Source organism: Elaeis guineensis, chromosome 16 (genome assembly GCF_000442705.2).
Source record: "Elaeis guineensis isolate ETL-2024a chromosome 16, EG11, whole genome shotgun sequence".
NCBI classification, from domain to species: Eukaryota; Viridiplantae; Streptophyta; class Magnoliopsida; order Arecales; family Arecaceae; genus Elaeis; species Elaeis guineensis.
The window spans coordinates 6,972,369-7,044,457 of NC_026008.2; the positions used below are offsets into that span (position 1 = coordinate 6,972,369).

The following is a 72,089-nucleotide window of genomic DNA, read 5'->3' on the forward strand; positions in this document are numbered from 1 at the left end:
GAATGTACATTGCCAAGACTTAAGATTTTTGCATTTGATGTATTTACCTAAAATTCAAGTGCTGACCATCATGTGATCGGGCACTCACCATTGTAGGTTGACCATCTTGGTTGTTGCCTGAGGTATGTGTGGGGCCAAAAAATTTTGGTCATGGAAGGATGCATTAGACATTGATTAGGGCTTTTATCGATGGATTGGTTTAATTCTAATTCATTATTCTAATGTGATTAGAAATAATGATTATAGATAAAATCAAATTCGTGATTATAATTTGATTAGAATTCATGTTTAATTTAGGTTGGTTTAATTATCATTGACCTAATTTGATTAGGGTTTGAGTCATGATTGATCGAATCTATGCTAACCTAATTGGATTAGGGTTAATCTAAGAATTGATCAACCTAACTCAAATGAATGACCAATGATTGACTTAAAATTAAAATTGGGTCAAGTGTTGAATCCAAATAAAAAATCCTAGATGGGTCCTATGCCCATAAATTTGAACATCTTTATTAACATATGTATGAATGATATCGCAATGAAAATAACATGAGTTGTTTGTTATGATATTTTATAATTGTTATAAAATGTATGTTGAGCTGGTTATGGACTTTGGTACATCCATATGATGGATGTATGCATGAATGCTTTAATCCTAGTTGATTATATTAATGCATCTATAAGAGTTGCAATAGGGGCTGGGTGTCCCTGATGCATTATATTATCAACTGAACCTTTCTTTTTTATATTTTCAACTGTTGATTGAGATTTTTACATATTGATGTAAAATAATAGAAAAAAAATTATTTGAAAAAAGATAAAAATTATTTCTTTCTATTTTTAAATAAAGATTAAGCATTCATGGTAGACTTTACAGAGATGAAGGCTAGACTATCAGGCTTCTTAGAGAGTAAAGGTGCAGTAAGATTGACCATGAGATGGTTCAATCCTTGATGTACTTAGGGTTTAATCCGTTAATCATCCTATGTCTCGGATGATTTTTCAAAAAGTCTATAACTATTTGTCTTCCTATTTTATATGCTCTTATATGCTGGTAGTTACAAATTAGAATTTACATAGCATATGATGTATGTATATATTTAGGATGTGCTTGAGACCTAAGTCCCTCATTCAAATAATATAAATCATAATAGTGAAGTGTTAAGAATACTACCCATGCCTGCCTTCATGCTAAGCCTGTATTATGTCAAGAACCATAGTAGGCTTGTTTGTGCTATCCACAAGGCTTGCTATCGGGGACTGATTTGATACTATCTTGATACATAATGAAGCTAATTGTACTTAACTCATACTAGGTCAATAGAGTGTGTCAAAAACTGTAGTGAATTTGTTGTGCTATCCATAAGGCTTGCTATAGTGATTGGTATGATGTTGACTTAGTGATACTTATGGCATATTCTAATAGTGCTGCCTTATTGTGCTATCCACAAGGGTAGTATTATTCAGGTATGACCATATAGGATTGAAGGGTATGACTTAACTAAAATACTATAGTTTATTGTGCTATCCATAAAGCTATAAGTATTTTAGAGATAAAAGTTATGTTGAGAGTTGCATGAGATGCAATTAGTAAAGAGTTACTTATCTTTGAACTCATATGAGCTTGTTGTGCTATCCACAAGGCTTTTTATGAGGAATTGGGATCTCAATCCCACTAGAAAATTTTATGATAAGGTTTTTCGATTTCATACTTGAGGGCTATGAAATTTGTTAAAATAGTAGGAGACACAATTAGATAAAATCCTCATCTAACTTATACATGTCATCATGAGTAGTCTTTGAATGTTCTTATATACACATTTGCATCTTTACTATCACTGCATAGAATTTTTTACTTTTAAATAAACCGAACATCATGGAATGGTTGAGGACAAGAAGGTGAAGAACATCTTCACTAGGATATCTAATTTATTATTACAGTAATAATGAACATTAGAATTAAATTGTAAGAGTTGTCTTGCAAGTGTGAAGCAGGAGTAGGATGCAAAAGTTGCATCTGCTAATAATTTGTATATGATACAAATTAATTATCTTTAAGTGTTTTAGCTTTAAAAATATTGGGTATGTGATATTTTATATAGGTTCTACTTATGCAAAGTGTTACTGGATCAATAAAATTGAAGTGAGATGACTACTTGCCTTTCGATACTGATGGATAGTCTATTCATGTTGAGACTATAAGAATCTAATTAACCTTTTAGCAAGATTTTAGAAACTAGTAGATCATTGTTATGAGCATAAATTTATTAAAAATATTATTTCAAATCTTTTACTATTATAGCATAGTTTTAAAATTAATGTAAAGAGTAAATGTTACTCTCCTTCTGATAAATTTTATGGTAATGAATTAATAATAATGATCTCATATTTCTATCTCTCAATGATGCAGTTCTTCATGTTGATGAGAATAAGAAATAAATATGTGATGGTCTTATATCTCAGGGCAAACAAGATATTAGGTCTTGAATATATGGATGTTCGAAGACTAATAATATCTCGACTCAGAGATGGACACTACATATGAGATATGATGTGTTCTCTAAAATACTTCACAAATCTTATTGCCTCATTCTGAAAAATATCCTAAAAGTTGCTATATATATTTTGAATTAGATTTTGTCAAAATCTGTAATGAGCACTCTATATGAGATATGGAAAAGGCAAAAAGCAGATTGCCAACTTATGTGAAAAGAGTTGACGTACATAAGTTTTGTGCTAGATCAGATTTTGTATAAATATATAGGTTATCCTAAAGAATAGTATGAGATACTACTTCTACCACCCTACTAGACAAAGGTGTTTTGTCAATAGGTATGCCACCTCTTAGGAAAAATTTTTTTTTTAAGAAGGAGACAGTGGGAGGATAATTGAACTTGAGAAGTTCAAGACCTATGAGCTACCCTATCCTAACCTATGGAGTATCCACAAGTTGATCCTCGATCATATGTGCTAGACATAACTATGAAACACACCTCCTCACCGAAGGTCAATCTGAGTATGTAATATACCACTCAAATATGGTTTGTCATTAAGAATGATGATATACCATACATCATTGAAAATGGTGTTTCTTTGACCTATTCGTAGATAGTCATGAGTAGAGACTCTAACAGATGGCTTGAAACCATTATATCCAAAATAAATATCCGAAACATCAACTAAGTATGGACTATGGTTGAAGCACCTATGGGTATGACCCAGTAGGTTGCTGTCAGGAATGTCTATTCAGATTTTTACTATTGCCACACTTTATCTAGAGAAGTTGTCTCTAGTGGGAGGGCAAATACATTTATGAGTTCAGGCAGATATTGAGGAGATGATATCTCTATTTTTTATGAGATAGTCAAAATATTTGACTTTATCAAATATAGATGAATCATGTGTGAGTACAAGAAGACAAATGACAGTCCCACTCACCTTTTGGAGATGTATGTGGATGACATATAGCATATTGGGAAGGTAGTCCTGATATTGCACTCGGTCAATGACATGCTTATCACAAATGCTTTCATGGAAAAGACTTGGGTTAAGCATCTAATTTTTGGCATCTATAGGGATAGATGTAAGTGGATGTTAGGCTTGTTCTAGTCTAGGTACATGAATTTAATGTTGAAAAGGTTCAATATGAATGGGTGTAAAGGAGTTTACTTACCCATATATTCAATGTACGAAGCCTGTTGTGAATTATGTTCTGTGCATAATCATTGATCTCAAGCTGATCCATGATAGGATCTTATGAAAATTGTGACAAGCATTCTCATAGTACTTGAGAAATACTAGAGAAGCAGTGAAGTGAAAGAGTTCCAAGCAGCAAACTGTATTTGACTCAGTTAAATACTGTTAATAAAGATTGCTTAGGAAAGTTGGCTAATGAAGGGTTCATCATTGAGTTGGGTCTGGTCTCACTTGGAACCCACGCACATCCTAGGCACTTTCACCTCATTTATGATATGACCATAAAATGAGTTAATATTAAGAGCATTATAATGGACCAGTTCACCAAGCCTTACACAGCAATAGTGTAATCGTTATCCTGATTGCATGGGCATCAGGTACAGAGGTGATTGGCTTTAGTGCATGTGGGAGATTGAAAGAATAGTACCCTATAAACCAATCGTGTGGAGATGCGATGGGACTTTTCTTTATTATCTTTCTACTCATTTGCATGATATTAGTTATTTTTATTTATGACGTATAGTATTTTATCATTTGCTGCATCATATTATTTATGATTATGATAAACCCCATAGATTAGGATAATTATTTTAGGGTCATGATGAGATCATACCAATGAGACCTAAAATCTTGATAGCTCCAATTTAAAATATTTTCAATCATTGGATTGTCAAGTTAGAGATTGATGATGTCGGTAAGACTGGTACATCCTATGTATGCTCGATGGAGAGGGTGGTTGATCTCATAACCATTTGTGCGGTGACTCTAATACAAGGATGTAGGTGCTCATTAGAGAATGAGTTCACTGAACTGACTGCGCAAAAGAATATATGGTGGAGCCTTATAGCATGTCAACAGATGGCTCTTCAGTGGGTGTGGTGCATGTGATCCTTTGATCTGAGATCACCATAGTACCTTGTGTACATTGACCCTTACTTTGGTTTATTCCCTAGCACACTACTTTGAGATGTGTGTGGGATATTCTGGGTATGGTGAAGTATGCATGGGGGTTGTGAGTGGTCAATAAGGAATCGGTCACTCCTTATAGAAGGAGAGAATATCCTATATGATCTCATAGGATGATGACTCTAAGAGTCTCTGGCCAAAGTAGGGATGAACAGTAGAATTGATTTCTACTAGTTTATCAATCGAGTCATCATCATCATATCAAGATACATATGGATAGATATTTGGGTTTGATATATTTCCATACCCATGGTCTTTTCGAGATGTTGTATGATCGAAGGATTGAATTGCATGGTAACTCACCACGAAAAGAAAATTTTGATAATTTTACCAAATTTTAAATTTTTTGGATAGTCATGACATATTGCTAGATGTCAATCTTGACTTATGGACTCACCAGAATTAAAAGAGTTTAATTCTAGAATCAATTAGGAAGAGTCCTAATTGATTGGGACTCTTGAGCTAAATCCAATCGGATTAAGGTTACATTGAGAGTCTGGGTCACACACAATAGAGATTTGATCTTGATCTAATCAATTTAAATTTATTATAAATTTAATGGGTTAATTAAATTACTAGCACAAGAATTAACCCAAGTTCCCAATTGGGTTCAGTGTAAATATGTTTGTGCTAATCCTTTGCTTGTTGCCTTAACCTAATGTGATTGGGTTTGAACCATCTATTTATTAATTGATTTATCTGGTTTAAATGGAAGAGTTTCATGTGAATAAACCTCCTTGATCTCTATCATAGGCGGTTAAGAATAAAAATCAACTCAAACTATATAGATAGGGTGAGTAGGGATCGTTTCCATAGAGATCTAAGGCGATTTTTTTTTTTTTTAATAAAATAGAATTATTTGTAGAAGGATTAAATAGAAATAAAATAACAAGAATTAAATTAAAAGTATAAATTAATTTATAAAAGAAAATAAGTCAAAGAAATAACCCAAGAATTTCGAATCTACTATGCAAATTAGATTTATTTTCTTTTTTTCTTATGTTGCAATATTAATTCTTGTGATTAAGGTATTACTATAGCTTATCTCTAAGGGATACGGACTGTATTAGCAGATCACAGCTCATCCTGTTGGAGTATAAACTATCTAAATTTAATTATAAAATCTAAGGTTTAATCTCACATACTACGATCTATCTCTCCAAAGCACGTACCGTATCCAGAGATCACGGCACGCAATAGAGGGTACAAGTCGTGTAGGCTAAATCAATATCTCAGAAAAAAATAAAAAAATATGAAGTAAACATAGAATTTTATTGCATAAAAATTAAATATAAAAAATAAAAATAAAAACTCATTTACAGGCTTCATCGTATTCCTAGATTTGAAGGGATTTAGCCATGCATCAAACTCTCTAGCTCCATAATCTCTCAATATTTGATCCCTAAAGCTTCTTAAATTTTTTCTTTATTTTTTCTTTACTTTTTCTCTGATTTTTTCTCCTCCCAAAGCTTATTCCTAGACCTCCTATTTATAGATAAATTTTTTATAATTTTTTGGTAGGAAAAGGAGTTTTAAAATCCTTAGAAAATATATTAAACCCATAAGAATATTCCTGGCCGTCGGATCAGGCTTGGACCGCCCAGATCAGCCCAAGAATCAGCTCTTTTCTCCTTATTAGTGTCAGATTCAATCTGACCATTTGATCATGCTTCAGATGAGATCTGGACCATCGATCAGTGCTTCTGATCTCCTATTCAAAATCGACAACGCATCTGGACCTTTGGATCTGATGATGGATGCATTTTCGATCATTAGATCATGCAAAAATCTCTCTTGTAAACTGATAATGAATGCTGACCGTCAGATCTGGGTCGAGATGAATGTCAGCCATTGGATCGCACCCAGAATCATTCTCTCACTGTGAGCCATGCCTGTGGACCGTGAAACTATTCTTGTGGACCGCACCCTAGTTTCTGTGGACCGAGCGACCGATCCACCATGCACCGGAGGCTATTTTTAGATTTTTTTTAAAGAATTTTGGCTCCATTTTTGCTCTGATTTTCACCTGAAAAATTTAAAAAAAATATGCATTAAATTTCTTAAATTTTTTTTTTAATTTTGGTGCTTAAATTGCTTAGTTAAATTAACATCTTATTTTTCATAAATATATCTAATTTTATATTTTTTGCTAAAATTACTTATTTTTCAAGAAAATTCAATAAATTCATGAAATTAGTTTTTTAAAAATATGTTAATCATCAAAAATTAGCAAAAATATCTTCAATAAATATAAAAATACACTACTTATCATACCCCTCAACTTGAACTTTGCTCGTCCTCGAGTAAAGAAAGAATTTAGAATTAAGTACCGTAAAGTTTTGAATTTCACCAAACAATTTTCAATGGGCCACTGATGTTCGGTTGAGTATGAGTGAGGTATGTCATTGGAGTATTAATACTAATCAATGTGGAAGTTAAGCTAAGAATTCTAAATATTTTTTATTTTTTTTTAAATTATTCCTACCTTTATCTCCAAATCATTAACCTCATATGGACAAGTATATTGTTACTTCCATCCTTCATTTATTATTCTTTTTTTTTCTTTTTTTTTAATATTGTATTGCTATTGAGTGTCTTAATCCCTTAAGCTTTCTGTTTGACCCATGTAGTGAGTTTTCAGCAAATGACTCCCAAACCAGATGGCTTTAGGTCATTAGGTATAGAATACCCCTCAGATCTACTTGCTCGAATCAAATAGGCTACGAGTTAAAACTAACTTTACAATAAAGCTTCTTTGCCCTTCATACCTTTTGATGCGAAACTCAATGCTTGCTTAGGTAAAGAGGCTCTATTACTCAGCATGAAGTACTCGAAAACTCTTTTCTTTTTTCTTTTAAATATGAAGAAATGTATAATTACCCTACACAAGTCTATAAGAAGTAAACTCTTCTTTGATGCTGGTAGAAAAATTAAAAATCCTTAAAAAAAATTGTTTAAGTTCTAAACTATATTTATTGAGTTTTCTTAATACTTGATCCCTCAATATCTCACAAACTCTCTAATTTGTACATCAATTTTCTTTTAAAAATGCTTGGTTTAACTCGATTCTTAAATATAATCAAGTGCTTAAATGCTAAATACTAACTTACTTGAAGATTTTAGAAATTTTTATTCTCCCCTCCAACTTAATTGACATTGTCCTTAATGGAGTAAGAAAAATAAAGGGTGCATAAAAGGAGAAAGAAAAAGAGAGATGTCACCAGATCCAAAAGCTCTTTTCAAAATTGGTGCTTCCCCCATCTTAGCCAATATTGCCTTCAAATCCCTACAAAAGATACGAAGCAAGCCTTGATTAAACTAAATATAATGTAAAAAAAAGTAAAAGCAAAAACAGGAATTGGGTTGCCTCCCACAAAGTGCTAAGTTTTAAGTCTTCAGCCAGACCAGATTATTGACAGGTGCTTCCTCAGTTGCTGGCTTATGTATTGGTTCATTTATCCTTACAAGTGGTTCGACAGGTGGTTGCTCTGATCACTAGATGGAGATATTTCATAAGATATTTTAAATTCTTGATCTGACTAGAGATTACAGTCAAAATCTTCTTTCCCTAGGTCAATGGTCTCATAGATCTCATCCTGGATCAGATTTACATCAACAAATTGGTCTCTTTTGTTTTTAAGATTGAAAATATTAAGATCAATGGTCATATTTCTAAATGAAAGTTTCATGAGTCCATTGCGATAATTGATTAGGGCATTGATGGTCACTAAGAATGGTCTTCCTAAAATTACTGGGATGTGACCTTTTGGATTAATCAGTGGTTCAATCTCGGGGATCATAAAATCCACAAGATAAATAAAATTGCTGACTTTGATTAGCACATCTTCCATAACTCTTTTGGGGATCCTCACTGATCGATCTACCAATTGTAATATAATTTCTGTAGACTTTAATTCTCCTATCTCCAATTTTTTATAGACTGAATAAGGTAAGATGTTCACACTAGTCTCTAAGTCTAATAAGGCCCTATCAATGATGGTTTCTCCAATAACACAAGAAATTATCAGAGACCCTGGATCTTTGTACTTGACAAGCATGTGGCTTGACAGATATGAGCTCACACTGGCCACCAGAAGGCTTTCTCGAAAATGTTGGTGGTCTTCTTCTTTATGCATAGATCTTTGAGGAATTTGACATATGTGGGAACTTGTTGGATCATGTCTAATAGAGGGATATTCACTTTCACTTGTTTAAACATCTCTAAGATTTGATCCATATGGGCTGAGTATTTGTTGGACCTAAGTCAATTTGGAAAAGAAGCTACTGGATTGGTGGGTGATGTTTTGAATTGCTTAATCCCTGATGTAGATTCTTCAAGTGGCTTGGGTGGTTTGTTAATCTCTATTGACTCCTTAGACTTATCTGGATCCTTAAACTTAGTCTGATCGATTACTTGCTTATGAGGTGATTTAGACAATGGGTCATCTTGATCTTCAGGCATACCAACATGATTGTCTACTTGGTTTCCAGACCTTAAAGTATGAATTACATTTCATTGGTTGATCTGAGCTCTTTGTTGTGGTCCTTGATTGTTTTGAGTTCTAATGTCTAATTCCCTAAGTAGATTATGAGGTGTCAATATGAAGATTTTTTTTTTTAAAAAGAAAATAAGTTTGACTAAGGAACTAAGCAAGTTAGAAAGCAAAGAAAATAAGAAACTAAGGATAAGACTAATTTTTTTTAAAAAAATAATCGTATCTAGATCTCCAGCAATGGCACCAAAATTTGATCGCAATTGTAGGCAGTCAAGAATAAAAACCAACTCAAATTATATAGATAGGGTGAGTCGAGATCATTTTCACATAGAGCAGTCCTTTATTCCTAAAAGAATGAAGATCAGTTAAAACAAAATAAAAAAAATTTTGATTGCCTCCCAAAAAGGATTAAGTTTAACATCTTCAGCCAGACGCTAAAAGAGTGTCTATCCTATTCCTGCCTGAATCTTAACATGAGTCTGTAATTCTCTACATGATTCAGGCTTTTCCTCAAGGTATTTCCTACTTGGGACCATTATATGACTCATTCTCCTGATAACTAACAATTCTTCCTTTATAATTAAATCTAGGTATAACTTAAGTACTAGTCGGGGTTTTAAGAGATCTAGATCTATATACTCGATGTGCTGAGGAAGTGTTTCTGGATCTCCTATTGTTTCCTCTTTCTTTTTAAGCAGAGGTTCAATTAGTGTCATGAGGGGTTCAACAATTAATTTTGGGTTTAGCTGAGTGTAATGGTCACTAGGTGTGGATACCTCATTATTATCAACTTCGGATATCTCCTCCATTTCCTCAGACCTGAATGTTCTCAACTGATTGAACTGGCCTTCAAGTTCTAGACCATTTTGAGCTCTAAGGTCATCCTCTAGTTGACTTGATAATCTACTCTCTTCTAGTTTATTAACCGTTATAGTTGATTGGCCCAATTGTTTAAATAACTGGTCAGTAGTTTGCATGAAATTATTGAGAGTATTTTTAATGTCCGAGGTTGATTGCACTAAGACATCTAGACTCTTTTCCAATGTATTGACTCCTTCTTCAGGATCTAAACCTGGTTGATCATTCAGTGTTTGGTTGAGCCTTAGATAGGGTTGATAAAAATTATGGGCTCCTAATGTTGCATCTTGTGACCATGTAAAATTAAGATGACTTTTCGACCCTGGGTTATAGATTGGTGCATAAGGTTGATTTATGTAGCTTTCATTGAATGCACTCTCCTGTATGAACTCAATTTGGGTTGAGTTCATCAAATAAGGACCCTCCTCCATAACATGATCTGGTGCATCGCATCCAATGCACATGGGTGCTAGCACTTGGTTAAATTGGATATGTCTTTCGAATTCTAAGGCTTCAATTCTATTGGTCAAAGTTGCAACTCTAGTGTCTTCAAACTCTCTTGAATAAAGGTATGCATTTTTAATTTTAGTGAATGTAGGATACATGTTAATTATTTGAGAACCAATTATAAAATTGTTAGTTGAGGATCTAATTCTAGACGGTTGAATAGAGCTAATCGAATAATATAGGTCCAGCAGAGTTCTAGGTTGTCTATTGGAATCCATTTCTTCTTTAGTAACCTTATAGGCTTGTAGGTTTTAGATTGTGTTTGGCAATTTTTATTTTATCCCAGTAATTTTTTTTTATTTTTTTATTTTTTTAATTTTTTTTAATTTTAATATATGAGAGAAAAAGAGGAGAAGAAGAAGAGTTCTAGAGATGAGAGTCCTAAGGAGTCCTAAATCTAGAGACATTAGAGAAGAGTGTTTAAATTAGGGTTAAAGTTTGTAGGTTAGTAATCATATTATGCAATCAATCCTAGCTAAGGATAACCCTAGATCTACACAGCTCCTAACTACCAAGGTCGCCTTTGAGCACTCCAGGTAAAAGACTAGCCACTCAACTGGCCAAGTAAGTGTAAGGTTGGTGGGGGTCCCTCTGTTGCTTTCCTTAGACACCAACTGAGTTGGCCAGATAAGCGAACGGAATCAATTAAATAATCATCTTCCTTCATAATGTAGTTCCTGAACCACTTTTCTAGACACCAGTCAAACTGAATAACCCTAACCTGGTCCAACTCTTTGGATTTCTTATCCTATTGAACTCGAGAGTCCTTAGAGGCCAACGTCTAATTGATTTTAAGTTAAAGTTTAGATCAATGCAATATGCAGGATGGTGGTTTGTGGGCCAAGGGTGATGAAATTCTCACCTTATCTTGTTTAAGGTTTGTGCCCTTAACTGTTTTATGGAATTATGCATTGCAAGAAGAAAAGATGGCCAGATTTGGTAGTTAGTCCAGAGTAAATTGATTTATTTCACTTTTTAAGTTTTATGATTAAGTATCTAATTCTCTTAGTAGATTATGAGGTGTCAATATGGAGATTTTTTTTTTGAAAAAAAAAAGTTTGACTAAGAAACTAAGCAAGTTAGAAAGCAAAGAAAATAAGAAACTAAGAATAAGACTATTTTTTTTAAAAATAATCATATCTAGATCGTCGGTAATGGTGCCAAAATTTGATCGCTATCGTAGGTAGTCAAGAATAAAAATTAACTCAAACTATATAGAAAGGGTGAGTAGGGATCATTTCCACGGGGATCTAGGGCGATTATCTTTTTTTTTTTAGAAGAAATAAAAGAGAATTTTTTGTAGAATGATTAAATAGAAATAAAATAGTAAAAATTAAATTAAAAGTGTAAATTAATTTATGAAAAAAATAAGTCAAAGAAATAACCTAGAAATTTTGAATCCACTATGCAAATTAGATTTATTTATTTTTTCTTATGTTGCAATATTAATTCTTGTGATTAAGATATTAGTATAGCTTATCTCTAAGGGATACGGACTGTATCAGTAGATCACAGCTCATCCTATTGGAGTATAAACTATCTAAATTTAATTACAAAATCTAAGGTTTAATCTCATATACTACAATCTATCTCTCCAATGTACGTACCGTATCTAGGGATTATGGCACGTCAATAGAAAGTATAGGCCGTGTAGAGTGGATCAATACCTCAGAAAAAAATAAAAAGATATGAAATAAAAATAAAATTTTATTTCATAAAAATTAAATACAAAAATAAAAAAATAAAAACTCATTTACAGGCTTCATCGTATTCCTGGATTTGAAGAGATTTAGCCATGCATCAAGCTCTCTAGCTCCATAATCTTCCAATATTTGATCTCTAAAGCTCCTTGAATTTTTTCTCTATTTTTTCTTTACTTTTTCTCTGATTTTTTCTCCTCCCAAAGTTTATTCCCGGACCTCCTATTTATAGATGAATTTTTCATAATTTTTTGGTAGGAAAAGGAGTCCTAAAATCCTTAAAAAACGTATTACACCCATAAGAATATTTCTGACCATCGGATCAGGCTTGGACCGCCCAGATCAGCCCAAAAATCAGCTCTTTTCTCCTTATCAGCATCAGATTCGATTCTAACCATTCGATCATGCTTCAGATGAGATCTGGGCTATCGATTAGTACTTCTGATCTCCTATTCAAAGTCGACAATAAGTCTGGACTGTTGGATCTGATGATGGATGCATTTTTGGCTGTTAGATCGCGCAAAAACCCCTCTTATAAACCGACAATGGATGCTGACCGTCGGATCTGGATTGAGATGAATGTCAGTCATTGGATCATGTCCAAAATCCTTCTCTCACTGTGAGCCATGCCTGTGGACTACGAAACTATTCTCTTGGACCGCACCCTGGTTTCTGTGGACCAAGCGACTGGTCCACCTTGCATCAGAGGCTATTTTTAAATTTTTTTAAGGTATTTTGGCTCTATTTTTGCTCTGATTTTTACCTGAAAAATTGGAAAAAATATGTATTAAATTTTTCAATTTTTTTTTTCATTTTGGTGCTTAAATTGTTTAATTAAATTAACATCCTATTTTTCATAAATATATCTAATTTCATATTTTTTTCTAAAATTACTTATTTTTTAAGGAAATTCAATAAATTCATGAAATTAGGTTTTTTAGAAGATGTTAATCATCAAAAATTATCAAAAATATCTTCAATAAATATAAAAATATACTACTTATCACTCCTCCACACTGAAACCACATGCAAGAATTAATTTGGTATTATATTTATTTTGGAAGTTAAGGAGAGGAGTCCTTCTCCTTTACTTATCTTAATTCTCTTACATCTTCCACATGTCCATTAATTTTGTGCGCCATCAGATGGCATCTTGGGACTTGTGGGCATGGAAGAGGATGTGGAGTCCTTCTCTTGGAAGAAACTCCATGCCAAAATAATATTGGGATGCCCCATTCTTTGGCGTTGAAATGGAAGAGTCCATTTCACAATGGACTCTTAATTCTTTCCTTTATTTCTATGCATTTCTTAAATCCTTATGACATGAGATGTCTCTTGGGATTATGGGGTGCAGAAGAGAAGGAAGAGTTCTTCTCTAGCAAGGAGTTTGAATGCCAAATTAATTGGACACCCTTTCATATATGCGTTGAGTTTATGAAAGAGTCTTAATTGTTAAGGACTCTTAATTTCTTACGCATTTCCTTAATTCCACACACCATAAGATGGTGTCCAGATTTTTTTACGTAGAGGAGGAGTCCTTCTGCTTGTTGATCTCTTCCTATTCCATGCCTTGAAGCCTTGGATTACATGCAAAAAATTAATTTGTGCGTGTAAGAAAGGTGGGATGCCAAGAGTTGGCGCCCCCTTGATGTTTTATGTGGCACCCCTTAATTTCTTATATAAAGGGCATCCCATATGGCATAAAAATTATCCAAAATTATTTTGGATGTGGGATTAGATGAGGAAGAGGTAGAAAAAATTTGAAGTGAAAATAGAAAGAAAAAGGGAGAGAAAAATAGTAAGGAAGAGAGGAGAAAAAGAAAAGTATGAGATACTTGTCCTAAAAAAAATCAAAATATTCATGTGTTGAACATAAAATTTGATTTATGTGTGGTGTGATCTTTTGAGAAAGAATTTTTAAAGAGATCTTAGTAGAGGTCATGAAGGCATACAAGCAATGGTGCAACCAGTTCTTACGAAGGATGGTCGGTAGCAAGCTTGCGAAGAAGGCTGCAGCACCATGATGGTTTGGGAAGGGTCCTAATCAGTCCTGTGTGGATCATCATTGGAGGACTTCTGCTTTGGAGTCTCGTGGATATTTTAAGATTACCAATTCATGGTCTTCATGATGGTATATGACTTCTGATCTTCTCATGTTATGCATGCTTTTGATATTTGATTGTAATCATCAAGAGATTCTTAGGATTTTTGTGTTTTGATAGACTAGTTTAAATGTTAAACTTTATTTTTAATAGTTAAATATATATAAAAATTTTTAAAATTTATATTCTACTGCATCATCGAAACCCAACAGAATCTCTATAGTAGAGTGTAGGGTTTCAGGATAGACATGCGCAGCAGAAGCATAATAGATTTTAAAAATTTAAATTAAAAAATTTTAAATATTAAACCCTTAAATCTATACTCTCTTGATGATTAACAATCATATGTAATATATTTATAATAAAATTTAAGCTATAGAAGAATATTTACAATGCTTAATCCAAATTTTGGTAGAACCTCCACTAGGCGCCCAAGTGCTTGCCCACCAACGGTGATCCACACAGGGCTATGATCAGGACACCAACACCTTAGGATGATTCCTCCTCCAAAAATTTTACTCTGAGAATTTTTTTGGACAACAGAACCTCAAGACGTTCTTCCTCTCCTCCTAGCTTTCCTATCCCCACCTTTCTTCTCTCCTTGTCTTCCTTATATCTCTTCCTAGGCTCTTGTCCTGAAATTGGACTTGTCTTTACTATTTTTGGACTTGTCCTAATAAGAAAAGAAAGAGAGTAATTAGGCAATAGGGAGAGGGTGTAAGAAAGAAGGGAGAGGTTTAAAATTCTAAATGAAACAAATCCACGGTGCAAACCCCTTTAAATAGTTAGCGATGGGGTGCCTTCGGACTTGTCTCGCGCCCTCTCCATGCGCCATCTCATGCCCTTGAAAATTTCTCATGCCCCAAGATAAAATCCCATGCCCATCAAGAAGCTTTTGACACATGGTAATCATTGAGAAAAAATTTGAAAGATGCTTCACGCAAAAAGACTCTTCGAAACATTTTTTCGATGATTCTTTAATGCATCATGAGACTTTCTTTGGCACATTTTTTTCTTCACCACTCATTAGTGCATCTTGGCCATCCAATGGACCAAAATGAAGCTGCTAACTAGGAGATAATGTGGAAAAAATTTGAGATTAAAAGGTGGCATGACAATTAGATTAGAGTCATTCACAACATGGACTCTAGGTTAGGTGCATGGATAGACTTGGCTAGTTTTTAAACTTCAACCAATTTTCATGATTAAATCAGAAGGTGATTTAGCCATAGAAAGACTCTTCTACACTCAAAATGAAATCATGATTCTTTGAGAATTTTTTTCAGCATGGAACATATGGATAAGATCGAGGAAGGGGCATTCCATCTCATGGGACACCAACTTATGTCTTGCGCATGAAAATGTATCCCACGTGTAAAAAAAATTCTTGACACATGGGGACCTAATAACATGATGCCAAATCCCTGATGCATGCAGCCAAGGGTTGACCCAACTCAAATCCAAAATTGATTTGAATTAATTTAGATTTAATTAGCTCAAATTGGAATTAATTTCAAATCCGATTCGAAACAAGGAGCTAGGATTTGCAATATGTGCTAGCATGTCTATTTTGCAAACATGATCTAATCCAATTAGACCCCTGATCAATTTTCTTTATGTGTGACTCATTGGGTTTCACATCTAGCTAGCAGTGGATCCGAGTACAAGTTGATTTGATTTGATTTGAATTTAATCTAACCAATCTAGGTCCAATTGAGCTAACCCGATTTCAGCAATTAAAATCCTTTCTAATTGGCAATCGAATTAAACTCTTTAATTCGATCAAACTCACAAGACAAGATTGATGTCTAGCAATGTATCATATTTATCTGAAAAATATAAAATTTTGATGAAAATATCAAAAATATCCTTCAGTAGAAAGCTATCATGCAATTCGATCCTGCGATCTCCTGCATTCCGAATATAACTCTGAATATAGAATGACGTCAAATCTAATATCATATTCATATTTTTCTTATCTTTAATGATGATTTGATTAATGAAATATTAGAAACTCTTTCTAATTTTTATTCTACTTTGATCAAAGGCTTCCTGAATCATCAATCGATTAGAGCAAATAGGATGCGATCTCTTCTTACCAGGAGTGATTGATTTCATGTTGACCTACTCACAACCTCCATACATATTCCATTATATCCAGATCACCTCATACGTAACTAAGTCATGAATGAGTATGAATCAAAATATGGATTCATGTATACAAGATTCTATGGTAGTCTCAGATCAAAGGATTACATGTACAACTCCCACTATAAGAAAATATCTTTTGACGGGTTAGTAGATTCCATAAGACGTTTCTTAAGTCAGATCAATTCAATGAACTCATTCTCTAATGAGCACCCACATCTTTATATTAGTATCTCACACAAGTGACTTATGAGATCAGCCACCCTCTCCATCGAGCATAAATAGGAAGTGCTAGTCTATCTAGAACATTGATCCCCTACTCAATGCTCTGATGACTAGGAATATTCTAAATCAAAATTTTTAGAATTTTAAGTCTCATAGGTATGATCTCATCATAATCCTAAAACCATTGTCCTGATTTATAGAGTTCATCATAATCATTACAAAAGTAAGATACAGCATATGATAAAAAATATTTTTTATTAATAAAGTGTCAATTACATGAGTTTGGAAGATTATAAGGAAAATCTATCAAAATATAAAATTTGATTGGCTTGTAAGGCATATTTCTTTCAATCTCTCACTTGCACTAAAGCCAATCACCCTTATATTTTATCCCTATACAATCAAGGTGGCGATCGAGCTGCTGCTATGGTAGAGTCTTAGTGAATGGGTCTGCTATGTTGTTCTTTGTTTCTACTCGTTCAATGACTATACCTTATCTTTCGACTATTTCACGAACGAGATGGAAGCACCTTAGAATGTGCTTGGATTTATGATGAGATTTTGGATCCCTTGCATTAGCAACTCTCCAGTATTATCACAATAAAGTGGTACTGAATTTTCAATCTCAGGATCAACATCCAACTCAGTGATGAACTTCTTCATCCAGACAGCTTCTTTGGCGACCTCACTTGCAACTATGTACTCGACCTCAGTGGTTGAGTCAGCTACAGTTTGCTGCTTAGAACTTTTTTAACTAATTGCTCCATCATTTAAAGTAAAGACATCTCTTGAAGTGAACTTGCTATCATCAGGGTCTGATTAGAAACTAGAGTCAGAATAGCCTTCTAGTTTTAGATCGATTCTCCATATACAAGAAAAATATCTTTAGTCCTTCTCAAGTATTTAAGAATATTTTTTACTGCTTTTCAATGATCCTCTCCTAGATCAGCCTGAAATTTAATAACTATGCCTAAGGCATAGGCAATATCAGGCTTGGTACATAGCATAACATACATAATCGACCCTACTGCCGAAGCATAGGGTATAGAACTCATTCTATTTCTCTCTTTCGATGTTTTAGGAGACATCATTTTAGAGAGACGTATGCCTTAACACATGGATAAGTAACCTCTTTTACTCCCATCCATGCTAAATCTTTTTAGCACCAAATCTATGCATCTGGATTGGGACAAGCCTAATATCCTCTTAGATATATCCCTATAGATCTTTATATATACCTAGTATATAGGATGCTTCACTCAAATCTTTCATGAAAAACTTACTTAATAGCTATGTCTTGATCGATTGTAACATTAAGATATCATACCCAATGAGAAGTATGTCATCTACATATAAAACTAAAAAGACAATGGCACTCCCACTAGTCTTCTTGTATACACAAGGTTCATCCATATTTTTGATAAAGCCAAACATTTTGACTGTTACATCAAAGTGGATGTTCCAACTCCTTAAGGCCTGCTTTAATCCATAAATAGATTTCTAAAGCTTGCATACCTGATTTGTTCTCTCTTTTGAGATAAATTTTTCTGGCTAAGACATGTAAACCTCTTCCTCAAGATAACCATTAAGGAAGGCGATCTTCACATCCATTTGCCAAATTTCATAATCATAGTATGCTGCTATTGCAAGCATAATCCGTATAGATTTGATAATGACAACAGATAAAAATATTTCATCATAATCTATACCCTGTTTCTATCGAAAATCTTAAGCCACCAATCTGGCTTTATAGGTCTCAACTTGGCCATCTACTCCAATCTTTTTCTTATAGACCCATTTGTATCCAATAGAGGTCACACCCTCTGGTGCATCAGCTGAAGTCCATACTTGATTGGAATATATAGAGTCCATTTTGAATTTCATAGCCTCTAGCCATTTGTCTGAGTCTCTACTCATGACGGCTTCCATATAGATCAAAGATTCATCATTCTCAATAATGTGGATTTCATTATTCTCAATAACGAATCCATACCTTAAAGGTGCATTTTGCACTCTATCTGAACTTTAAAGAGGTGGTGTATTTTATGGTTGTACCTCATTAATGGATATTTCTGGTTGAGGATTATTTTGTGTTTCTATTTGTAGGTCTTAAACTTCTCCAAGTTCAATTTTCTTCCCACTACCTCTTTCTAGGATAAACTCTTTTTCCATAAAAGTGATATGTTTACTAACAAATACCTTTTATTCAGTAGGATGGTAAAAGAGGTATCTTATACTCTCTTTAGGACAACCTACAAATAAGCATTTATCTGCCCTAACACTTAGCTTATGTCCAAAGTTTCTTTTAACATTAGCTGGACAGCCCCATATCTTAAGACACTTAAGATTAGGCTTCTTTTCTCTCCATATCTCATGTGGAGTGCTTGACACAGATTTTGAGGGTACTCTATTCAGGATATAGATAGGAATTTCTAGGGCATATCTCTAAAAAAAATAGACAAGTCTGTAAGGCACATAATGAACCGCACCATATCTAATAAAATACGATTCCTCCTTTCTGCTATACTATTGAGCTGTGTTATATAAGGAGGGGTCCACTCTAAGAGAATTCTATTTTCTTTAAGATGTTCTAAAAATTTATTGGATAAGTATTTTCCTCTTCGATCGGATCGAAGGATTTTAATTCTTTTTTCAGTTTATTTCTCGACCATACTTTGATACTGTTTAAATTTATCAAAGACCTCGGATTTGTGTTTCATAAGATACACATATCCAAACCTAGATAAATAATCAATGAATGTTAAAAAATAAGAGTATCCTCCTCTGGCTTCTGTGGTTATAGGACCACATACATCAGTATGTATAAGCCCTAATAACTCACTTGTCCTCTCTCCATGTCCACTAAATGGAGTCTTGGTCATTTTTTTTATAAGACAAGATTCACAAGTTTCTAATGATTCATAATCATAAGAATCAAAGAACTCTTCTTTATATCACTTGTTAATCCTCGTCTCACTTATATGATCAAGTTGATAATGCCAAAGTATTATTTATTTCTTTTCTTTTTCATCTTTTGCTTTTGATAAACACTTAATTTAAGTATTTTAAATTAAGAAATTATATTTAATTTATCTTATTTATTAAGAATTTGATGTTTCTTTCTATGTTTTACAGGAAAGGTGATTGCCGATACAAAGAGTCCGATTCATAGATCAAAAAGATTCAAGTTTGAAGAAAATTGGACTTAAAATAAAATTAAAATAAAAGAAAGATGCATCCGGTATTATAGAAAATGAAGATACTATGCAAGGAATCCAAAAAGGATATAGATGTCATTATGAAGGAACTTTTGTTTCTTTTTGGAATATATAAAAAAAAAAAAGGGAAAAGGGTTTCACGTGAATTTTTTTGGTTCCTGGGCGTGCGTGAATCCTTTGGCGCGTGATATGAATTCAAAAGAAAAAAGATGGCGCGTGTGAATTCAAATGAAGAACCAGGCGCGCGTGAACGTGCGTGAACACGCGGGGGCGGACGCAGGGACGGACGCGGGATGCGGCACGGACACGGGCAGGACGCGGGCAGGATGCGGGTAGGCGCGCACCGCAGACACAGTGGCGAGCAAATTAAATTTTTATTTGGAAATATTTCAAGTGGAAAGATTTGTATTTTTTTTTTTTTTTTTTTTTTTAGTCCCACATCGGAAAACCATGTAAAACTCCTCCCCCCTAATATCTATAAAAAGGCTTTTGTACTCCCATTAGAGGGGGGAGCCCAGAAATTCTTCTAGAGCCTTGCATAGAGGAATAGAAAGGGATTACTTCATGAGCAGCTAGGCTAGCAGTCTCGGGAGTGGAGAAGAAATTTTGTAACGACACAGAGATGGTTTATTGTTCTAAACTTTCCTGTATTTCTTTATATGCAATAAAGATTATGCTTTTTATTTAAATTATCATGAGTTCTTTATTTGCTCCCTATCATATGCTTTTATTTATGCTTTCTTGTTAGATTAATATTAGGAACAACTTTTACTTTCCGGAGACGCGTCGTGATCTACGGATACGGGGCGTGCCGAGGAAAGAAGAGTTGGTTACCTAGTACTTTTCGGAGACGCGCCGTGATCTACGGGTACGGAGCGTGCCGAGAAAAGACAGGTATTTTTCCTAAGATTAATCACATCTATTTAGTTAAAAAAGAGATACAACTCTGCTAGTGCAAATTAATTCAAAACTCCCGAGCTCTTTATTTTTTAATTACCTCAATTTTACGATAATTTATTTTCTAAATCAAAAACAACGCTTCTTTCTTTTAACTTGCAATCTCAACTTAGCCCAAGGTCCCTGAGGATACGATCTCGACTCATCCTACCTACGTAGTAAGTAGAGTTATTTTTGGTGCTATCAACGACTACGCATCAAATTTTGGCGCCGTTGCCGGGGATCTTGGGACGGTTGAATTAAAAAAAAAAAAAAAATTTTTTTTAATTTTTATTTCTCGTTTTAAATTTTTTTTTTTTTTCAGTACTTTCTAGCTAGATAATCTTATTTGCATAATTACAGAATTACCTTGCATAACTAATTTACTATTTAGAATTTTGCTGCTTAGAATAATTTGCTACTTTTCATAGCCCAGTAATTTATTGCTTTTTAGACTTAATCACTTAAATTTATTTTCTTGCAAAATAAAAAAAAAAAATTTAAAAAAAAAATAAAAAGATAAAATTATATTAAAAAAAAAAAACCACTGACATTTCATAACACTTAACTAAAATAGCGTAACCTCAAATATAAAAATTTCTAACTTGATTGGACACCTTGTTTATTTGCATTGCATCTCCATAATTAATCTTAAGGGCAATAACCAATTAACCAGATAAGGTGGGGATTTGATCATCCTTCCATGGCCCACAAATCACTCCCTTGCATTTGCATAACCTAGACCTTAATTTAAAATCAACTAGACGTCAGCCCTAGGAATTTCGAGCTCAATAGGATAAGAAAGCTCTAGAGTTGAACCGAGTGCGGATTGGTTAATTGCTCAGTGTCTAAGGCAAGTGATTAAAGAAAGTGGTTTTCAATTGGTTCCGTTGACTGACCTGGCCAACTTAGTTGGTGTCTAAGGAAAGCAACGAGCAGGGAACCTCCCACATCTTACGCTTATCTGGCTGAGTCAATTAGTCAGTCTTGAGCTTGGAGTGCTCAAAAGCAATCTTGAAAGTTAGGAGCTGTCTAGATCTAAGTTAACCTTAGGATAGAGAGTCTATGATTGTTTAAGTTGATTGCAATTAACATCTAAACATTAATTAATTTCTTTCTTTTCATAGATTTAAGATTCTTAGGTTCTTCTCTTTAGATTTTCTTCATTCTTTTCTCACTTTATTATAAAAATATATTAAAAAAAAAAAAAAAAAAAATTCTGTGTGTGCTCTATAGTATAATTGTAAGGTATATGCTTGGCCGTAGATCGTTACGACCAGAAATCCAACCTTTTGATCCAGAAATAGAAAGAACCTTTAGAGCCAACAGACATAAAAAGATGGATCGAAATCAGGAGAATGATCCACCCAAGCAATTGAAGGAGTACTTTACTCCTTCTACATATACCTACTCTCCTTGTATTCAAGTACCCCCTGTGGAGGCCACTCAATATGAAATTAAGTCCAGTATAATCCAAATGTTACCTTCATTTTATGGACTTAGTAATGAAGACCCTTATAAACATCTTGAAGAATTTCTTGAGATATGCTCAACTGTAAAAATTCACAACTTCTCCGATGATGCTCTTAGGTTGAAATTATTCCCTTTTTCACTTAAGGACAAAGCCAAATACTGGCTACATACTTTGGATTCCATGACTATATCAACCTGGGACCAGCTGCAAGGAGAGTTTCTCAAGAAATATTTTCCCATAGGAAAAACTAATCAAATAAGGAAAGCCATAACTAGTTTTTCCCAATTAGATGGAGAAATGTTTCATGAAACATGGGAGAGATTAAAAGACCTTATTAGAAAATGCCCCCACCATGCTGTACCCAAGTGGCAGTTAATCCAATGTTTTTATGATGGGCTCTCTGAAAGACATCGACACATGGTCGATGCATCATGCGGTGGGACATTTATGCTGAAAAGTGAGGATGAGGCATGGCAACTGTTTGAAATTTTAAGTGAAAATTCATTACATCATATGTCTGCCTCTATTAGAGATAAACCCATGTTAAACTCAAAAAGAGGTGGAATATATGAAGTAGGAAATGCCATAGATATCCATCAAAAGGTAGATGAACTGTCCCAAAAATTAGATCGTCTTCTAAACACTGGACAATCCTCAATTCCACCTAATCCAATCCAAGAAGTTTGTGCATTGTGTGCAAGTCCGAACCATTTTGTTAGTGAATGCCCAGCCGCACCCCAATTTCCTGAGTTTGTGCACGAGCAGGTTCAGCAAGTCCAACAAGCTCGCAGACCAGGAAACGATCCATATTCGAACACTTATAACCCCGGCTGGAGAAACCATCCAAATTTTTCTTGGAGACCACAACCAGTGGTTGGTCCTGCCACACCTCGACCTCAATATCAAGACTCAACATATAGGCATGGACCATACCATCAATTTCAAAATGCTCCTCAACCATCTACTACTGGTCACAGTTCAGCTTTTGAGGAAAAAGTCCTGAAAGCACTAGAAAGATTAGAAGTCAACACTCAGACCCTTAACTCCCACACACAATCCATTGCTAAGCTAGAGACCCAAATAGGTCAACTAGCAACTGCATTCAGTAGGAGGGAAGGAGGAAAATTACCTAGCCAACCAGAGAGCAACCCAAGAGGGCAATTTGTGATTGAGAGTTCTAATACCCCAGAAGCTTTTTCTGAACATGCCAAATCAATCATGACTCTGAGAAGTGGGAAGGTCATTGAACACACTAGTAAAACCAATGAGACCGACCCTAAATCTCTAACCGAATCCAAATCACCCAAGAACAAGGAGGACCTAAAAATAGAGAAGGAACCAACTGCACCGGAATCATCTTACTTGCCTAAAGCCCCATTTTCGGATGCCCTGAAAGCCCCTATTCCTGCAGATAAGAAGGGAGGAAAACTCGATGAGATGTTGGAATTATTTAAGCAAGTCCAAATTAATCTTCCCCTTCTAGACGCAATCAAACAGGTCCCTGCTTATGCCAAATTTTTGAAGGATTTGTGCACCCAAAAACGTAAATCTAGATCACAAATCCCAAAGAAAGTACGTCTCACTGAACAGGCTAGTTCTGTCTTCCAGCATGCCACTCCTCCAAAGCTTAAGGACCCAGGAGCCCCCATCATTTCCTGTGTTATAGGAGATTATCACATTGAAAAAGCTCTTTTGGATTTAGGGGCAAGTGTGAATCTTTTACCTAGTTCGGTGTATGAACTTTTTGGATTTGGAGAACTGAAACCCACATCAGTCACACTGTAGTTAGCCGACAGATCAATTAAGGAACCACGTGGAATGCTTGAGGATGTCTTGGTCAAGGTAGATGAGTTTTACTTTCCAGTTGATTTTCTGGTTCTCGATATGGAATTAAGTGGCAACCCCAGACAAATTCCCATTATCTTAGGACGACCCTTCCTAGCTACGGCAAATGCATGCATTAATTGTAGGACAGGAGTCATGGACGTATCGTTTGGGAATAAGAAACTAAGATTGAATGTGTTTGGTGCTTCCCAAGGACCATCAATGGATAGTTGCTTCGAAGTAGATACACTAGAAGATATTATAGAAGATGCAACACCCATAATTCTAGCACCAGACCCCTCAGATACTTGCTTGGCTCACTCTGGAGTGTGTGACTTTGAGGAATATAGGAAAGAAGTTAACATCTTGTTAGATACACCACATGATAAAACCACTCCTCCATGGACAATCAAGTATGAGCCATTGCCCACATTAGCCAGTACACCAATAGTCCCATCTTTAGAATCACCACCTACGTTAGAATTGAAACCTCTTCCTGCCACGCTTAAGTATGTATTTCTAGGACTCAATGACACCCTCCCGGCAATCATTGCATCAGACTTGACCCCTAATCAGGAAGCACAATTGGTTGGTATTCTGAAGGAACATAAAGAGGCTATCGGTTGGTCCATTGCCGATTTAAAAGGAATTGACCCCTCCATTTGCATGCATCATATTCATTTTGAGGAAAATGCCAAACCCCATCGAGATATGCAGAGGAGATTGAACCCAAACATGCGTGAAGTAGTAAAGAAAGAGGTGGTAAAGTGGTTAGATGCTGGAATCATCTACCCCATATCCGATAGTAAATGGGTCAGTCCCACTCAAGTAGTACCTAAAAAATCTGGTATTACTGTGGTGGAGAACGAAGAAGGTGAACTACTTCCAACTCGCATATCATCTGGATGGCGAGTATGCATAGATTATAGAAAACTGAATGCCGTTACTAGGAAGGATCATTTTCCATTGCCCTTCATCGATCAAATCCTAGAACGGTTAGCAGGACAAAGTTTCTACTATTTTCTTGATGGTTATTCAGGGTACAATCAAGTACCTGTATTTCCGGATGATCAAGAAAAGACGACCTTCACTTGCCCATATGGCACCTTCGCTTTTCGGCGTATGCCATTTGGGCTTTGCAATGCACCTGCTACATTTCAACGGTGCATACTGGCCATTTTTTCGGATATGGTGGACAAATGTCTTGAAGTTTTTATGGATGATTTTTCTGTGTTTGGAACCACCTTTGAGGATTGTCTCCATAATCTTTCAAAAGTTCTTAAACGGTGTATGGAGATAAATCTTGTCCTAAGTTGGAAAAAGAGCCATTTCATGGTGCGAAAAGGAATTGTATTAGGACATATTATTTCTGAAAAAGGGATCGAGGTAGATAAAGCCAAAGTTGAGGTCATTTCAAAACTACCACCCCCTACTTCGGTCCGACAAATACGATCTTTCTTAGGTCATGCCGGATTTTATAGACGCTTCATCAAAGACTTTAGCAAGATTTCAAGACCCTTGTGCAATCTGTTGGCCAAGGATACACCTTTTGTCTTTGATGAAGACTGTTTGAAAGCATTCAACACATTACGAACAGCCCTGACAACAGCACCCATAATAAAACCCCCTGACTGGTCCATTCCATTTGAGATTATGTGTGATGCCTCTGACTTTGCAATAGGTGCCGTCTTAGGCCAAAAAATCAATAAGGAGCCACATGTGATCTATTATGCTAGCAAGACTCTTTCCGATGCCCAATTAAACTACACCACAACAGAAAAAGAGCTACTAGCAGTAGTGTTTGCCCTTGAAAAATTTCGTTCATATCTGTTAGGGTCTAAGGTTCTAGTTTACTCTGATCATGCGGCTCTGAAACATCTCCTCTCAAAGAAAGATACTAAACCGCGTTTGATCAGATGGATCCTTCTTTTACAAGAATTTGATCTGGAAATCCGAGATAAGAAGGGTTCTGAGAATGTGATAGCTGATCACATCTCCAGGATCTTAGTTGAACACACGATAGGCATAGATGAGGTCAAAGAAAAATTTCCTGACGAATAACTTTTCGCAATCTCCTCTAGCCGTCCTCCATGGTTTGCCCATATTGTCAATTACTTGTCAACAGGACAAGTACCTTCTCACTGGATAAAACAAGAAAAGGATCGATTTTACTCACAAATTAAACATTATTTCTGGGAAGAACCTGAACTATTCAAATACTGTCTTGACCAAGTTATTCGCCGTTGTGTCCCCGAGAGTGAATTCCAAAGTATTCTCACTTTTTGCCATTCTTCGGCATGTGGGGGACATTTTAGTGGAAGAAAAACTGCAGCAAAAGTACTGCAGAGTGGGTTTTATTGGCCAACGCTTTTCAAGGATGCACATGAATTTGGCCGAAGTTGTCTGCGATGTCAGCAAACAGGAAATTTATCCAAGAAGGATATGATGCCGCTGACCCCCATTTTAGTAGTAGAAATCTTCGATGTTTGGGGGATTGATTTCATGGGACCTTTTCCAGCCTCATTTGGATTTGAATATATTCTGGTGGCAGTTGATTACGTATCAAAATGGGTGGAAGCAATAGCTACACGGACTAATGATAATAAAATTGTAATTAGTTTTATCCAACGAAACATCATTAGTCGATTTGGCTTCCCAAGGGTGATCATTAGTGATGGGGGGACTCATTTTACGAATAAACACTTTGAAGCACTTATGAAAAAATATAATATTTCACACAAAGTGGCCACACCATATCACCTCCAAACTAATGGTCAGGTAGAGGTGTCAAATAGGGAGATTAAACATATCCTAGAAAAGACGGTTAGGCCCGATAGAAAGGATTGGTCTCTTCGCTTAGACGATGCATTATGGGCTTACCGTACTGCTTTTAAAACACCCATAGGAATGTCTCCCTATCGACTTGTATTCGGAAAAGCTTGTCATTTGCCGGTGGAATTGGAACATCGTGCATTTTGGGCCATACGACAATTTAACTTTGATATGAAAAATGCAGGTTCCAATAGGAGACTCCAATTAAATGAACTTGAAGAGCTACGCAATGAAGCATATGAGAGTGTCAAAATTTATAAGGCTCGAACTAAAGCATATCATGATAAATTTATTGCACGAAAAATGTTCGAGCCTAATCAAAAAGTTTGGCTCTTCAATTCTAGGTTGCGTCTGTTTCCTGGAAAACTTCGCTCACGTTGGGACGGACCTTTCATTGTAACTCAGGTATTTCCTCATGGAGCTATCGAACTCAAAAATCCTAAACAGGAGAACACTTTTAAAGTGAACGGTCAGCGATTGAAACCTTACATAGATGGAATTAGTGATGGAGAATTAATTGAATCTGTTGATTTAGTGGATCCAAAACTGCCATAATACTCAATTCAGTCTGGCTGAAGACGTAAAACTTAGCGCTTGTTGGGAGGCAACCCAACGATTTTATATTTTTTTTTTACTTTACCGCAGCTGCAGAAATTTAGAACAAGAGCCTATTAATCAATGAAGCTATCTTCAACTTCCGAAGCAAAATTATCCCAGGTGCACTCTCTCCTTTTATTTTCTTTGCTTTCCTACTCCATTGAGGATAATGTAGATTAAGTTGGGGGGAATTAATCAAATCCTCGAGTATGGTCAGAAATAATTAGTTTTGTGTATTCAAATTTTATTTTGATTAAGAGTCAATTAGGCATCCTAATAAATGAATGATTAACGGTCAAGATAATTTTAGAGATACTGAGGAATAAATTATTAAGAAAACCCAATGAATGGTAGGGTTTGAACTAGACTAAATTTTAGGAGTAATTCTACAACCATCTTCTTACTGATCTCAATAAAGAATCTGCTTCATGAAAAATTGGGTGAAAAGATCGAGGTATGCAAAAATTCTCTTAAAAAAAAAAAAAAAAAAAAAAAAAAAAAAAGAGAGAGAGACAAAAATAACATTGGTCTCCTACTGAGTAACCGGGCCCTTTCGCCTAAGTAAGCGTTATGGTTCGCGTAAAAAGGTAGGCAATGTTATATATATATATATATAAAAAAAAAAAAAAAGAGACTAAATTGCAAGAAGATAATAAACCTTTTTCCCATTAAGTTAGAGGATTTAAAGAGTAAAGTGGGGAGTTGGTGAAAGAAAAGCTCTGAAATTTCTTTAGTTAATACTCAACCACTAATTGGGTCAAATTGATAATCCAATGAAATATCTCTTTAATGGTCTGATCAAGTATCATCCACCTTTTGGGATGCCTAACTTACTTTTTATTCAAAATCAAGTCGGTACACAATGCTGATATATCTATTTTACTCGAGGACGAGCAAAATGCAAGTTGGGGGGTGTGATAAACACTTAATTTAAGTATTTTAAATTAAGAAATTATATTTAATTTATCTTATTTATTAAGAATTTGATGTTTCTTTCTATGTTTTACAGGAAAGGTGATCGCCGATACAAAGAGTCCGATTCATAGATCAAAAAGATTCAAGTTTGAAGAAAATTAGACTTAAAATAAAATTAAAATAAAAGAAAGATGCATCCGGTATTATAGAAAATGAAGATACTATGCAAGGAATCCAAAAAGGATATAGATGTCATTATGAAGGAACTTTTGTTTCTTTTTGGAATATAAAAAAAAAAAAAAGGGAAAAGGGTTTCACGTGAATTTTTTTGGTTCCTGGGCGTGTGTGAATCCTTTGGCGCGTGATATGAATTCAAAAGAAAAAAGATGGCGCGTGTGAATTCAAATGAAGAACCAGGCGCGCGTGAACGTGCGTGAACATGTGGGGGCGGACGCGGGACGCGGCACGGACACGGGCAGGACGCGGGCAGGATGCGGGTAGGCGCGCACCGCAGACACAGTGGCGAGCAAATTAAATTTTTATTTGGAAATATTTCAAGTGGAAAGATTTGTATTTTTTTTTTTTTTTTTTTTTTAGTCCCACATCGGAAAACCATGTAAAACTCCTCCCCCCTAATATCTATAAAAAGGCTTTTGTACTCCCATTAGAGGGGGGAGCCCAGAAATTCTTCTAGAGCCTTGCATAGAGGAATAGAAAGGGATTACTTCATGAGCAGCTAGGCTAGCAGTCTCGGGAGTGGAGAAGAAATTTTGTAACGACACAGAGATGGTTTATTGTTCTAAACTTTCCTGTATTTCTTTATATGCAATAAAGATTATGCTTTTTATTTAAATTATCATGAGTTCTTTATTTGCTCCCTATCATATGCTTTTATTTATGCTTTCTTGTTAGATTAATATTAGGAACAACTTTTACTTTCCGGAGACGCGTCGTGATCTACGGATACGGGGCGTGCCGAGGAAAGAAGAGTTGGTTACCTAGTACTTTCCGGAGACGCGCCGTGATCTACGGGTACGGAGCGTGCCGAGGAAAGACAGGTATTTTTCCTAAGATTAATCACATCTATTTAGTTAAAAAAGAGATACAACTCTGCTAGTGCAAATTAATTCAAAACTCCCGAGCTCTTTATTTTTTAATTACCTCAATTTTACGATAATTTATTTTCTAAATCAAAAACAACGCTTCTTTCTTTTAACTTGCAATCTCAACTTAGCCCAAGGTCCCTGAGGATACGATCTCGACTCATCCTACCTACGTAGTAAGTAGAGTTATTTTTGGTGCTATCAATGACTACGCATCAGCTTTCATCAATATGAAAAAAATTATTATTAGATAGAATCAGAAGATCATTGTTAACAATGTCATGACAAAGAATTTCATTAGAAAAAAAAATTAAGCAACTATTACTCTTTTCATTAATTTCAAAATTTTGTTGCAATAGCAACGGTACAGAAATAATATTTTTAATAATCTTAGATATATAATAACAGTTTTCTAGCTCTAAGATCTTTCTAGAAGATAACTCCAATATATATGTCCCTATAGCTTCTATTTGGATGGACTCTCCTCCAGCACCGTAGAGCTCGAAGTCACCCTTCCTCAACACTCTAATGTTCTGCAGCCCCTACAATGACTTGCATATATGAGAACTACAGGTGGTATCCAATACTCAAGAGTCTGAATTGAAAGAACTTAATGATAAAATTTTATGTATCTCATACATACCTTTTGGTGCGTCGCTTGCACCGACCTTTACAGTTGTAAGATATAACTTACAATTTCTTTTCCAATGTCTTGTCTTATCGCAATGAAAGCAGGTACCCTATCCGGAGACTTTCTTCTCCTTCTTCTTTATCTTGCCACCCTTAGGGTTTAGTATTTTCCTTGAACCCTTAAAGCTTGACTTCTTCTTAGAGGTTTTGCCTACAAGAAGAAGTGGAGCCTTTTCTTTCTTTATGTGGCTCTCAGCTATCTTAAGCATGTTTAACAGCTCAAATAAGGAGGAATTCAGTTTGTTCATGTAATAGTTCATGACAAATTGAGCGAATGACTCAGAAAGAGATTGCAAGATCAAATTCTGACTTAATTCTCCATCCATCACAAAACTCAATTGATCCAATCCTGTGATCAGGTCAATGACCTTCAAGACATGGTCTTGCATGGATGATCCTTCAGTCATTCTAGCATGAAATAACTGCTTAGATATCTCATATCTAGCAATCCTACTTTGTTTTCCATACAACTCTTTATGATTGAGGAGTATGGATTGAGTATCCATGCTCTCATGCTGCCTCTGTAATTCATTACTCATAGAGGCCAGTATGATGCACTTAACAGTTAAACTATCACTCTTTCACATTTTGTATGTGGATATCTCCTCCTCTATGGCATCATTCCCAACCACTTGTGGTTCAAAGACATCAAAAATATAGAAGAGCTTCTTTTGAGTGAGTACAATCTTTAAATTTCTCAACCAACCTACATAATTGGGATCGATCAATTTGTTAGAATCTAAAATTTCTCGTAATGATTATGAAGATGCCATTTGTAGAATTTAATCTACAATAAATAAAGAATATTACATAAGCAAACAACTCATGTTGACTTACACAATTGAATAAGATCTTTTGATTTAATTATGCCTCTCACTATTTTATCGAATATCATAACCCTCTACTATGATGAACGAGACATATACTATATTTATCTTAGTGGGATTGAGACCCTAATTTCTCATAGTGATCTTGTGTTAACACAACAAACCCTTATGAGTTCATAGATAGAAAACTCTTTCTAGTTGCATCTCATGCAATTCTCAATATTATATCTTGTCCTCTAAAATATTATTAGCCTAGTGATAACACAACAAGCTATAATATTTTAGTTAAATAAGACCCTTCTTTTCAATACAATCAAATTCGAATATAACTACTCCTGTGGTAACATAATAAAGTAGTACATCCAAAATTATCATAAGCATCTTTTATGCATCAAGATTATATTATATCAATCCTTATGACAAGTCATGTAGTAACACAACAACCTCGTCATAGTTCATGATGTAACATTAACCTAGCATGAAGGAAGGCCCCTAGTAGTATTTTCAACAATAGAATTTTTTTAATATTAAGATCGCCAATCAAATTAGCTAGGTAAGTAGGTGGAGATCCCTCCATTGCTTTTCCTAGACACCAATAAATTGGCTAGGTCAAACAACAGAACCAATTAAAGAACTATCTTTAGTACTTTTCTAGACACCAATTGATCAAGAATTGGTTAACTTATTGTTGTATATCATTACCACTTAATATAATTTTTTAATGAGGGCTTCTTTGGTCTCATGCACATTCTTACTATATTATGATGCTAATTTATACTAATATATCCCAACATTAAATATTCTATATGTGCCAGTATAACATATGAACTTTCATCATTCTAAGACAACCTTGCAACATAACACCGTTATGCTAGGACAACCTTATGTCAAGATGATGTAGTGGATCAGATATGCATCAATTCATATCATCATATGAAAGCATAATTTATAGTATAAGTAATTTATAACATGAAGCATAATATGCATCACATAAATATTATGTATATATGATTGAACCAAACAAGGCCGGCTCTGATACCACTGTAGGGTTTCAAGGTAAACATGCACACCAGAAGCATAATAGATTTCAAAAATTTAAATTAAGAAATATTAAATATTAAATCTTTAAACCAGCATCTTCTTGATGATTAACAATCACATATAACATATTCATAATAAAATTTAAGCTATAGAAGAATACCTGCAATGCTTAATCCAAATTTCGATAGAACCTCCACCAGGTGCCCAAGTGTTCGCCCTCCAATGGTGATCCACACAGGGCTATGATCAAGACACCAACTCCTTAGGATGATTCCTCCTCCAAAATTCTTAATCTAAAAATTTTCTTGGATAGCAGGATCTCAAGACCTTCTTCCTCTCCTCCTAGCCTTCCTATCCTTACCTTTCTTCTCTCTTCATCTTCCTTATATCTCTTCTTAGACTCTTGTCCTAAAATCAAACTTGTCCTTACTATTTTTGAACTTATCCTAACAAGAGAAGGAAGAGACTAATTAGACAATAGAGAGAGGGTATAAGAAAGAAGAGATAGGTTTAGAATTCTGAATGAAACAAATCTCTGGTGCAACCCCCTTTAAATAGTTAGCGATGGGGTGCCTTTAGACTTGTCTTGCACCCTCTCCACATGCCATCTCGTGCCCTTCAAAAATTTTCACATGCCAAGATAAAATTCCACACCCATCAGGAAGCTTCTAACACATGGCAATCATCAAAAAAAATTCGAGAGATGCTTCTCACAGAAAGACTCATCAGGATATTTTTCTCGATGATTCTCTGATGCATCACGAGGCTTTCTTTGGTGCATTTTTTCTCCACCACTCATCAATGCATCTTAGCCATCCAATGGCTCAAAAAGATGCTGCTAATAGGAGATGACATGAAAAAAATCTAAGATTAGAAGGTCACGTGACAACTAGATTAGAGTCCTTCACAACACGGACTCTAGGTTAGGTGCATGGATAGACTTGGCTAGTTTTCAAACTTCAACCAATTTCTATAATTAAATCAGAAGGTGATTTAGCCACAAAGGACTCCTCTATGCTTAGAATGAAATCATGATTCTTTAAGAATTTTTTTCAGTGTGGAACGTATGGATAAGATTGAAGAAGGTGCGTCCCATCTCATGGGATGCCAACTTATGTCTTGCGCACAAAAATGCATCCCACGCGCAAGAAAAATTCTTGACATGTGGGGACCTAATAACATGGTGCCAAATCTTTGGTACATGTATCCAAGGGTTGACCCAACTCAAACCCAAAATTGGTTTGAATTAATTTAGATTTAATTAGCTCAAATTGGAATCAATTTTGAACCCAATTTGAAACAAGGAGCTAAGATTTGCAACATGTGCTAGCATGTTTATTTTGCAAATATGATCTAATCTAATTAGACCTCTGATCAATTTTCTTTATGTGTGATCTATTGGATTTCACATCTAGCTAGCAGTGGATCTAAGTGCAAGTCAATCTGATTTGACTAAAATTTAATCTAACCGATCTAGGTCTAATCGAGCTAACTCGATCTTAGTAATTAAAACTCTTTCTAATTGGTGATCAAATTAAACTCTTTAATTTGATCATACCCATAAGATAATATTTACATCTAGTAATATATTATGTCTATCTAGAATATATAAAATTTTGATAGAAATACTAAAAATATCTTTCAGTAGAAAGCTACCATGCAATTTGATCCTGCGATCTCCCTATATCCCGAATATAACTCTGGATATGGAATAATGTCAAATTCAATATCATATTCATATTTTTCTTAATCTTTAATGATAATTTGATTAATAAAATATTAAAAATTCTTTCTAATTTTTATTCCACTTTGATCAAAGGCTTCCTGAATCATCAATCGATCAAAGCAAGAAGGATGCGATCTCCTCTTACCAGGAGTGATCGATTTCATGTTGACCTACTCACAACCTTCATATACATTCTATCGTATCTAGATCACCCCATATATGACTAAGTCATGAATGAGTATGAATAAAAAATAGATTCATGTATACAAGATTCTATAGTAGTCTCAAGTCAAAGGATTATATGCACAACTCTCACTATAAGAAAGCATCTTTTGATGGATAAGTAGATTTCATAAGATATTTCTTAAGTCAAATCAATTCATTGAACTTATTCTCTAATGAGCACCTACTTCTTTATATTAGTGTCTCACACAAGTGGCTTATAAGATCAGCCACCCTCTTCATAGAGCATGCATAGGAAGTGCTAGTCTATCTGGAATATTGATCCCTTACTCAATACTCCTATGACTAAGAATATTCTAAATCAAAGCTTTTAGGATTTTAGATCTCATAGATATGATCTCATCATAACTCTAAAATTATTATCCTAATTTATGGAGTTCATCATAATCATTACAAAAGTAAGATGCAGCATATGATGAAAAATATCCTTTATTAATAAAGTATCAATTACATGAGTCTGGAAGATTATAAGAAAAACTCATTAAAATATAAATTTTGATTGGCTTGTAGGATATATTTCTTTCATGGAGTGGATAAGTGATGCTATTAGCCAAATTGGGGGGAGAGCCACGTTCAAGCCAGCTGGAGTCAAAAGCACACCACACCCAACAATGAAGGATCTCTCAATAATGAATGTGCACATTAAACTTAGGTGGTATCCTTCCTTGTTATATTTTATTATGATTCTCTTCTTTTATTGGGGATAATAAAAATTAAGTTGGAGGGGGGGACTAATTGAATTGAGTCCTCAAGTATGATAAAAAATAATTAGCTGTGTACTCAAATTTTATCTCGATTTGGAGTTAATCAGGCACCCTAATCAATGTGTGATTAATGGTCTAGATAATTTTAGAGACACTGAGGGGCAAATTATTAAGAAAACTCAATGAATGGTAGGTCTTAGACCAGACCAAATTTTGGAGTGTTTCCAGAACCCTCTTCCCACTATCTCAATGAAGAATCTACTTTATGAGGGTATGGATGGAAAGATCGAGATATGCAAAAATTCTTTTTTATTGTAAAAAAAAAGAAAGAAGATGAAAAAAATGATTTAACATTGTCTCACTGAGTAATCGGGCTCCATCGTCTAAGTAAGTGTTTTAGTTCATGTCAAAAGGTGGGGATGCTAAAAGATTGTTATAGAGTCTGTTTCATCTCGTAGCTTTTTTTGAACTTGAGTCAGTAAACCTGAGAGGTGTTCTATACCTAACATCCTAAAGCCAACTAATTTGGAAGTCATTGGTTGAAAGCTTGCTACAAAGGTCAGTTAGAAGGCTCAAGAGGCTAAGATATTACACTAGACTCTTTCTGAAAAAAAATAAATAATAAATAATAAATAATAAGAAGACTAAATTATAATAAGATAACAAACACTACTCACATTAAGTTAGAGGACTTAAAGAGTATAATGGAGAGTTGGCGAAAGAAGATCTCTAAAATTTTTATGGCTAATACTCAACCACAAACTTGGTTAAATTAGTAATCCAATGAAGTACCTCTTTAATGGTCCAGTCGGGTATCCACTACAATTAGGAATGCCTCGGATAACTTTTAACTCAAGAACAATTTGGTGCACAATGCTAATATATCTATTTTATATTAGATGTATGTCCTAGAAGTCAATTGTTGGCTGACATATTTTTATTCTATGATATAAATTTATACTTAAATTGATAATTTATTCAATAAAAGGCAAGTTTTTTTTTTCCATTCAAGTGTTATGTGTCTTTGAATTGTGTTTGAAATTGATGTAATGATACATATTCTCAAATATTAAGAATTAAAGACATGTATGATCGATTCCTAAATTACTTCCAATTATAGGACAGTCATGGGGATGGTGATTTATCTAGATAGACCGATGCACAGTTTACTTCCTTTGAGGTAGATGAATCTCTAATTTATAGTGTAGAGACACTGAGTGAAAAGTGTGGGTAGTTGTTAGAGAACAACTAGTACTGAGCGTGACCATACGAGAGATCAAATAGATTTCTATTCGATCGTCAGTGCTTATCTCGATGCTGTAGTTGTGTGACTGATTCTTTGACTTATGGTATCACAGTTGCTCATGGTAAGATTGCTGTAGCTTGACTGCACATAAATATTAACTTGATAATGAGTTTTTGTATTGGATGTTGGCTTCAGTTGGTTAAGCTGTGCGAGCAATGTATGCATCTATATGGGATCTATCGACTTTAATTGAGAGGAGTAGTCCTATGAGATTTAAGAAACTGAGTTCATAAGTCTATGACCATAGCAGTGTGATTAATGAAAAGGAGTTTCTATTAGGAATTACTATTGAACTTGAGCTGATCATATCTATCATATGACTGATGATGAGTTTGACGATTTATCCATGACCTGCCATCTAGTTGGAACTCACGATAAAATGACTGTATTATACATTAACTACATCTAAAGGTTCTATTTTGATTCTACTAGATTGTCACTACATATTGCTAGATATCACTGGTGGATTGTGAGAGCTCAATAGGATCATTTTGGATCAATGGTCCTTGTCGAGTTAGAGTGAAACTGTTTCAATCCACTGAAAGAGATTTCAGTGATACCCATGATAGAGATCATAGTATTTTTTACAATCAGATAGAATTGAACCTATGGGGTCACATATAAAGAGAGAAGACCTGAATTGATTATAATTGGGCTTACGAAGCATCAATTTATATGGATTTAAAAAAATCTAATTAGATTCATGTTAATCTTGCTAGCACCTGGGTGAACCCAACTTCTCTTGTGGTTGGTTTACTTATATGATGAGTTTTTATCAATTTTTATATTTAATTTGAATCTAATTAAATTTTATTCAATGAGATTCAATTGTTGGATAATTAATTTATTATTTGGATTAAATCAAAAAAAAATTTCTTGGTTAAAAACTCTTGAAGAGAATTTATGGAACCATATGGGCTGATTTGTGCATTCAATAGGGTCTCATATGATGGGATGCCTAGAGTAGGGTGTGGCTTAGGGTGTGTAATGCGTGGCGCTCCATTTATTTGGTCCCACTATATTCTGGCTAAGAATTCTAATATGATTAGAATGAGAGATCCTAATTTGATTAGGACATTCTTAAGTTGTCTATATAAAGACCCTAGCCCTTTAATTGTAAATCAGTCTTTCCTTCTCCTATCTTATCTTCACCTTTCACTATGCCACACCCCTCCTCTTTCTTTCTCTAGCCCATGCCTCATCTCTCTCTAGGCATCCTCTCTTGGAGCCATAGAGAGGATGGGCGGCATCCAAGGAAGTGGGTCAATTATTGGTGCCACTTGTTTGGTTCTTGTTCCCTTTGCTCTCAAATTTATTGAGAGTTAGTTACAATTAATTCTTAGTTATTGTTCTTCCTGATTAGTTGGAGGATCAAGAAAGATTCTTGGTTTCTTCAAGAATCAAGAAAGAAAGATTAAAAGGGTTATCAAAGGCGTTCTGTTTCAATCCAGGTTTGGTTCAAGTCTATTTTGACTTTGGTTCAGGTAAGCAGGATCCAAGAGAAAATAATTTAGCTTGACCCTGTAGATACCCATAGAGACAGGATGCTTATACTGCTGATTCAAAATCTGTCCAGGCCTAGAACCAGAGATTGAATCGAATTCAACCCCAGTTACAGGTTTGAAGTAAAAAAAAAAAGCAATTCAGGTATGTGAATTAATTTCAGACTTTCGTTTGTTCTTCCTAAAATCAATATATGTTAATTTTGGTATATAAACTAGATCCATAGGTACTTTCATATGATGAATGCATGCTTGGATTAAAAGTATTTTAATCTAATTTTATTGCTGCATTTTGGATTTAGAAAAAATTTAAAATCCACATGCACTAGCACCTATAGCAAATCCAACAGTAATATTAGAGCCACATGTTCATATGTATGAAAGTAGCATAAAAATTTTAAAAATTATTTTCAAAATTTTGATTTTAGATGATACATGAGATATATAAGTTTATATTTAGATCTGAAAAGTGTTTTAGATCTAATTTTTATTCATATATGTGATATATGAAAGTATGTATAGGCTAGAAATTAAATTTCTACGATTTGAATTTTTCATATATACGATATATGATGGTATGTTTAGATCTAAAATTAATTTTTGAAATTTTTCATATAGATGACATATGATTGCATGAATATTCTGAAGTATTTCGAGAATCAAAAACTTACTTTTTATGTAATTAATTTAGACCTAAAATTTATTTTAAAAATTTGAAATTAATATGTGTATGAATTATTGGGCATGGATAGTTTCACATTAGGTCAATGAATTGCATCTATTCGATTTTCTATAGGTGTTAGTGCATGTGGGTTTCAAAATTTTTCTAAATCTAAAATGTAATAAAAAAATTAGATTAAAATATTTTTAATCTAAGCATGCATTCATCATATGAAAGCACCTATAGATCTAGTTCATATGCCAAAATTAATATATATTGATTTTAGGAAGAATAAACGAAAGTCTGAAATCAATTCATATATCTGAATCACTTTCCTTTTGCTTCAAACTTGTACTGGGGTTGAATTTGATTCAATCCCTGGATCTGGGTCTGAACGGATTCTGAATTAGTAGCACAGGCATCCTGTCTCTATGGATATCGATAGGGCCGACTTGAATTATTTTCTCTTGGATCTTGCTTGCCTGAACCAAAGCTTAAATAGGCTTGAACCAAATCTAGATCGAAACATAACCCCTTTGATGATCATTTTAATCTTTTTTTCTTAATTTCTGAAGAAACTAAGAACCTTTCTTGATCCTTCAACTAATCAGGAAGAACAACAATCAAGAATTGGTTGTAACTAACTCTCAACAAACTTAAGAGTAAAGGGAATAAGAACCAAACAAGTGGCGACAACAATTGACCCACTTCCTTGAATGCCGTCCACCCTCTCTATGGCTCCAAGGGAGGACACCTAGAGAGAGATGAGGCATAGGCTAGAGAGAAAGAGGGAGGTGTGGCACAATGAAAGGTGGCATTAAGGTAGGAGGAGGAAAGATTGATTTACAACTAAAGGACTAGGATCCTTTATATAGACAACTTAAGGATGTCCTAATCAAATTAGGATCCCTTGTTCTAATTATATTAGAATTCCTAGCCATAATATGATTGGACCAAATAAATAGGGTGCCACCCATTACACACCCAAAGCTATACCCTACTCTGGGCATCCCATCATATGAGACTTTATTGAATGCACAGATCAGCCCACATGGTTCCATAAATTCTCTTCAAGAGTTCTTAACCAAGAAACTCTTTCTTGATTTAATCTAAGCCATAAGTTAATTATTCAGCAATTAGATCTCATTGAATCAAATTCAATTAGATTTAAATTAAATGTAGGAAGTGGTAAAAACTCATCATATAAGTAAATCAACCACAAGAAAAGTTGGATTCACCCAGGTGCTAGCAAGGTTAACATGAATCCAATTAGATTTCTCTAAATCCATATAAATTGGTGCTTCATAAGTCCATTTATAATCAATTCAGATCTTCTCCTTTTATGTGTAATCCTATAGGTTCAATTCTGTCTGATAGTGAGAAATACCATGATCTCTATCATAGGTATCACTGAAACCACTTTCAATGAATCAAAACAGTTTCACTCTAACTTAACAAGGACCATTGATCCAAAATGATCCTATTGAGCTCTCACAATCCATCAGTGACATCCAACAATATATAACGGCAACCTGGTAGAACTAAAATAGAATCTCTAAATATAGTTAATGTATGATACAGTCCTTCTATCGTGAGTCCCGACTAGATGGCAGGTTATGGATAAATCATCAAAACTCATCATCAGTCATATGATAAATATGATCAGCTCAAGTCCAATAATGATTCTAAATGAAAACTCTTTTTCATTAATCACACTGCTATGGTCATAGACTTGTGGACTCAGCTTTTCAAATCTCATAGGACTACTCCTATCTATCAAGGTTGATAGATACCATATAGATGCATATGCTGCTCACACAGTTCAACCAACTGAAGCTAACATCTACTACAAAAACTCATAATCGAGTTAATATTTATGTATAGTCAAACTACAGCAGTCTTACTATAAGCAATTATGACACCGCAGATCAAAGGATCAGTCGTACAATTATAGCATCGAGATAATCACAGACGATCAAATAGAAATCTATGTGATCTCTTGTATGGTCATGCTCAGTACTAGTTATTCTCTAACAACTATCCTCACTTTTCGCTCAGTGTCTCTACACCATAGATTAGAGACTCATCTATCCCAAAGAAAGTAAACCGTGCATCAATCTATCTGGATAAATCACCATCTCCATGACTGTTCTATAATCGGGAGCAATTTAGAAATCGATCATACATGTCTCTAATTCTCAATATTTGAGAATATGTATCATAACATCAACTTCAAGAATGATAAAAAAATACATAACACTTGAATGGAAAAAGAAAACATATCCTTTATTGATTAAATCATCAGTTTAAGTATAAATTTGTGTCATAGAATAAAAATATGTCCTGTTGGTGCAAAAATCTGCCTGCGCCGGAGAAGCTGGAGTTGGGGAAGCCGCGGTCGCCGTCGGGACCTGCAAAGGAAGTCTAAACCGGAGGTGGGGTTGCTCCGGCAAGACCCTCCGACGCTCAAGTCAGTTCTCTGCCTCAACAAGAATGGAGTGCTCGAATGGAGAATTTAGCAGAGTTTTGAGATAAGAAATGAGCTTATAGAATAACGTATCTGGGTCCCCCCTTTTTATAGACGAAGGAGGTAATAGATCGATGGTGATGTTTGTAACCGCCAGGTAGTGGGCTGCCCACAGTCAGGAGGAATTTACTGCGAAGAGTAGTGGAGCGGAGTCGTGGCTATCGCCGTAGCTCGCCACGTGGAATCTGTTACAGGCAGTGGAGTCACGCGGCGCCCGCCGCAAGGAGTGGAGCAGAATCATGACCGTTGATACAGCCTGTCAGAGAATAATGGAGTCGCGTAGGGTCTGTCGCAATGAGTGGAGCAGAATCATGGCCGTTGATACAGCCTGTCAGAGAATAATGGAGCTGCACGGAGTCCGCCGCAGTGAGTGGAGCAGAATCATGGCCGTTGATACAGCCTGTCAGAGAATAATGGAGCTGCACGGAGTCCGCCGCAGTGAGTGGAGCAGGATCGTGGCCGTGATTGTGGCCTGGGAGTGCCGATCTGCTGGCTGAAGCTCGACAGCGGTTGGAGTTCGGCCCCCGTAGGGATCCGGGCGGAGTCCTCCTTGCGATTGGGGTCATGGGTGGAGCCCGGGTCCGGTGGGGGTCCGGACGGAGTCCGGGCGTAGTCTGTCTGTAACCGTCAAAGTTGAGGATGGAGTTCGGCTCTAGTAGGAGCCCGGACGAAGTCTTCCTGCAATTAAAGTTGTTGATGAAGTTCGGCTCCCGTAGGAGTCCGGGCGGAGTCTACCTGCTGTTGAAGTCGTTGGCAGAGTCCGGCTCCCGTAGGAGTCCGGGCGGAGTCCTCTGCAATCAAAGTTAAAGGTGAAGTCCGGCTCCCGTAGGAGTCCGGACGGAGCTTACCAGCAGTTGATACCGAGAGCGGAGCCCGGCTCCCGTAGGAGTCCGAGCGGAGCTGTGCTGTAGTCGATGTCGGCGGCGGAGCCCGGCTCCCGTAGGAGTCCGGGCGGAGCTGTCCTGTAGTCAATGTCGGCGGTGGGGCCCGGCTCCCGTAGGAGTCCGGGCGGAGCTGTCCTGTAGTCGATGTCGGCGGTGGGGCCCGACTCCCGTAGGAGTCCGGGCGGAGCTGTCCTGTAGTCGATGTCGGCAGCGGAGCCCGGCTCCCGTAGGAGTCCGGGTGGAGTCTACCTGCTGTTGAAGTCGTTGGCGGAGTCCGGCTCCCGTAGGAGTCCAGGCGGAGTCCTCTGCAATCAAAGTTAAAGGTGAAGTCCGGCTCCCGTAGGAGTCCGGACGGAGCTTACCAGCAGTTGATACCGAGAGCGGAGCCCAGCTCCCGTAGGACTCCGGGCGGAGCTGTGCTGTAGTCGATGTCGGTGGCGGAGCCCGGCTCCCGTAGGAGTCCGGGCGGAGCTGTCCTGTAGTCGATGTCGGCGGTGGGGCCCGGCTCCCGTAGGAGTCCGGGCGGAGCTGTCCTGTAGTCGATGTCGGCGGCGGGGCCCGGCTCCCATAGGAGTCCGGGCGGAGCTGTCCTGTAGTCGATGTCGGCAGCGGAGCCCGGCTCCCGTAGGAGTCCGGGCGGAGTCTACCTGCTGTTGAAGTCGTTGGCGGAGTCCGGCTCCCGTAGGAGTTTGGGCGGAGTCCTCTGCAATCAAAGTTAAAGGTGAAGTCCGGCTCCCGTAGGAGTCCGGACGGAGCTTACCAGCAGTTGATACCGAGAGCGGAGCCCGGCTCCCGTAGGAGTCCGGGCGGAGCTGTGCTGTAGTCGATGTCGGCGGCGGAGCCCGGCTCCCGTAGGAGTCCGGGCGGAGCTGTCCTGTAGTCAATGTCGGCGGTGGGGCCCGGCTCCCGTAGGAGTCCGGGCGGAGCTGTCCTGTAGTCGATGTCGGCGGCGGGGCCCGACTCCCGTAGGAGTCCGGGCGGAGCTGTCCTGTAGTCGATGTTGGCAGCGGAGCCCGGCTCCCGTAGGAGTCCGAGCGGAGTCTACCTGCTGTTGAAGTCGTTGGCGGAGTCCGGCTCCCGTAGGAGTCCGGGCGGAGTCCTCTGCAATCAAAGTTAAAGGTGAAGTCCGGCTCCCGTAGGAGTCCGGACGGAGCTTACCAGCAGTTAATACCGAGAGCGGAGCCCGGCTCCCGTAGGAGTCCGGGTGGAGCTGTGCTGTAGTTGATTCCGCTGAGGGCTTTGGCTGTGGGTATTTTTATACCCAACACCAGTCCCCCTACTTCCGAGTTTGAATTTCAAACGAAAGAAGTACAGAGAGAGAGATGGGCACAGCCGAAACTGTCCCTTCGAATCCTGCGTACCGCCACCTCCGGATATTTTGGCATTAAATGTGTATACGTCAGAGCCCGTTTTTCGGTGAAGGTGACCTGAAGAGTCTTTTCGGAACCCCCGTCGGAATGCGATCCCAAGCGCTGTGCCACGAGAATTTGTGAACGGTCAACCCTCGATAGCGATGAAGGGGATAAGCGCGACACGTGGCACGCACCAGTTGGCCCAGGAATACCCGCCGCCATAACTGTGCTAGGATCCGTCAGCTATTTAAACCCCCTAGTCCTTTCATGGCTTCATTCTGGCGCCTTTCCTTCGCCCGAGAGTCTTGCTTCCCTCGCACCAGTCCTTGCCTTCTTCAGCCCCCCAATTCTTCTCTGAGGGTTCCTACGCCATGTCCTCTACCCTGGAGGCCGTTCTTGAGGGGATGTCTAGGGCTTGGAGGAAGGTGAGGAGGAGAATGGCGGCCAGTGAGAATCTCCGTCGTTTTGAAGGGGGCTCAAGGAAGAATTTCTTCAACAACAGGGGTTTAATAACAGGGGCTGTCGGTGAAGTTATTCTGCCCGCGAATTTTGGAGCAGCAAGGCGGGGTGATACCGATCAAGAGGGCAGAGCTGTCGTCATAAGCTATGGCTGGATTCTTGATGCCGTCGGGGCCGAGGGACCAGAGGCGGTCGGCGTCGACGGTGGGGCAGTGGAACTTGTTGCGGGGACGGTGGGAGTAGCGCATGCCGACCTTGCCGGAGCATTTTGGGTGGCGGCTGTCGTGGAGCATTCGGATGTGAGGCACATCTCTGGCATCGCTACCGCTTCCAAGGTGACTCCGGTTCTTCTTGAAACAGGTCTTCGCTACTGCCGCCATTGCCCTTACTGCCTCCGGGGATCTATCCCATCCTTTTCCCGCTAGGGTTGGGACTTCGGAGACAGAATGAGGCGAGATGGGGCGAGAGCTGTTACACGCACTGGAGAACGCGACTGAGAAGGACAGAGAAGGGAAGAGGAGTTTGCAGCTCGGAGCGGCCTCCGGTTCATCCTTCCCGAACAGTGTTTGCGAGGCTTGCGATGACGTGTATCTTCTTTTTCTTTTTTTTTTCTTGACCCACCGGGTCCTGTAACGTATACTCTTGTTAAATGAAAAAGAGATTTTGTTATCTCGTCTGCATCTCGCATTAAATAGTTGTCTGTCGAACTTCTTCATTTTCCTTTCCTCTTTCTTCCTTCTCTTCTTCTTTTCCTTTTCGCGTTGTCCCAAGGTCATCGACGACCTCTTCTGCTCATGTGGGGTCATCATTTGCCGAGCTCCTTTTCGGCTCTTACGCTGTTTGAAGATACCCAATTGTCGTTCCGTTGATGGTTGCAGGTCCGCTTGGGGCCCTTCGGGCCTGAGGTCCCTCCTAGGGCTTGAATTCGGGGATCCAAGCTTCCGTTACCTTCGGGCACTGTTTGCCTTCCTTTTTTGCTTGGATTTTTTCTCTGCTGAAGTCGGAGCTAAGTTCGGCTCCCTTGGGAGTCCGAACGGAGAAGCCCTCCTGAAGTTGGAGTAGCCCGGCTCTTGTAGGAGTCAGGGCGAAGTCTTCCTGCAATCAAAGTCATAGGCAAAGTCCGGCTTTCGTAGAAGTCCGGACAAGGCTTATCGGCAGTTGCTGTTGTTAGCGGAGCCCGGCTCCCGTAGGAGTCCGGGGGGGGTCGTCCTGTAGCTGATGTCGGCGATGGAGCCCGACTCCCGTAGGAGTCCGGGTGAAGTTTTCCTGGGCGTCGTGGACGGAACCCGGCTCCTGTAGGAGCCCGGGCGAAGTTTTCTTGGGCATCGTGGATGGAACCCGGCTCTCGTAGGAGCCCAGACGAAGTTTTCTTTGGCATCGTGGACGGAACCCGACTCCTGTAGGAGCCTGGGCGAAGTTTTCTTTGGCGTCGTGGATGGAACTCGGCTCCCGTAGGAGTCCGGGCCTTCCCGTTTGCTCGAGTCGGTGTGAGGTTCTCCTCTCGTTACCAGCCTGGTTGCGGGGGCGCGTTAGGGCGCTGCAAGGCCTCTCCCCCCATCCGGTCTAAAAGAACCGGGCCTTCGACTTTGCTCAAGTTAGGGCAAGGTTCTCCTCCTGTCCCTAACAGGGCTGTGGGGGCGCATGTGGGCGTTGTAAGGCCTCTCCCCCCATCCGATCTAAAAGAACCGGGCCTTCGACTTTGCTCAAGTTAGGGCGAGGTTCTCCTCCTATCCCTAACAGGGCTGTGGGGGCACATATGGGCATTGTAGGGCCTCTCCCCCCATCTGATTTAAAGGAACCGGGCCTTCGACTTTGCTCAAGTTAGGGCGAGGTTCTCCTCCTATCCCTAACAGGGCTGTGGGGGCACATATGGGCGTTGTAGGGCCTCTCCCCCCATCCGGTCTAAAGGAATCGGGCCTTCGACTTTGCTCAAGTTAGGGCGAGGTTCTCCTCCTGTCCCTAACAGGGCTGTGGGGGCACATATGGGCGTTGTAGGGCCTCTCCCCCCATCCGGTCTAAAGGAACCGGGCCTTCGACTTTGCTCAAGTTAGGGCGAGGTTCTCCTCCTGTCCCTAACAGGGCTGTGGGGGCACATATGGGCGTTGTAAGGCCTCTCCCCCCATCTGGTCTAAAAGAACCGGGCCTTCGACTTTAAGAGGTTGCCCTTTTGTTTTTGATACAGTTTGCTTGAATTGTCCCAAGACATATGGGCACGCATTTTTTGATTAAAATGAAATTACTGGTAGTACATCCATAAGTTTTCTGAGCTCCACGATCGCAGGAGGTCGGCTCCTCCGAGCTCCTTAAGATAATAAGTTCCGGGCCGGACTACTTCTTTGACCTCGTAAGGTCCCTTCCAGTTTGGGGCAAGCTTCCCCTGCCCTGTGGTTGCGAGACAGCAGCTCGTCGGAGCACTAGATCTCCTGCTTTAAATGCTTTGTTCTTGACTCTGGCGTTGTAATATCGAGCAACTTTTTGTCTGTAGACTGCCATTCGAACCTGAGCGATCTCCCGTCTTTCTTCCAGCAGGTCGAGGTTGGCTCTGAGACTTTGTGAATTTTGGTGTTCGTCGAATGCAACGACTCATGCCAACGGGAGTTTAAGCTCGATCAGGATGACGGCTTCCGCACCAAAGGCTAAAGCAAAGGGAGTCTCCCCCGTAGGTAACCTCTGGGTGGTTCGATACGCCCATAGCACATGATAAAGCTCGTCCGCCCAAGTCCCTTTTGCTTTTTTGAGCCTTGTCTTAATCCCCTGCAACAGGGTTCTGTTAGTTACCTCAGCTTCGCCGTTCGCCTGAGGGTGGGCTACTGATGTAAAGTTGTGGGAGATGTTTAGATCTTCACAGAATTCGGCGAACCTTGCTCCCGCGAATTGCTGTCTGTTATCAGTGATTAGGATTCTAGGTAGACCGAACCTGCACACAATTGACTTCCAAACGAAATCTTGCACTTTTGCCTCTGTGATTTTTGCTAGTGGTTCGGCCTCGACCCATTTGGTGAAGTAGTCGATCGCTACAAGGAGGAACTTCCTTTGCCCAGACACCATGGGAAAGGGGCCAAGAATATCCATCCCCCATTGTGCAAAAGGCCATGGGGCACTCAAGGGTGTGAGCTCGGTAGCGGGTTGTCTCTGGATGTTGGCGTATCTCTGGCATCGATCATACTTTTTGACATATTCAATCGAATCATGATGCATTGTTGGCCAATAATACCCTTGGCGGAGTAGCTTGTGGGATAAAGATCTGGCACCCAAATGGCTTCCGCAAGCTCCCTCGTGTACTTTCCATAAAGCGTAGTCAGCTTCTGAGGGCCGGAGACACCTTAAGAGGGGCAAGGAGTATGATCTTTTGTATAATTTGCCCTCATAAAGGATGTATCGGGAGGCTTGATTTCGGAGCTTCCGGGCCTCTTTCGCATCCTGGGGGAGAACTCCATCTCTAAGATAGGTTATCAGTGGGTCGACCCAGCTGGGCTCGTGGTCGATCTCCATTACGGGCCGTGGTTCTTCTGTACTCGGATGTTTTAGAACTTCAAAGAGGATGCCTTTGGGCAATTCGGCCGGAGCCGATGTCGTCAGCTTGGAGAGAAGATCGGCTCTGGTATTCTCCGACCTTGGAATCTGCTTGATGTCGAAACTGTTAAAGGCGGGGGTAAGCTCCTTCACTTTCTCAAGGTACCTGGCCATACTGTCTTCCCGCGCTTCATAACTCCCACTGACTTGTCCCACCACAAGTTGGGAATCACTGTGCACCCAGAGTTGACCTATTCCCAGCTCTTTGGCGATCCTTAATCCTGCAATCAGAGCCTCATATTCCGCTCTATTGTTTGTTGCAGGGAACTCGAAACGCAGAGCGTTCTCCACGACGACTCCCTCCGGGCTGACCAAGATCAGGCCTGCAACCGCACCTGCCATACTGGAAGATCCATCCACAAAGAGGGTCCAAAAGCAATCGGAGGGACTGGCTTCTTCGTCGGGGGAGTTCGGTTGAGACTTCGGGCTGTCAACTCCACTTTGCTCAGGTTCGGCCTCCTCTGGGATGGTGCACTCTACAATGAAATCTGCCAATATTTGGGCCTTTATTGCCGGTCTAGGTCTGTAGTTGATATCGAATTCTGTGAGCTCGATCGCCCATTTTGCCAACCTTCTGGAGGTATCAACTCGGTGCAAGACCGCCTTGATCGGTTGATCGGTGAGTAGCGTCACCGTGTGCCCTTGAAAGTAAGGTCGGAGTCTTCGAGCTGCAATCAACAAGGCGTAGGTCAGTTTTTCTAATTTAGTATACCTGGTCTCGGCATCCCTCAGCGCGCGGCTAATGTAGTAGACCGGTCGCTGGACTTTCGTTTCTTCTTTGACAAGGACAGCTGCGAGGGCCGTGGGAGAGACTGCCAGGTACAAAAATAGTTCCTCCCCAGGTTCGGGCTTCGCCAGCAGCGGGGGTGAGCTAAGGTAGCCTTTTAATTCTTCGAATGCCTGTTGGCATTCAGAGGTCCAACAGAAGTTCTTCGGCTGCTTGAGGGTTTGAAAGAAGGGCAAACATCATTCGGCCGACCTCGCGACAAAGCGATTAAGAGCCGCTATCCTTCCCGTGAGGCACTGAACCTCCTTGATCGACCTTGGGGCGGTCATCTCTTGGATGGCGCAAATTTTCTCTGGATTGGCCTCAATCCCGTGCCCCGACACCATGAAGCCCAGGAACTTTCCTGAGGTTACCCCAAAAGCACATTTGGTCGGGTTCAGCTTCATTCTATACCTTCGAAGAGCGCCAAAGGTTTCCTCGAGGTCGGCGACATGGTTTCTGGAAAACCTGCTTTTTACAAGCATATCGTCCACATAAACCTCCATGTTTCGGCCGATCTGATCTTTGAAGATTTTGTTTACCAGTCGTTGATAGGTTGCGCCCGCATTCTTGAGGCCGAACGGCATGACCCTGTAGCAGTAAAGGCCGCAATTAGTGATGAAAGCCATCTTTTCTTCATCTTCCGATGCCATTCTAATCTGGTTATAGCTGGAGAACGCATCCATAAAAGTGAGGAGCTCATGGCCTGAGGTAGCGTCCACCAGTTGGTCGATTCTGGGAAGGGGGTAGCTGTCCTTTGGACAAGCCTTATTCAGCTTTTTGAAGTCGATACACATCCTCCACTTGCCGTTTGCTTTCTTGACCAAAACAACATTGGAGATCCACTCAGGATAATTAACTTCCTTAATAAATCCGGCCTTGAGAAGCTTATCCACTTCCTCAGCTATCGCCTTCTGCCTCTCCGGGGCATGACTCCGGATTTTTTCTTTCGTCGGTCGATGTTTAGGGTCGACTGCCAGATGATGTTTCATGACTTCTGCGTCGATCCCCGGCATATCTGTCGGGACCCATGCAAAAACGTCCGCATTCCTTCGGAGGAAATCCACAAGATGCGTCCGCACCTCCTCCCCCAGGTTGGAGCCAATTAACACCACATGCTCCGTGTTCCCATCATTCAAAGGGATTGGTATTAGGTCTTCGATTGGACCGCCCCTCTCCTCAGTGAGGTCATCGCGAGCATCCAATCCATCGACCGGACAGAGGTTCGCTTGATCGCTTCTTTGCAGGGCGATGTTGTAGCAATGTCTGGCCAGGGCTTGGTCTCCCCGAACCTCTCCGATCCCCTGACCGGTGGGGAACTTCAATTTCAAATGGTAGGTTGAAACAATAGCTCTGAGGGCATTGAGGCTGGGTCGGCCAAGAATTGCATTGTAGGCAGATGGTGCCTTTACCACCAGGAAATTTACCAGAGCTCTGGATTGCTTTGGATACTGACCCGCGGTCACAGTCAGAGCTATCATTCCTTCCGTCGAAACGGCGTCACTGGTAAACCCTATCAAGGGGGAGCAAATCGGTCTCAGATGACCGCCAAGAGTGGTCATTCTTGAAAAGGCGTTGTAGAACAAGATGTCGGCCGAACTCCCGTTGTCGACGAGAATGCGACGGACGTCGTAATTTTCTATGTTCAAGGAAACTACGACCGCGTCGTTATGAGGGAATTGGACTCCCTGGGTGTCCACTTCAGTGAAGGTTATGGGTTCTTCAACTTTTTGTCGCTTGGGGGATGCAGCTGGTACGTTGATTGCCTCCCACCGGGATTCCCCCGAGATGACGTTGATAGAATCCGACAGAGACCGGTCATCCGGCCACCCTTTATCGGCGACCATAGTCGGAGGTAGTTGTGCAGAGACCTCGTGAGAGGGCATCAGATGGGGGAAGGAGGATTGGGCACCAGAAAAGATGGCCGGAAGCGGATCCGCTGAGCGCTCCTTTAAGAACAAGGGTACTGCGAAGGTTCAATGCCCCTCCTTCTAGCGCCAATCCTGTTGGTGCAAAAATCTGCCTGCGCCGGAGAAGCTGGAGTTGGGGAAGCCGCGGTCGCCGTCGGGACCTGCAAAGGAAGTCTAAATCGGAGGTGGGGTTGCTCCGGCAAGACCCTCCGATGCTCAAGTCAGTTCTCTGCCTCAACAAGAATGGAGTGCTCGAACGGAGAATTTAGCAGAGTTTTGAGATAAGAAATGAGCTTATAGAATAACGTATCTGGGTCCCCCCTTTTTATAGGCGGAGGTAATAGATCGATGGCGACGTTTGTAACCGCCAGGTAGTGGGCTGCCCACAGTCAGGAGGAATTTACTGCGAAGAGTAGTAGAGCGGAGTCGTGGCTATCGCCGTAGCTCGCCATGTGGAATCTGTTACAGGCAGTGGAGTCACGCGGCGCCCGCCGCAAGGAGTGGAGCAGAATCATGGCCGTTGATACAGCCTGTCAGAGAATAATGGAGTCGCGTAGGGTCTGCCGCAATGAGTGGAGCAGAATCATGGCCGTTGATACAGCCTGTCAGAGAATAATGGAGCTGCGCGGAGTCCGCCGCAGTGAGTGGAGCAGAATCACGGCCGTTGATACAGCCTGTCAGAGAATAATGGAGCTGCGCAGAGTCCGCCGCAGTGAGTGGAGCAGGATCGTGGCCGTGATTGTGGCCTGGGAGTGCCGATCTGCTGGCTGAAGCTCGACAGCGGTTGGAGTTCGGCCCCCGTAGGTATCTGGGCGGAGTCCTCCTTGCGATTGGGGTCATGGGTGGAGCCCGGGTCCCGTGGGGGTCCGGACGGAGTCCGGGCGCAGTCTGTCTATAACCGTCAAAGTTGAGGACGGAGTTCGGCTCTAGTAGGAGCCCGGACGAAGTCTTCCTGCAATTAAAGTTGTTGACGAAGTCCGACTCCCGTAGGAGTCCGAGCAGAGTCTACCTGCTGTTGAAGTCGTTGGCGGAGTCCGGCTCCCGTAGGAGTCCGGGCGGAGTCCTCTGCAATCAAAGTTAAAGGTGAAGTCCGGCTCCCGTAGGAGTCCGGACGGAGCTTACCAGCAGTTGATACCGAGAGCGGAGCCCGGCTCCCGTAGGAGTCCGGGCGGAGCTGTGCTGTAGTCAATGTCGGCGGCGGAGCCCGGCTCCCGTAGGAGTCCGGGCGGAGCTGTCCTGTAGTCGATGTCGGCGGTGGGGCCCGGCTCCCGTAGGAGTCCGGGCGGAGTTGTCCTGTAGTCGATGTCGGCGGTGGGGCCCGGCTCCTGTAGGAGTCCGGGCGGAGCTGTGCTGTAGTCGATGTCGGTAGCGGAGCCTGGCTCCCGTAGGAGTCCGAGCGGAGTCTACCTGCTGTTGAAGTCATTGGCGGAGTCCGGCTCCCGTAGGAGTCCGGGCGGAGTCCTCTGCAATCAAAGTTAAAGGTGAAGTCCGGCTCCCGTAGGAGTCCGGACGGAGCTTACCAGCAGTTGATACCGAGAGCGGAGCCCGGCTCCCGTAGGAGTTCGGGCGGAGCTGTGCTGTAGTCGATGTCGGCGGCGGAGCCCGGCTCCCGTAGGAGTCCGGGCGGAGCTGTCCTGTAGTCGATGTCTGCGATGGGGCCCGGCTTCTGTAGGAGTCTGGGCGGAGCTATCCTGTAGTCGATGTCGGCAGCGGAGCCCGGCTCCCGTAGGAGTCCGGGCGGAGTCTACCTGCTGTTGAAGTCGTTGGCAGAGTCCGGCTCCCGTAGGAGTCCGGGCAGAGTCCTCTGCAATCAAAGTTAAAGGTGAAGTCCGACTTCCGTAGGAGTCCGGATGGAGCTTACCAGCAGTTGATACCGAGAGCGGAGCCCGGCTCCCGTAGGAGTCCGGGCGGAGCTGTGCTGTAGTCGATGTCGGCGGCGGAGCCCGGCTCCCGTAGGAGTCCTGGCGGAGCTGTCCTGTAGTCAATGTCGGCGGTGGGGCCCGGCTCCCGTAGGAGTCCGAGCGGAGCTGTCCTGTAGTCGACGTCGGTGGTGGGGCCCGGCTCCCGTAGGTGTCCGGGCGGAGCTGTCCTGTAGTCGATGTCGGCGGTGGGGCCCGGCTCCCGTAGGAGTCCGGGCGGAGCTGTCCTGTAGTCGATGTCGGCAGCGGAGCCCGGCTCCCGTAGGAGTCCGGGCGGAGTCTACCTGCTGTTGAAGTCGTTGGCGGAGTCCGGCTCCCGTAGGAGTCCGGGCGGAGTCCTCTGCAATCAAAGTTAAAGGTGAAGTCCGGCTCCCGTAGGAGTCCGGACGGAGCTTACCAGCAGTTGATACCGAGAGCGGAGCCCGGCTCCCGTAGGAGTCCGGGCGGAGCTGTGCTGTAGTTGATTCCGCTGAGGGCTTTGGCTGTGGGTATTTTTATACCCAACAAATATGTCAGCCAACAATTGACTTCTAGGACATATATCTAATTATCTCCCACTTGGACTAAATCCAATTGGCCATTAATCTAAGCTCAATCTTCTCAAGATGAGCTTCCATTTTAGGTGGGCTCAATTGCTTAGTCAGCAGATCTACTATATTATCTGTGGAGTTTACTCTTCACACCTCTATATATTTCTACTCGGGGTAGTCGCGTATACTGCTGATCTATGTGTTTGGACTTTTGATGAGATCTTGACTGTTAAGAAAGGATATGGGGCCAATATCTTTACAGTATAGTGTCATGGCATTTGATGGTATGACATTCAGTTCTACAACTAACAAAAGAACCAAAATGCATCCTACACATTTATAATATCTTCAACCTCTATTGATCAATTACTTTGGAACCCTTCCAACATACTAAACCAATGATTCAGATACTCCTCCAAAGATCAATAACAAATCCTTAATCCTTCGTGAGTACTTAAAGATGTTCTTCATATTGGAATTTGTATGTTGGGGCATGCATGTGTATTTCAAAATTTTATTTTATAAACACTGCAGTGGAAGAGAAGATTAAAATACTTTTAATCTATATTATGCATGCATAAAATCATAAACCATAAGGATCTAGTTCATATGCTGAAATTGACATATACTGAATCACATACTTGTTTCATAATTTTCTTCTTCAAATCTGGATCTGAAAGAGAAAATTTTTTTTTCTAGCTGCACAAGTGTCTAGCCTCTATGGGTATCCACTTGGGATCAGTCTGGAACAGCCCTCTATAAGTTGAATTTTCTTCTCTAAAAATATTCAGCCTGCTGATCTAAACAAAGCCTGGATCGCGATCAACTCTTTGATTCTTTTCTCGATCTTCTTATTCTCTTCTTCTTTTGCTTTTATTTCCTTGATTTCATGCTGCTACCATACGCTGGAAACCAGCAAATAAGAGATGCCAACAACCTTTTGGCATGGAAGATGATGGGATGCCCAAGAGGTGGGGCATGTGGATGCCCAAGGGAGAAGAGAAAGGGAGAAGAAGAGAGGGTGTGTGGGGCTCCTTTATGGCATGTGGGCTGCTGGTTTGGATACCTAAGGACCTTAGGAGAGGTCTCTTTAAATAGACATAAGGATTGAATTCTATCCAATCTTATAATACAATTCCTACTTGCATTAGGTTTGCTAATAACTTAAGTTATTCAACTTTCTTAAGGAATCCTATTAGGCGCCAACTCTTGGAGCCCTGCACCCATATAAACACACCCCAAAGTATGCCCAAGGGATGCCCCATATGGGATCCATAAGCCCTCTAATCATGAGATACACCCAACTTGATCAAATCAAGTGGCACTCATAATAACTATCAAGAAATATTAATTAAGGACTTGCATTCTTAATAATTCATATGATCCAAAATCTTAGACACCCAATAATTAGAGTTCAATGAATCTAATTTATATAGATTATTAGAAGATAATTAAGTTTAAATTATCTTATCAAATAAAAAATCCAAACATAAAGAAAAAATTAGGTCCAACCATATGCTAGTAAGGTTACCTTAAACCCAATCAGATTTCTCTAAACCTAATTGACACTTCATAAGCTTAATTACTTATTCCAGGCCTAATCTCTTTGTTGTGTGACCCCATAGGTTCAATTCTATCTGGTAGAAAGATATACAAAGATCTCTATCAAAGTATCATTGAAATTCTTTTCAATGGATCGGAATAATTTCACTCTGGCTCATCAAGGATTGTTGATCCAGAACAATCCTAGTAAACTCTCACAATCCACTAGTGATACCTAACAGTACATAGTGGCAACCTAGTAGAACTGAAATGAACCTCTATGTGTAGTTAATGTTTGATTCAGTCCCTCTATCATGAGTCTCGACTAGATGATAGGTCATGGATAAATCGTCAAACCTTAACATCAGTCATATGATAGATTCGATCAACTCAAGTCCAATTGTGACTTCTATAGAAACTCCTTTCCATCAATCACGCTGCTGTGGCCACAGACTCTCGGACTTAGCCTCTCAAATCTAATGGGACTATTTCTCTCTATCAAAGTCGATAGATCCTATCTTGATGTGCACCCTACTCTTACAGTGGACCAACTATCTGAAGTAAAATTTAGTGTAGGGGTAAAATGGTAATTTTAAAATTTTTTCAAAATCATTATTTTACAGTAAAAATTATTAATTAATCTAATTAATTAATATATATTTATCCTATACTAGGATCTCAATATGATATATAGCATGCATGTATTTAAATTTGAAATTCAAATTTGAACAGTAAATAATTTACTGTTATGTGTTCAGAACATATTACCTTTGTGCGGATAGTTGATCGTCGTAATCTGATCACCGTCAGAAGGATCTGATCATTGTAATACAGCCACACAGTATGTCTGACCTCTGCAGATCACCCACACGAAGCTCCTGATCCGATCGGCTCCTCACGAATGCTAGTTCGTGACTGCACCTTTTTGATGGCCGATGTTGATCGAACACCTTTGATCGATGTCTACTGACTCTTTGGATACTCCAGATCATCAACAAAGATGGTAGAGAGGTTGATGATGCTCTCCCTGAAGTTTGGTGGGCTCACGACACTCGTAGCTCACGTTCTCACTTTCCGAACCCTAAGCCAAAACCCTAGGGTACACAGAAAAGCTTGCGCCCACTTCTCACTCCTTTTCTCTTCTTTTCTTTTCTTTTCTTTTCTCATGCAAGAAACCTCTCTCATGCCACCTTTTTTTCTTTGATGCTCTGTGTGCATGCGCTCTCTTATCTCCTTTTTAAAATGATGCAAGACTGCGTCTTTGTAGTGTTTTTACAGCATGAGAGGATAAAGATAAGTGGTTGCTCATTTGAATTCAAATCGAATTTGAATTCAAATGCCAACCAACTCATCCCTATCCACTCTACACGTGAGAAGAGAGGAGGTGTGACTTCTTTGTGCATGGAGATTTTTCACGAGAAACTCTTTCTCGTGTATGATAAGTGGCGCACAAGATGGACAAGGCAAGAAGGCGCAAGGGATAAGTTATCCATTTAAATTCAAACACCCTTTGAATTTGAATGGCTAACAAATCAAGTTTATCCAAAAATTGGCACACAAGTGTGGGCGTGAGATGCCCTCTGCGTGGGAGAAAATTCATGAGAAGTTGCTTCTCGTGAATTCAAATGGGCGCTGAAGAAGTGAGGTGGCGCAGGGAGAAAAGTCAAGGTGGTTTGAACCTAATTGAGCCAACCTAATCAAAATAGGTTAAGCACAATTAGACTAAATTAAACATAACTTAATTAGGCTTAATTAGGTTCAATAAAATTCTAATCAAATAAAAAATTGACTAAGCCTAATCCCTGATCAAATCAGGGACCAAACCACTTCGACGATTAGGTCAACACTTAACCTAATCGGGTCAAACCCAACTGAATCCAATTCAATTGGACTTGATCCAAAAATAATTACTCAATTAAATTAAGTTAATTAGTGATCAAATCACTAATTAAACCTCTCATAAATACTAAGTCCAAATTTGATGGACAATCGGGTATCAAAGTCCATCGATATGAAACATTGATCGAAGAGTCCCAAACCAGTGGGACTCTTGACACCGGTACCCAAAATGTATGGGACTCATGATCAGAGAATCTTGATTCTTGATCACAGAGTCCCAGACACATAGGACTCATAGTCCATGAGTATTAGGACTCTTCATCAGCCATCAGATCAGATAGAAACCTCTAATGTGTGTGACCCTGCAGGTTCGAACCTAAGCCGATAGCACAGGAACCAATTCCTGTACTAATTGAAGTGACCATCTAGCAATGGTACCCGATGTCCAGATAGGTTGAATAATTACAATCGCAATACTCAGAACCTACGTGAATATGGTTACTGTATAATTCATCCCTTTTGACCCCTGTGTATAGGACGACTCAGGGTTAAATTATCAACCCTGATTAGATCATCCGAATCGTGCTCAACTCAAACAGTCCTGTGACTCCTCACTAGGACTACCCTGACCAAAATTTTGCTAAATTGAAACATGACTATACACAGCTCCTGAACTGGAGTGGTCAATCCCATCTTGACACATGCATCGACAAGTCAAGTACTTGACTACACCCAGCAGCCTTCCGTCACTGAATTAGAAATTCAGATAGTCCAGTGCCTAAGTGCAGTGAGTTGCTTGCAAGTCATCATGGCGGTCTTAGGTCGGAGGGACATTTATACCCATATCCCATCGGAGCAAATCTTGACAGTAGAAATAGCTCCAGAATCGGTCACGTTCAGTGCAGATGTACCCTTACATCTCACCTGTATGCCATACCAGTGTCTCCACACTCCTTGGTTAAGAGGACAACCAATCCATATGGCACACAACTACCTATGCTTGATAAACATTATTGTCCTTGGTAACAATGTATCATTTGGTCACGAACAGGTTTAAGGACTAAACGACAAATCCTCCTTTGTCAAGTCTAAATAGTCCTAAGGACTTGACCACAACATAGGAGTTCATTAGAAGATGAAATAATTTGTGATGAAAAATATCAAAATAACTTTTATTTATTTATATTTTATACACTAATACAACAAAGAGCACAACCATCAACAGGCTGACGATTGGCTTTGGGACACTATTCCCAACAATCTCTCACTTGGCCTAAAGCCAATCGATGCAGTATCTAATACCCATCTTCGACTTGAAGTCGTTGAACTCCTTCACCGTAATGGCTTTAGTGAATGGGTCAGCCAGATTCTCCTTCCCGTCGATCATCTGAAGGTCGATGTTACCTCGATCCATGATTTTCTGGATAAGATGGAAGCGGCGCAGAATATGCTTCGTCCGTTGGTATGCCTTTGGTTCCTTCGCCTGAGCAATGGCTCCAGAGCTATCACAGTAGAGAAGAACTAGACCAACAAGGGAGGGTGCTACTCCGAGCTTGGTGATGAATTTTCTCAGCCATACCGCTTCTTTGGCAGCATCTGATGCAGCGACATACTCCACCTCGCAAACTGAATCAGCCAGTGTGCTGCTTGAAACTTTTTCTGCAGACAACCCCATCATTAAGTGTAAAAATAAATCTCGACACACTCTTGCTGTCATTGTGATCAGACTGAAAACTAGAGTCTGTAAACCCTATAAGTCTCAAGTCTGATTCACCATAAACAAGTCACTGGTCTTTAGTATTTCTTAAATACTTTAGGATGGTTTTAACAACCTTCCAGTGATTCTCCCCTGGATCAGATTGGTATCTACTCACTATTCCTAATGAGTACGCCACATCTGGTCGTGTACATGTCATGGCGTACATGATAGATCCCACTGCCGAAGCATATAAAATTCTACCCATACGCTCTCTCTCTTGAGGTGTTGTCGGACAATCCCTCTTCGAGAGAGAAATTTCATGACCTATCGGTAGATAGCCTTTCTTGAAATTTTCCATGCTGAACCTTTTTAGCATAGTATCAATGCACATGGATTGGGATAAGCCAAGCAACCTTTTAGATCTATCCCTATAGATCCTCATCCCTAGGATGTAGGAAGCTTCTCCCAGATCCTTCATGGAGAATTATGATGATAGCCAAATCTTTATTCCCTGTAATGCAGGGACATCATTCCTGATTAAGAGAATATCATCCACATATAATACAAGAAATACCACTACTGGACCATTAGCCCACTTATAAATACAGAGCTCTTCTCTGTTCTTAACGAAGCCATACGTCTTGATCGTCTTATCAAAATGTATGTTCCAACTCTGAGATACCTGCTTAAGTCCATAAATAGACCTTTGTAGCCTGCACACCTTAGACTCATTTGTAGATGTGAACCCTTCAGGTTGTATCATATACACCTCTTCGTCCAGCTCTCCATTTAGGAAAGCTGTCTTCACATCCATCTGCCAGATTTCATAGTCCAGATGGGCAGCTATCGCAAGCATAATCCGAATGGATTTGAGCATTACCACAGAAGAAAATATCTCGTCATAGTCTATACCATAACGTTGATGATATCCCTTGGCAACCCGACGAGCTTTATAGGTCTCCACCTTTTCATCTGCACCCCTCTTCCTCTTGAAGACCCACTTACACCCTATGGATTTTACTCCTTCGGGTGGGTCAACCAATGTCCACACATCGTTGACCTTCATGGACTCCATTTTGGATTTCATGGCCTCTAGCCATTTCTCAGAGTCAGGTCTCTGCATTGCATCCATGTAGGTGATTGGATCCTCATCGTTTTCATCAAGTTCGACAAGATCGCCATCCTGGACCAAGAAACCATAGTATCTGTCCAGTTGATGTGGTACTCTACCAAATCGCCTTAAGGGTGCAGGAACAATGGGCTCCAGATCTGATCTAACCAAATCTGGTTCAGGTTCAGCAATTTGTGTCGGTTTTTCCACCTACCGAACTTTCTCAAGTTCGACCATAGAGGCAACAGTCCCTTCACCAAGAAACTTCTTTTTCAAAAAGATTGTCTTAAGGCTGACAAACATCTTTTGCTCATCAGCTAGGTAGAAATAATACCCTTTGGTCTCTTTTGGGTACCCTATGAAATTACACTTGTCAGACTTAGGTCCAAGCTTGTCCGTAATTAAACGTTTAATATAAGTCGGACACCCCCAAGCCCTAAGGTGCGAGAGTACTGGCTTACGTCCTATCCATATCTCATATGGTGTTTTGGTTACAGACTTACTCAAAACCCTATTTAGAAGGTAACAAGCTGATTCAAGCGCATATCCCCAGAGGGAGATCAGCAGACCAGCAAACCCATCATGGATCGAACCATGTCCAACAAGGTCCGATTCCTCCTTTCAGACACACCATTATGCTGTGGTGTTCTAAGAGGTGTCCACTGAGAGAGAATCCCATTCTCTCTAAGATATGTCAGAAAATTATTGGAAAGGTATTCACCTCCTCGATCAGATCGAAGAGTTTTAATACACTTTTCAGTTTGCTTTTCTACCTCATTTCGGAATAGTTTGAACATTTCAAATGACTCCGACTTATGCTTCATTAAGTAGACATACCCATACCTCGATAGGTCGTCTGTGAAGGTTATGAAGTAGAAATATCCACCTCTTGCACTTAAGCTCATGGGTCCACATACATCAGAATGTACCAGACCCAAGAGTTCACTGGCTCTCTCACCTTTTTCAGTAAAAGATGACTTGGTCATCTTCCCAAGAAGATAGGACTCACGGGTTGGAAGTGATTCACAATCACCAACTTCAAAAATTCCTTCTTGAGCCAACCTGTTTATCCTGTTCTTATTGATATGACCTAGCCTACAGTGCCAAAAGTAGACTTCTAACACATTATCTATTCTAGGGCGTTTATCGGAGGTTTGAACCACATTAACAGGCTGTGATAGTAAGTATATTCCATTATTTAGTTATCCAACAAATATTGTAACACCATTCAAAATGATATTGCAAATATTTTTTTTTATTAAAAATTCATAACCGTACATGGCCAAAAGGCCTACAGAAATAATATTTAATAAAAAACTTGGACAATAGTGATATTCACTCAGAATTATATTACGAGAATTGATTACAAAGTTCATGATTCCTAAAGCTAGAACTGGAACTTTGCTTCCATCTCCAACATTCAGGAACCTCTCGCCATCATCAAATCTCCTACTAACCTGCAGACCCTACATCGAATTGCAAATATGATAAGGGCTTCCGGTATCCAATACCCAGGCAGTAGTATCACAAATGGAAAAGTTGCAAGGTGTTATCATATAATTACCTTGCTTCTTCTTCGGCCTGTTCGGGTCCAAGGAGGCAATGTATAGAGGACAGTTCCTCTTCCAATGCCCCTGCTTCTTGCAAAAGAAGCACTCCGCTTGACTCTGATCGGGCTTGCACTTCTTGGTCTGACCCTGTGCAGACGTCCCAGCATGCGACTGCACCTTCTTATTCTTCTTCTTCTTGTTCTTCTTCCCTTTCTTAAAGGGTCGACGATCAGAAGAAGACCCTCCCACAACATTCACCGACTCCTTATGGAGCTAGTGGTCCTTCTCAAAGTTCTGCAGCAACCCCAACAAGCCGTGGTAGTTCACTGCAGGCTTTGTCATTCGAAAATGAGTAAGGAAAGGGAGGAAGGACTTGGACAAAGAATTAAGGATCGCATCCTTACCGAGCCGCTCATGCAAGGGAAAGCCCAATTTACTTAGGTGCTCAATCATTTCGATCATGTACAGTACATGATCGGTGACTAAGGCCCCATCCCTCGTCCGAGCATTGAAAATGGCATAACTAGTTTTGTGCCTTTCAACATCGTCAGACGTGCCAAAGGAGTCGTTCAATATTTAAAACATCTCCTGTGGCTGGGCATTCTCAAACCTGCGGCTAAACTCATCATTCATTGCCGCCAGCATTATGCACTGAACGATGGTGCGGTTGTTGAGCCACTTCTGATAAGTGTCTCGGACCATCCCTCTAGCGTTCGGGGCTGGCTCCTCAGGTGCCGGATCCGTTACTACATAAAGGATCCACTCATGCTCAAGGATGATTTTTAATTTTCGATACCAGCTATCAAAATTTGGTCCCATGAGCTTGTCATTATCTAATAATGATCGGAGTGATAGGGTAGTGGCCATAGCTGCATAAAGGAAAACCAGACCTCTATTAGTATATAAATTATTAATACTAAAGACTTGGACTTTAGTCTAAAGTTTTTCCCAATATTTTTACGAACTGGTAGCCTCAACCTCCAATTCGAAGAATTATTTTAATTCCTTAGTGGGTACTAGAATCCACACAGACCACACACGAGCCCAACTTTGGTTGGTCAACCCATGTGCATCTATGGGTAGGTTCATAACTAGTTGTTTCTCTAAACAACTTCTAGTAATAAATTTTGCCCCAAAACCTAATCAGTAGGCTTTGGCCTCCACTGAAAAGATCTGGTTAGGTCCAACCATTGACATGACTTGATTTGGTGAATCGAACCAATAAATGATTAGGCTCGACTTTGACCGACCAACCTGACCACCATCAAAAAGACTCAACCAAATTATCATACTATGAATGATAATTCCATTAGTCAATAAGCACCAGGCCTTTGGGCCTCCAATGATTATTAAACTAATGGACTCATTATCACTCACTTAATGGGAGGCAATGACATAGTTATCACTATAACTTAATCATTTTAGGGACCTAATAATTTTGAGAATTTTTATTAAAGGATAGAAAAGAAGAAATTAACCAGCCAATTTCAATCCTCCCACTGACTTCACCAAGTCAGATTAAAAAGGATTTAATTAAAGCCGACATTAGGAGCACCTAAATCAGTCACACTGATTTACCTAATGACATGGGTGAGTCTTAATCATCAAGTGATCTAATCAAAACCTAACTCACCAGGTTGGCCTGGTTAGTGCGATCAGTGGTAGGGATTGAAGTAAATTTTAGTGTAGGGATAAAATGATAATTTTAAAACTTTTTCAAAATCACTATTTTACAGCAAAAATTATTAATTAATCTAACTAATTAACATGTGTTTACCCTACACTAGGATCTAAATATGATATATAGCATGCATGCATTTAAATTTGAAATTCAAATTTCTACAGTAAATAATTTACTGTTATGTGTTCAGAACACATTACCTTTGTGCGGGTAGTTGATCATCGCAATCTGATCACCATTTGGAGGGTCTGATCATCACAATGCAGCCACATAGTGTGTCTGGCCTCTGTGGATCGTCCATACGAAGCTTCCGATCTGATCGGCTCCTCATGAATGCTAGTTCATGGCTGCACTTTTTTGATGGCCGATGTTGATCGAACTCCTTCGATCGATGTCTGCCGACTCTTTGGATGCTCTGAATCATCAGCAAAGATGGTAGAGAGGTTGATGATGCTCTCCCTAAAGTTTGGTGGGCTCACAACACTCGTAGCTCACGTTCTCACTTCCTGAACCCTAAGCCAAAACCATAGGGTACACAAGAAAAGCTTGCACCCACTTCTCTCTCCTTTTCTCTTCTTTTCTTTTCTTTTCTCGCGCAAGAAACCTCTCTCACGCCACCCTTTTTTTTTTGATGCTCTATGCGCATGCCCTCTCTTATCTCCTTTTTAAAACGATGCAAGATCGCATCTTTGCAGCATTTTTACCTCGTGAGAGGATAAAGATAAGTGGTTGCTCATTTGAATTCAAATCAAATTTGAATTCAAATGCCAACCAACTCAATCCTATCCACTCTACGCGTGAGAAGAGAAGAGGTGTGGCTTCTCTTGTGCATGGAGAATTTACACGAGAAACTCTTTCTCGTGTAAAACAAATGGCGCATGGATAAGGCTAGGTGGCGCATGGATTGGTTGCTCATTCAAATTCAAACTTTCTTTTGAATTTGAATGGCCAACCAACCATCTTTATCCACCCATATGACGCACAAATGTGGGGTGTGGGAAGGCCTTTGCGTGGGAGAAAATTCATGAGAAGTTACTTCTCGTGAATTCAAATGGGCACAAAGAAGTGAGGTGGCACAGGGAGTTGAATTCAAAAAGTGGTTTGATCATAATTGAACCAACCTAATCAAAATAGGTTAAGCATAATTAGACTAAATTAAACCCATCTTAATTAGGGTTAATTAGGCTCAATAAAATCCTAATCAAATTAGGAATTGACTAAGCCCAACCCCTAATCAAATCAGGGACCAAACCACTTCGATGATTAGGTCAACACTTAACCTAATCGGGTCAAACCCAACTGAATCCAATTCAATTGGACTTGATCCAAAAGTAATTACTCAATCAAATTGAATTAATTAGTGATCAAATCACTAATTAAATCTCTCATAAATATTGAATCCAAATCCGATGGGCAATCAGGTATCAAAGTCCATCGATATGAAACCTTGATCGAAGAGTCCCAAACCAGTGGGACTCTTGACCCCGGTACCCAAAATGTGTGGGACTCGTGATCAGAGAATCCTGATTCTTGATCACAGAGTCTCAGACACGTAGGACTCATAGTCCACGAGCATTAGGACTCTTCACCAGCCATCAGATCAGATAGGAACCTCTAATGTGTGTGACCCCACAGGTTCGAACCTAAGCCGGTAGCACAGGAACCAATTCCTGTATTAATCGAAGTGACCATCTAGCAATGATACCCGATGTCCGGATAGATCGAATAGTCACAATTGCAATACTCAGAACTTACGTGAATATGGTTACTATTGGGTATAAAATACCCTCAGCCAAAGTTCTTAATAGGATTGACCCTCCCAAGACTCCTCCGGCTTTCGACCGCAGATGGTATCTCTCCGGACTTCTCCAACAACCAGATTCCCACAGTGCTGACTGAATTCCCCCGACGGACGAACTTCCACTACACCACCCGAGCTCCTTCAACATGAGTTCTCCCAGTTATCTATTAAATCGCCCTAAGCGCTCACTAAGCTCCGCCGCCAGCCGACTTTCTACGACTATCAGCCGCTCCCCAAATCCCTTCCAGACTTCTTCCAGCCAGGTTCAACTCCAATCCGAACTACCCTGGACTCCGCCAACGGCTGAACTTCTCCAACGGTAGAGTCCTACAACTACCAGACTCAGCCCGGACTCCTACGGGAGCCAGATCTCATCCCCAACCTCGACTGCGGAAAGGTTTCGCCCAGACTCCTACGGGAGTCGGGCTCCATCCTCGACCCCGATTGCTGGTAAACTTCGTCCGGACTCCTACGGGAGCTGAACTTCACCCCTGACTTTGATTACAGGTAGACTTCACCCGGGATCCTACGGGAGCCAGATCTCGTCTCCAGCTCCAGCTGCGGGAAGACTCAGCCCAGACTCCTACGGGAGCCGGGCCTCGTTCCCAATTTCGGCTGCACAAGGACTTCGCCCGGACTCCTACGGGAGCCGAGCTCCACCCATGACTTCACTTACAGGTAAACTTCGTCCGGACTCCTAAGGGAGCCAGACTTCATCCCTGACTTTGATTGCAGGTAGACTCAGCCCGGACTCCTACGAGAGCCGGATCTCATCCCCGACCTCGACTGCGGAAAGGCTTCGCCCGGACTCCTACGGGAGCCGGGCTCTGTCCTCGACCCCGATTGCTGGTAAACTTCATCCAGACTCCTACGGGAGCCGGACTTTGCCCATGACTTTGATTGTAGGTAGACTTCACCCAGGCTCCTATGGGAGCCAGACCTCATCTCCAGCTCCAGCTGCGGGAAGACTCCGTCTGGACTCCTGTGGGAGCCGGACCTCGTCCCCGACTTCAACTGAAGGAAGATTCCATCCGGACTCCCGCGAGAGCCGGACTCCAAGCTCCTCTCAGACGGGTGGCTAGCCACCTCTCTCCACCAGACACCCCAGTCGAACTTCGGCCGATAGGCCTGGACCCCCTGGTAGGCCGCAGCAACAGCCACGACTCTGCTCTATCTCCTGCGACGGATTCCACACGGCTCCATCACTCCCTGGCAGGCCATAATAATGGCCACAATCCTGCTCCACTTCCTACGACGGATACCGTGCGATTCTTCCATTCTCTGGCAAGTCGCGACAACGGACGCCGCTCCGCTCCCCGTGGCAGACTCCACATGGCACGCCCCGGTGATAGCCACGAGTCCACTCCACTACTCTCTGCAACAAACTCCTCCTGACTCTGGGCGGCCCACTGTCAGACAGTTACAGACATCGCTATCAGTTTGTTGCCCCCTCCGCCTATAAAAGGGGGACCCCAGATACGTTATTCTCTAAGCTCTCAATTTTACCTAGAAACTCTGCTAAAATTTTCATTCGAGCACTCCATTCTTGTTGAGGCAGAGAACTGACTTTAGCGTCGGAGGGTCTTGCCGGAGTAACCCCACCTCCGGTTTAGGCTTTTTTTGCAGGTTCCGACGGCGACCGCGACCCCCTCAACTCCAGCTTCTCCGGTGCAGGCAGATTTTTGCACCAATAGGATTGGCGCTAGAGGAAGGGTTTGTGCCTTCGCAGTACCTTTGTTCTTGAAGGAACGCTCAACGGGACCACCTCTGGTCATCTTCTCTGACATCCACTTCTCCTTCCCCCACTTGATCTTCGCCCGATGCCTCCCCGCAAAGCATCCACGCGGCGATCCATGGCCTGCACGGCCAGATCTCAGGCTTCGGCCTCATCTCCAGTTTTCCAGCCTCCTCCTCCTCCTCTGGCAACGGCGGTCAGTGCGGAGCAATTTGATCTGCTGGCACAGTAGGTCAGAGGCCTCACTGAAGCTGTGCAGGCCATGCAGCAGCAGCAGCAGCAGCCGCAGGCATCAGTGCGCTTGGAAAGTGTGTCACTGAAACACCAAAATTTGACGATGAGGCGGGCCACTTGGGCCAGTCGCCCCGTCTTTCCTGGGGAGACAAACCCGAGGGTGGAGAGCCCTCAGTCGGATCACGACTCCACCCGTGGAAGATCTCTACCTCCATTCTGTCAGAGGACCCTCGAGACCCATAGTCGAAAGGATTTCCTGGACCGGAGGCTCCAGGAGATGACCCGACGGATCAAAGAACTCCGCCACGCTCCCTCCACTTATGGTGAGGATATTTGCACTGACCCTCCCTTTTCTCAAATGATCATGCAGGAACCGATCCCACCAAACTTCAAACTCCCCCAGTTCGAAAGCTACGATGGGACTTCGAACCCGGTTGATCATCTGGAGGTCTTCCGGACGATGATGCTGCTTCATGGCACACCCGACGCCATTCTATGCCGAGCCTTCCCATCCACCTTGAAGGGAGCGGCGAGAAATTGATACTCGGCGCTAAAGTCAGGTACCATCTTTTCCTTCAATCAGATGAGCCACCAATTTGTGGCCCATTTTGTCAGCAGTCGGTGCCCCCGGAAGGGTTCGGAGTCCCTCATCAATATCAAGCAGAGGGTGGGGGAGTTCATTCGGGCCTACATCAACCTTTTCAATGTTGCAGCGCTGGAGGTCCGAAATTTGGACCAATCGATAGTAATGGCCGCTCTGAAGGGCGGCCTTCAGAAGAATGACCTTTTGTTCTCCCTGGAGAAGAAGTACCCCAGGGATTTTGCTGATCTGTTGGCTCGGGCTGAAGGGTAGGCCCGAGCGGAAGAAGCCTTCAAAATGAAGGATGAGGAGACTGCGAGAGAGCGGCAGGCGGGAGACTCGAGTAAGCCCACAGTCGAAAAAGGGCCGAGAGAAGCTCGGCCACATTCTCGAACTCCTCCCAGGCACAAGCATGTCCATACTCCTCCCTGGGTATGTAGGTAGAGAAGTCCGGACCGTAAAGTTCGGCGGGGTTCTCCATCGGGAAGATTTTGCAACTACGCCCCCCTCAATGCCTCGAAGACCCAGGTACTGATGGAGGTCAGGGAGCAGCTCCCTAGGCCAGAGAGGATGCGCACATACCCCGAAAAGTGCAACCCCAACAAGTTCTATCTCTACCATCACGACCACGGCCATGACACGGAGGAATGCATCCAGCTCCGAGACGAGATCGAGGAGCTCATCCGGCGAGGTCGACTCGATAGGTTCATTCGACACCGGCTTGAGGGTAGAGAAGATCGGCCAAGGGCCCTGCCACAACCTGAACCGCCAAGGAGGGAGGAACAGCCCGGAGATCGGCCTCCAATCGGGACCATTTACTCCATCACCGGAGGGCCTCAAGGAGGAGCAGACCTTTCACGACCATGGGACTCGAGAAACCTGTAAATGTACTACTTACGACTTTGCTTGGAATCAAAATTTCTTTTGACTTTGCATGTCTTTCCCTTTTGACAGGGACTTGTTACGATTGGGGATAGCCCCTTCAAACAATTAAAACAAGGTCATGTTAGGAACAGGAGGAGAACCTCATCCTAATATGAGCAAAATGAAAGTCCGATTATTTTAAGATCGGATCGGGGGAGAGGCCCATATAACGGCCCTTGAGTGCCCCCATGGTCATGTTAGGAACAGGAGGAGAACCTCGTCCTAACATGAGCAACATGAAAGTCCGATTATTTTAAGATCGGATCGGGGGAGAGGTCCATATAACGGCCCTTGAGTGCCTCCATGGTCATGTTAGGAACAGGAGGAGAACCTCATCCTAACATGAGCAACATGAAAGACCGATTATTTTAAGATCGGATCACGGGAGAGGCCCATATAACGGCCCTTGGATGCCCCCTAGGCCATGTTGGGGATGGAAAGAGAACCTCGCCCTAACATAGGCAAAGTCAAAGGCCCGGTTCTTTTAGACCGGATGGGGGGAGAGGCCCTACAACGCCCTTACGTGCCCCCATAGCCATGTTAGGGACAGGAGGAGAACCTCGCCCTATAGCAAAGTCAAAGGCCCGGTTCTTTTAGACCGGATGGGGGGAGAGGCCCTACAACGCCCTAACGCGCCCCCACAACCATGTTAGGGACAGGAGGAGAACCTCGTCCTAACATGAGCAAAGTCAAAGACCCGGTTCTTTTAGACCAGATGGGGGGAGAGGCCCTACAACGCCCTTATGCACCCCCACAGCCATGATAGGGACAGGAGGAGGACCTCGCCCTAATGTGAGCAAAGTCGAAGACCCGATTCTTTTAGACCGGATGGGGGGAGAGGCCCTACAACACCCTAATGTGCCCCCATAGCCATGTTAGGAACAGGAGGAAACCTCATCTTGACATGAGCAAAGTCGAAGACCCAGTTCTTTTAGATCGGATGGAGGGAGAGGCCCTCACGGCGACCTTTATGTGCCCCCATAGTCCCGTCGGGAACAGAAAGAGAACCTTGTCCTAATCTGAGCTGAGATCGACTACGTTAAGGATAGAAGGAGGACCTCGTCCTGACAATGATAAAAACCTGGCCACCCAACATGATCGGATAAAGGGAAAAGCCCCCTCAATGGCACCTCCACACCTCTACGCGACCCCGCGAAAAGCAAGGAGAGGACCCTCACTCGGAAAGAGGAGGAAAATTAAGAAGGAAAGCGATGAATTACACCGACAATGGATGAAAAACAAACCACACCAAAGATCTAGGGAACCTCGTCTCAACAAAGACGGGAAGTTCCTACCAAACATCCCCGACCTCTAAGAAAGCTCTCGACACAGGTCAAGAAAATAACGATCCCTTCGAGGTAATGCGGAGTTCGGACCACCGAGCTCGAGCCTACGGCCAGGACGATAAGAAAAGCAAATCAGCGTGGTGATGATTGGGCACCTCCAAATGACATCGACGTCGGACAAGTCTTAAAGACAAAAGAAGTTCGACGGACGATAATTTAATACAACACGTGGACGAGATAACACAAAATCTCCTTTTCATTTTATTCACAAAATATACACTACAAAGCCCAGCAGGCTAAAGAAAGAAAAGTAAAACGACAAGAACAAGACGAAACAACAGAAGAAAAAATATATATATGGGAAGACGGAAAGACAAAAAGAGCCCTAAGGGGGCCCGACTTCCTCCGACCTCAGACTTTTGGCTTCGACCCTCGCCAGGGAATCCCTTAAACGTCCGACTTTTGCTTCCAATTCTCTCTCTCTCATTAATATCTTCATGTATCTTCAATGATATCGCTGGCTTTCGCTCTCCGCCTCTCGATGTCTTTTTCTCAGAACCTTAGATTCTGCCTCCGCATCCTTGACGGCCTGCTGCTCGCATGCCAACTGGATCTTCAATTGCTGCACCTCGGCCATCCTCCCCCCAAGGGCGATAGAAAGCTCTTCTGCAGTTCTTCTCAGGGATTGGAGTTCGCTGGAATTCTGAGAGGAAGCGAGCTGAGCCCTGCCAGCCAGCTGCCCTTGAAGGCGGGCAACCTCATCGATCGCCATCCGGAGCCTCCCCTTGTATTCATCCACCTGCTTGTGCCAGCCAGCCCGGTATGCATCGTAGCTCGCCTCGGCATCCTGGAGCTGCTGCTGGAGGTCGGAGACCTTCTTCGACCACTCTCGATCGCTGTCGGCCTGAGTCAAAAGTCGGAATGAACTTCCCTCCAGCTGGCCAATCCTCTCTCGGGCAGCCGACAGCTCCACCCTGAGGGAATTGATTTTGGCAGCTTGAGCCCAAATTTGATCGCTGGCATGCTTCTTGTGTTCCTCAAGCTCCTTCTCAAAGTTTGCCTTCCTCCGATAGTACTCCATGATCCCCTTCACATGGAGATTCTGAAAGTAGGTGGCCTCCGTGGTGGCTTCGGAATGACTCTCCCTCAACCTGCGAAGCTCACCCTCCATCTTCTTCGACCTTTTTGTTAAATGGAGGACTTCCTTCTTCAGCCGCTGGATTGTAGACTTCAGCAGAATCCCCTGAGGTAAGGGAAGCACTTCAGCGGGGCGCTGCCATCTGAAGGTCAATGCGTTAAAACGCAGCTCATTACAAAGAAGAAGAAAGAAAGAAAGAAAAAGAAGAGAAGAAAAGTCCCCCAAAAGGAGGAGACCAATTTTATTGACTGAACGTTTCTTGAAGATAAAAGAAAGAAGAAAAATGGCAATAAAGGAAGAATACAAAGTTAGAGGTCTTGGACCTCTGGATCAACGGGGGGACTCAGCACCTTTAGGGGGTGGACCACGGCAGCTGCAACGGTGGTGGAGGGCTCGGCTTCATCCTCGAATGCCTCATCCAAGAAGCTGAGGTCGAGCTCGAGGAATTTCACGACCATCTTCTCCTGGCAGAGCTCGAACCCTTTATTGAATGCGGCTTGGCCGAACTCAACCTTCAACTTCTTCATTTCAGTGGAAGTCTTGAACTCCTCCACCGCTTGACTCCTGGCCTCCGAGACCAGGGTCGGGATCTGTTCCGCCATGTTTGCAACCTCGGCCTCTGCCCTCCTCACCATCTCCTCCAGGTCGGCCTTCTATTCCGTCGAGGTCTGTCTCTCTCTCTCAAGCACCTCTCGGAGACTGGCCACCTCGAGGGCCATTTCCTTAAGGCGGGCAGCCTCGGCCTGCTGACCTTCCACTGCCTTGTTTGTCGTCTCGATGTTGGTGAGGAGTTGATGCCTGAGCTGCAAGGGCAACAGGAGAGTCAGAATGGGAGCTGGGAAGTTAATTAAATAAAGAAGCGAAAGAAAAAAGGAGGACGAATCTACTTACCTCGAGGAAGGCCCCTAGCAAGTCCCAGACTCGTTGTGTAGGATCGACACGGATGATCCTCTGGATGACTTCGGGCAGTGAGCACCCGTCTACCAGCTTTTTTATTAGATCCCTATCACTAAAGGGATCATCCCCCTGCTCCTCTTCAGAGCCACGGGACTCTTCAGTGGCAGCCTGGCGATCGTCGACCCTACGGGCCAAGGTCTTCCTCCTCTCACCCCCTGGCACCTCCTCAGGACGGGTCTCCGAAGTGAGGACCTCGGTAGGAGAACTCAAACCCCTCGGGGAAGCCCGAGCGGCGGGATGCTCAGTGTCTAGAAGGACGTCGATGGCTGAGGTCGCTCGAGCGGGCGCGGCCGAACTCGTCCCCTCCGCTCTAGCCCTCTTCGCCGGCCCGGAGGCCGCGGTGCTCTTTCTTTTGAGAGCCTTCAGGCCCCTGGCGAGCATCTGTGCTTCTTCGACGTCCATGCCTAAAAAAAAAAAAAAAAAAGAGAGAGAAAGAGAAAAGAAAAGGAGGGCGTGAAAAAGAAGAAAAGAAGAGAAGTAGGAGAAAGAGAGGAAAGGAAAAGAAAAAAAAAAGAGAGATGAAATACTGGTGGAATCCAGGGGGCTCAGACCGATGTTGAACAAAAATTGCTCCTTCAAGAGGTTGGGGAGAGAAAGAGTTGGATATTTGAGGAGTTTCTGGGAGGCTTGATGTTCGTCTCCCTCCAGGCTGGGCGCCCGGTGGACGGAGTCCCTGAGGGAGCCCCAAGGGGGCAACTCTAGCCTCAAGGTCGGGCATCAAACATAAAGAAACTTCCCCTTCCAGTTATGGATAGAAGAAGGGGCACCCTTCAGTAACCCCTTCCTACTGAACTGAGGGGAGAAGTACCACCAATCTTTCGCCATGGGATGACGCTTGAAGGTGTAGAAGTATCTAAACAAGGAAAGGGTGGGCTGGACTTCGACTACATGACAAAGAGAGAGGAACCCTATCAAAAACCTAAAGGAGTTTGGTGCAACCGAAGCCAGAGAAATGTCCAGAAATTGAAAAAGAGCAATGACAAAAGGCGGCAGAGGGAGCTAGAGTCCAGCACGGAAGGCCTCCTGGTACAGGCAGAAGCAGCCGGGGGGAGGGGCACTAGCCCGGTCGGATGGGCCAGGAAGTTCCAGTTCGTACTCCGGAGGAACCCCATACTGAACTCTTATCAGTTGGAGTTCGTCCGGAGTCAGAAAACAAGGAATGACGTTCGGTGCAAAAATTAGACGACGTTCAGCTCTACCTACCAGTTCATCTATCGCCTGAGGACTCTGGGAGATCGAGACAGACGAACTCCTAGAGCCGCTAGAAGAAGAACCCCTGGAAGACATCTAGAATCACACGAAGAACACTTACAAAGGTGAAATCCCTAAAAATTGAGGAAAATCACGGACAAGGTCCCGGGGGACTGATGTGCAGAGCAAGAGGAAGAAAGATCGAACGGCAAAAGGAAGAACAAAAAGGGGAAGGAGTTTCGAGACTAACCTAGGCGATTCGGAGAAGTATGAAGGCGCGGAAATGGGGACGGCTCGAGGAATGCCTAAGGCTGGGAAGGGCGCTGAGAAAAATCAAAGTTCTCAGGAAGAAGAAGGATGCCAGCACGAGACCGTCGGATAGAGTGGGACTCTTGGAGGAGGAGTGCGGGTTTAAATAGAACCTGAGATCCGGCATAATGACGATTGCGAATCCCCTCTGGCCGGTCTCTTTTCGCCGCGTGTCCCACTCACCACAGCAGGCGGTTAAAAAGTGACAGATGGCTGACAGTGCCTTTATTGCGCCACGCCTTAAGCACCGTTCCACTGTAGGTTCCAAAAGAGCCTCTTCGGATCACCTCGATTT

General features: G+C 41.2%; 1 long non-coding RNA gene and 1 other non-coding gene across 2 annotated transcripts; both read right to left on the bottom strand.

Moving 5' to 3' along the window:
* Nucleotides 1-22,578: 22,578 nt before the first annotated feature.
* LOC140854465 (small nucleolar RNA R71) lies at nt 22,579-22,684 on the bottom strand. The gene has a single exon (XR_012137680.1). It is a non-coding gene; the product is annotated as a small nucleolar RNA R71 (small nucleolar RNA).
* Nucleotides 22,685-29,958: 7,274 nt separating this feature from the next.
* On the bottom strand, nt 29,959-32,515 carry LOC140854390 (uncharacterized). The gene is made up of 3 exons (XR_012137602.1): nt 32,316-32,515; nt 30,241-30,993; nt 29,959-30,139 (listed from the first exon to the last, which is right to left on the bottom strand). It is a non-coding gene; the product is annotated as an uncharacterized lncRNA (long non-coding RNA).
* Between the last annotated feature and the right edge of the window lie 39,574 nt (nt 32,516-72,089).